Source organism: Zingiber officinale, chromosome 5B, assembly GCF_018446385.1.
Source record: "Zingiber officinale cultivar Zhangliang chromosome 5B, Zo_v1.1, whole genome shotgun sequence".
Lineage (NCBI taxonomy): Eukaryota > Viridiplantae > Streptophyta > Magnoliopsida > Zingiberales > Zingiberaceae > Zingiber > Zingiber officinale.
In genome coordinates, this window is record NC_055995.1 from 105,345,629 (window position 1) to 105,417,717 (window position 72,089).

The following is a 72,089-nucleotide window of genomic DNA, read 5'->3' on the forward strand; positions in this document are numbered from 1 at the left end:
AAATTCGAAAAGATGACTACACAGTTTAAATTACAGGAATGCTAATAAATAAAAAATACCGACAATAATAAGAAAAAGAAAAAAAACACTTGTCGAAAAAGCCTCGCAACGTCACAGGAGCACAGCACAGAAGGGCAATCGCTGGAAGATCTTGTTCTGAGTTGTTCTTTGCTCTTGGGTGCATCCTCCTTATATAGGAGGCTTCAGGCGCCCGGATCCCATCCGGGCGCCTAGAGTGTGACGTAGCCCGTCTAACTAGCGTGCTCCACATGGCGCAGTACGTCGGGGATAGAATTTGCATTCTGGGCGCTTGGATCCCTTCCGGATGCCCGGATCACTCTTCCCTAGAAAGAATAAAATGAACAATGCTAACAAGAGTCGCTTTACTTGGTTCCGAGCTTTTGTCGACTCCTACTCCAAGGTCCGCACTCGTTGAGTGCTTTCGTTGGGCAATTTACTAGCAATTCGAAAAGATGATTACACAGTTTAAATTACAGGAATGCTAATAAATAAAAAATACCGACAATAATAAGAAAAAGAAAAAAAACACTTGTCGAAGAAGCCTCGCAGCGTCACAGGAGCACAGCACAGAAGGGCAATCACTGGAAGATCTAGTTCTGAGTTGTTCTTTGTTCTAGGGTGCATCCTCCTTATATAGGAGGCTTCGGGCGCCCGGATCCCATCCGGGCGTCTAGAGTGTAACGTAGCCGGTCTAACTAGAGTGCTCCACATGGCGTCGTACATCGGGGATAGAATTTGCATTCTGGGCGCTCAGATCCCTTCCGGACGCCCGGATCACTCTTTCCCAGAAAGTCCTTCTCCTGCAAGAAAGAGTTAGTCTGAGGCAAAATGCAAATAATATTACCCTGCAAAACAAGGTGTTAGCACAGTTATAATAAATAAACAGAGTATTAATTAGATTTCATCTCCTCGAGATCGAAATCAAATCACGATCTCAACTTAGATTTCCGAAATGGATCTAAGTTGGATCGACACCTAATGTTCCCTTCCCGGGAACGCGTCCTCACAGCCACTTCTCTCCAGTGTCTTACCTTCATTTACCTGCCAGACGTCCGATCAGCCTTTCGACCCATCTGGACTTCATGCCAGCTATCAGGTCAGCCCGTCGACCTAGCTGGACTTCGTGCCAGACATCCGGTCAGCTCTTCGACCATCTGGACTTCATGCCAGCTATAAGGTCATCCCGTCGACCTAGCTGGACTTCATGCCAGACATCTGGTCAGCCCGTCAACCAGTCTGGGCTTCGTGCCAACTATCAGGTCGACCCGTTGACCTAGTTGGACTTCTCCTGCACATTTCGTCAAAGTGTTAGATCAATATAAAACTAACTTAACCTACTTTATCATTAATCAAAACTTGAGTTAGACCATTAGTGCTAACCGCACCAAGAATCTCCCCCTTTTTGATGTAATGACAACTTGGGTTAAGTTAGTGAAAAAATATGCAAGTAAGAACAAGCAATTATAAGATTTTTTAAGTTAGTCTTGTTTTATTTGTGGTATTTTGTTGTTTTAACTAACTTAAATCACCTAACCCTTCCGTTTTGACATTCATCAAAAATAACACAGAAAAATAAGTGATTAATGAAGTAAAAAACAATGCAATAAAGAATTTAAATTAAAGTCAGATTAACTCAGGGGAGTCTAAGGTAGAAAACATATAACATTTTACTTTAAATTTTAGCTTTTAGCTTTTTTAAAAAAAAAATACTTTAGAAAGATAACTTTGTAAATTTTAGAGTAATTTTTAAAGATAGACTTTGCAAAATTAACCTAATTTTCAAAATAAGCTTTGCAAATTTAAAACATAATTTTCAAAAATAAGTTTTATAACGACTAATTTTCAAATATACCATCTTTATAAAAGTGAGATTATTAAAGCCAAGTTTATAACATCCAAATTTTAACTCAGTGGATAAAATTAATTTTCAAAATTTAAGTTTGTAAAATCCAATTTTCAAAGACTTAGTTTTAAAATCTAATTTTCAAAAATAGATTTATCAAATTAGATTTGTAAAAAAAATCAATTTTTTTAAACAGATTTTAAAATATTTTTAAGGAAATATTTTTCAAAAACTAATTTCAAAATAAATATGAAAAATAATTAATTCTCCCCTGAACCTAACATAATTTTAAAATAAAACTTTTGAAAATATTTACCAAACAAATATTTAAAGTAAGATTTTCAAAAAAAATTGAGGTGGGATTCTAGAAAACCAATTTAAGAAATTTAAATAAACTTTAGGAGACAAAAAAATTTATTCTCTCTCTAAATTTGATATTCTCCTGAATTTATTATTCCCTCTTAATTTATCTCTCCCCCTTAAGTTAACACTAAGGTTTGGGTTAAGCTTCAAAGCCTTAACATATTTTTCTACTAAGTGTTTAAGAAATTCAGTATTTGTAACACTTATGTTTATCGAGTATATTATTAACATAAGTATTTCTATATACTTGGTATAATTGTTTGATAAAAATATGATTATTGAAATTAATCAATAATCAATTATTCTCAGTAATTTGTTGCAACTTTAATAATAGTTAATCATTATCAATAATTTATTGATTAACTTTTATTTTACGTATTAATTGACTTAGTACCAATGGATTAAAAATAATAGTTATAATTTATTTTGTTTTTCACTAACTTAATCTTTAAGTTTTGATTAAGTAACTTAAGTTATTTTTAAATTGGATTAGCTAAGTTTAGAATTAGTATTAATTTATTAAAATTCAATTTGAATCAATCGTTAACAATGATAAATTATGACTTAAATACAGTGAAGTTAAGATTTTGACTAACGTTAAAATTAAGATTGATGGAGTCAAATTAAGGTTAAGTTCTAAGGTTAGGTTTAATTTAGAGTATAGTTAATTTTTGAAATTTTACTTCAACTATTTAATTCAGTTTAGAATTTTAAGTTAATCAAATGTTAATAATTTCATTAGGATTTTTAAAATGATTTTTAAATAAAATTTTTAACCATTTTAAAAATAATTTTAAAAGAATTTTTTAAATAATTTTTAAAAGAATGTTTAAAAAGGATTTTTAACAGGATTTTTTAAAAAGATTTTTATATATAATTTTAAAATGATTTTTAAATATATTTTTAAAATAATTTTTAAAATGATTTTAAAATAAATTTCTAAAAGAATTTTTACAAATATTTTTTTAAAAATGATTTTAAATAAATTTTTAAAAGGATTTTTAAAATTATTTTTAAATAAATTTTTAAAAGAAATTATATAATGATTTTTTAAATAAATTTTTAAAAGAATTTTAAAATGATTTTTTAAAATGATTTGTTAAATAATTTTAAAAATAATTTTTAAAAATATGATTTTAAATAATTTTTAAAAGAATTTTTAACAGGATTTTTTTAAATAATTTTAAAAGGATTTTTTAAATAATTTTTAAAAGAATTTTTATAATGATTTTTAAATGAATTTTTAAATAATTTTTAAAAGGATTTTTAAATAAATTTTTAAAAGTATTTTTCAAATGATTTATAAATAAATTTTTAAAAGAATTTTTGAAGTGATTTATAAATAAATTTTAAAATGATTTTTAAATAAATTTTTAAAAGAATTTTTAAAATGATTTTTAAATAAATTTTTAAAAGAATTTTTAAATAAATTTTTAAAAGAAGTTTTAAATTGGTTTTTAAATAAATTTTTAAAAGAATTTTTAAAATGATTTTTAAATAAATTTTTAAAAGAAATTTTTAAATGATTTTTAGATAAATTTTTAAAAGAATTTTGAAAATGATTTTAAAATAAATTTTTAAAATGATTTTTAAATAAATTTTTAAATGAATTTTTAAAATGATTTATAAATGTTTTTTAAATATTAATTTATTTTGATTTGATTTTAATTTAATTTTAATTTTAATTTTAATTTTTAATTTGAAATTTTAATTTACTCTAATTTTAATTAGATTTAATTTAATTATATTTGTTCGATTCGATTCGATTCGGTTCAATTCGATTCGATTCGATTCGTTTCGTTTTGATTCGGTTCGATTCGTTTCGATTCGATTCGGTTCGATTCGATTCGATATAGTTCAATTCGATTTGGTTTGATTTGATTCGAAGTCCTTAGTCATCTCACCAAATCTAAATTTTCAATCAAATTTTCCTTAGTCCTTAGTCAAACGCGATCTATACAAAAGGGATAAAGTTTTATCCCCTTCTATGTGCATGGAACGCTTCCAAGCGCCCCAACCAAGGCTATAAATATAGCCTTAGTCCAGAAGCCAAGATAACAAGTAATTGTACTACAACACTTGTGCTCTCTTCATTGTTAGTTTAGCTTCTCATTTTATGCTTTCATTGTTGTAAGTTGCTTTTCCACCTAAAGAAAATACTTAGTGTGTTTACTTCCTTGGGTTAACAACCTCCCCGATTGTAACCAAGTAAAAGCTGTGAGCTTCTTCTTTTAGCTTATTTCTTTATTTGAATTTATGCAAGTGTTCTTTTAAAAGTCCGAGAAGGGTATTTGTTTTTATATTGTGCAGGGCTATTCAACCCCCTCCCCCTTCTAGCCGGCCCAATGATCCCAATAAGTGGTATCAGAGCAAGGACACATCAGAAGGACTAATCATCGACTGAAGCAACGAGATCACCGGAGCTAACATCTATCCACCAACATTTGAGGGGGAGTTCGCATTTTGGAAGCGATGAATGGAGGTATTTCTTAAAATAGATTTCAATATTTTACTTATAATGAAATATGGTTATGAAGCATCAAAGAATGCGAACGGAGAAGAAATTGGAAAACATCTCTGGACCACAAAGCAGCGCGACGATTTCATGTCAAACGGTAAGGCTGAATATCATCTCATAAGTGTACTATCGGTGGAGGATCTCGTTAGAATTGGCAAGTACCAAAGTGCAAAAGAACTCTGGGAAAAGTTCTTGAAGTTCCATGAAGAATCGATTGAAGCCGAATCCGACTCTTCAATGGACACCGAGTCGTCGTCAGAAGAATCTGAGACCGAAAAATTTTTCGGGACAGCCCTTATAGCCGAATTTCTTTCGGATGACACAGAAAACTCATCCCAGATGAGCATCGATGAAGGGGGATAGTCTTCGGAAGAAAGCAGCTCAATGGGGGGAGCATCAAAAGGTAACAAGGTAAGTCAGGTACGGTCTCTACCACCTGACCAAATGTTCAAATTTGTAAAATTATTAACTAATTAAAGACTGTTGCATACTAGAAAAAGAAAATAAAGAGTTAAAATTAATTCTAGATAAATCTTGTCTGTTAGATGATTTTAAAAGATTAGAATTAGAAAATGATAAATTAAAATTAGAAAATGATAATTTAAAAATACAAATAGATATTTTAAAAAATCATGCATGCTCAAATAATCAACATATTAGAAAATTTTATGGATTAAATTGGTACCTTAGATATCATAAGGGACAAATTAGAAACATTTCAAAGAAATATATTCCAAAGAAATTTCTAATTAATCCAGTTGGCTGGAACCTATATTGGGTTCCAAGGTCTTGTCTAACTTAAACCTCATTTAGACTTAGAGCTTTCGGTGAGAAAATTAACGTTTAATTTTCTTATGAGGCTTTGTCTAAAAGTGGTTGATGATCCAGTAACCAAGAAGGTCTAGTGTCTCGCCACAGCCTGGAAGCCAAATATTAAAATAAAATATTTAATTGACTAACTGATAAAATATTAAATTGAAATTAGATAATGCTTTAAAAAAGTCTTTCCAAATATTTTTTTGAAAATTACTCAAATTGTTTTTCAAAGTTCTCTAAACTTAGAAATTTTCTTTCTGCTTAAATTTTACTTAGAAATTTTTCAAAGTTTTCAAAATTATTACCCTTAGACTTGGTGTGATACCCCATTTTTTATGTGATCAAAGGGGGAGAAGGAAAATATTAAGTCTAGGGGGAGGTTGATCAAATTTTTGCACTTTCATGCAAAATTTATTACTCTTGATTTATGTTGATTTACCCTAGCTTAACATGAGTTGCTCACATCAAAAGGGGGGAGATTGTTGGAACCCCAGGTTGTTTTGATGTGATTAAATAAGTTAAGATAGGTCTTGTGGTGTTTTGAACCTGTGTCTAAGTGTGTAGGAACTTAGGAGCACAGGAAGTCAAGTGGAAGATGCAGCTAGCGAGAAGGACGGCACGGGAGAGAACCGACTGACTTGGTGCGTTTGAGGGACGAGGGGCTACGAAAGAATACACCGACAGACGAGAAGGGACCGTGTCGTGCTTTCGAGGGACGAGAAGCCGGAGCGGAAGATTGCTCGAGGAGAAAGAGATGCAGCCAACGAAAAGGTTGGCACGGGAGAGAGCCGACAGGTTCGGTGCGTCCGAGGGATGAAGAGATGCGGATGAGTACGCTGGCGGACGAGAAGGAAGCACGCGACGATTCCGAGGAATGAGAAACCGGAGCGAAAGCCTGCTCGAGAAGGTTAGAAGTTGGGTTCGGGTGAGCCCTATTCCAGATGGCCGAGAACACCCAAGCAAGCTAAGCCAGAGCGGAAGACCCGAACCGAGGCAAGCTGAACCGGAGTAGAGGGCCCGGACCAATCCGGGGCGCCCGGAACCCTTCCGAGTGCCCGGACCTGGATTTTATCTAGAACGCAGTCAAACGCGATCTATGCGAAAGGGATAAAGTTTTATCCCATTTTAGGCGCCTGGAATGCTTCCAAGCACCCCGACCAACGCTATAAATACAGTCTTGGTCCAGAAGCTAAAATAACAACAAGCAATTGTAATAAAACACTTGTGTGCTCTTCATTGTTAGTTTAGCTTCTCATTTTGTGCTTTCATTGCTGTAAGAGGCTTCTCCGCCTAAAGGAGATACTTAGTGCATTTACCTCCTTGGATTAACAACTTCCTCGGTTGTAACCAAGTAAAAGCTGTGAGCCTCTTCTTTTAGATTATTTCTTTATTTCAAATTATGCAAGTGTTCTTTTAAAAGTCCGAGAAGGGTATTTGTTTTTATATTGTGCAGGGCTATTCAACCCCACTTCTAGTCGGCCCAACGATCCCAACACCTTCTACCAGAGGCCAATCAAGGAGCGGTCGTGCGAAATCACATGATCGTGTTCCTCTTCTAGAGCTGATTCAGAGGTTGGTCGTGCCCCCTCACCCCTGGGCATTCATGCCATGGTCTTGCCTCTCTGGCCGAGGCTATTCACACCTAGACCATTCCAAAAGGCATGGATGTGGTGGAGAAAACAAGGGGACCGTGTCGCGTGAAAATAAGGCTGAGTTGAATTTGAGCAGACTGCAGACTTATTTTGAAACGACTATAACTTTGTGCTCGGTTGGAGTTACAAGTTGTTCTTTATACCTAAATGTAGCTAACTTTAAGATACACAACTTCAATTCAGGTTAAATAGAGAGAAATCATGGTCTATTCATGCTAAAAGGCACGGTCATATCTCCCAACCGTGACTACATCGGGTCCTCCGCCCAGACTACAGACTAAACTTTGAATCATCATAACTTTCAGCTCGGTTAGAGCCAGAGCTCAATCAAAATATTAGAGTTTAGATAATTTCAAAGGCTACAACTTTGGTTTAAGGTGAAACATAAGAAAACTAAGTTTAAGGGGTGAAAAACTTGATTTACCGAACCCCTGTAATCCTGGCTAATCTGGGCAGTTTGGAGGAGGTCTAAAAGGGTCAAGAATCTCATTCTTTGACTCATCTTTTGCTTAGAGCTCCGCCCCATTCCTTAGAGAAGGGTTCTTTGTTGGTGCAGCAAGGCCGACAAGAGGGGGTGAATTGCCTGCACAATAAAAATACCCTTCTCGTTTCTTTCAACTCAAAAAATGCAATAATAATAAAGAAATAAATTAACAGAAATAAAGAGGAGACAGAGAATTTAACTTGGTTACAACCTAGGGAGTTGTTAATCCAAGGCGATGAAAAAGCTCAGAAAGATCTCCTTCTCTGAAGGCGGAGAAGCCTTTTACACATTGAAAGCTCTAAACTATTTCTAGGAATTGAATACTGAGTTGATTGATTAATTTCCTAGCTCCAGGGGCCTTTATATAACTCCTGGAAATCTTATCCCAAGTGTTGAAGGCGCCTCCAAGAGGGTTGAGGGCGCCTTCAAGCAGTTTGACCAGATAAAGCTCTATCCGATTGCAAACGGTCACGAAGACTGGGTCTGAGGAGCCTCCAATGCCCTTGAAGGCGCCTCAGACTGGTTTGAGGCGCCTTCAAGGTGATGGAGGCGCCTTCAATGTTGAGGGGGCCCTCAATGATGTTGAGGGCGCCTTCAACCTGTATGGTATAAATACTGCCTTCAACCTGTATAGTATAAATAGCTTCCATCTTCTCTTTTTCCTCTTCTTCCGAAGCTCCGATCACTTGGGTGATTTCGGCCAACCGAAATAGGGCTCACCCCAACCCAATTTCTGGCCTTCTCCTCGAGCAGGCTTCCGACCTGACTTCTCGTCCGACCTGACTTCTCGTCCCTCGAACGCCGCACACATTCTTCTCATCCACCGGTGTACTCTTCCGCAGTTCTTTCATCCTTCGGACGCACCGAGCCCGTCGGCTCCCTTCCTGTGCCATCCTTCTCGCTAGCTGCGTCTTCCGCTCGACTTCCTGCACTCCTAAGTTCCTGCACACTTAGACACAGGGATCAAATAACAAGTAGGACCTAACCTAACTTAGTTGATCACATCAAAACACCCAGGGGTCCAACAATCTCCCCCTTTTTGATGTGCATCAACCCAAGTTTAAGTTAGGGAAAAAAAATAGACAAATAGTAATTTATAGAAATTACTAAACTAACAGTTCAAGCATAAGGATTGCAATAGAATTTGCAACACAAGTTAAAAATAATTTTTAAGTAAAAAACATTAAAAATTCCCTTAAACTTGTACCTATCTTTCTTCCCCTTTGATCACAGCAAAAAGAATAGGGTAATAAATATCAAGTAAAAAAAAATTCAAGTAAAAAAAAATGATTTTTAAAATCTAAGTGTAGCATTTTCAAAATGATTTCTAAGAAAAAAAATCTTTTTTAAAAATTTTCTAAGTAAAACTTAGGTAAGACAATTTTTTGAGAAAAAGATAAATATACATTTCTAACTTTAGAAGAAATTTTAACTTAAAAAAAATGTTATTTGAGAATTTTTTTTTAAAGTAACAAACATTTTTTTAAAAGAAAAAAATATTTTTTAAGAATTTTAAAGAAAATGTTTGAAAAACTTTTTAAAGCATTATTTAATTTTAATTTTAATGTTTTTACCAGAAAGTTAATTAAACATTTTATTTCGATATTTTGGCTTCCAAGTCGTGGCGAGGCACTAGGCCTTCTTGGTTATTGGAGCAAGAACCACTTCCTTAGTCAAAGCCTCATATAGAAATTTTAACGTTTAATTTTCTCGCTGTAAGCTTTAACTTAAAAAAAAGTCTGAGAAGGGTATTTATTTTTATATTGTGCAGGGGCTATTCAACCCCCCTTCTAGCCAGCCCAACGATCCCAACAAGTGGTATCAGAGCAAGGACGCCTCAGAAGGACTAACCGCCAACTGAAGCAATGAGATGGCTGGAGCTAACATCTATCCACCAACGTTCGAGGGGGAATTCGCATTTTGGAAGCGACGAATGAAGGTATTTCTTAAAATAGTTTTCAGTATTTTACTAATAATGGAATATGGTTATGAAGCACCAAAGAATGCGAACGAAGAAGAAATTGAAAAATGTCTCTGGACCAAAAAGCAGCGCGATGATTTCATGTCAAACGGTAATGCTGAATATCATCTCATAAGTGTACTACCGGTGGAGGATCTCGATAGAATCGGCAACTACCAAAGTGTAAAAGAACTCAGAGAAAAGTTCTTGAAGCTCCATGAAGAATCTATTGAAGCCGAATCCGACTCCTCGATGGACACCGAGTCATCGTCAGAAGAATCCGAGACCGAAGAAATTGTCGGGATAGCCCTTATAGCCGAATTCCTTCCCGATGACACAGAAAGCTCATCCCAGATGAGCATCGATGAAGGGGGAGAGTCTTCGAAAGAAAGCAGCTCAACAGGGGGAGCATCAGAAGGCGACAAGGTAAGTCAGGTATGTCTCTACCACCTAACCAAATGTTCAAATTTGTAAAATTATTAACTAAAGACTATTGCATATTAGAAAAAAAATAAAGAGTTGAAATTAATTCTAGATAAATCTTGTTGTTAGATGATTTTAAAAGATTAGAATTAGAAAATGATAAATTAAAATGAGAAAATGATAATTTGAAAATACAAGTAGATATTTAAAAAATCATACATGCTCAAATAATCAACATACTAGAAAATTTTATGGAGTAAATTAGTACTTTAGATACCACAAAGGATAAATTAGAAACATTTCAAAGAAATATGTTTTGAAGAAATTTCTAATTAATTCAGTTGGCTGGAACCTATATTGGGTTCCAAAGTCTTGCCTAACTTGAACCTCATTTAGACTTAGAGCTTTCGGCCAGAAAATTAAACGTTTAATTTCCTTATGAGGCTTTGTCTAGAAGTGGTTGATGATCCAGTAACCAAGAAGGCCTAGTGCCTCGCCACAGCCTGGAAACCAAATATTAAAATAAAATATTTAATTGACTAATTGATAAATCATTAAATTGAAATTAGATAATGCTTTAAAAAAGTTTTTTCAATTTTTTTTTTTTTTAAAATTACTCAAAGTTTTTTTTTTCAAAGTTCTCTAAACTTAGAAATTTTCTTTCTGCTTGAATTTTACTTATAAATTTTCCAGTTTTCAAAGTTATTACCCTTAGACTTGTTGTGATACCCCATTTTTTATGTGATCAAAGGGAGAGAAGGAAAATATTAAGTCTAGGGGGAGGTAGATCAAATTTTTGCACTTTCATATAAAATTTATTACTCTTGATTTATGTTAGTTTACCCTAGCTTAACTTGCGTTGCTCACATCAAAAAGGGGGAGATTCTTAGAACCCTAGGTTGTTTTGATGTGATTAAACAAGTTAAGTTAGGTCATGTGGTGTTTTGACCCTGTGTCTAAGTGTGTAGGAACTTAGGAGCACGGGAAGTCGAGCGGAAGACGCAGCTAGCGAGGATGGCACAGGAGAGAGAGCCGACGGGATCGGTGCGTCTAAGGGACGAGGTGTTGCGGAAGAGTACATCGACGGACGAGAAGAGAGAGTGCGGTGTTTCCGAGGGACGAGAAGCCGGAGCGAAAGATTGCTCGAGGAGCAAGAGACGCAGCCGGCAAGAAGGTCGGCACAGGATAGAGCCGACGGGCTCAGTGTATCCGAGGGGCGAAGAGCTGCGGATGAGTACGCTAGCGGACGAGAAGGAAGCACGCGACGATTCCGAGGGATGAGAAACCAGAGCGGAAGCCTGCTCGAGAAGGCCGGAAGTTGGGTCGGGTGAGCCCTATTCCGGATGGGCAAGATCACCCAAGCAAGCGGAGCCGGAGCGGAAGACCCGAACCGAGGCGAGTTGAACCGGAGTAGAGGGTGCGGACCAAAAAAGTCAACATTATTGACTTTCTTGGTCTGAGCGCCCGGACCTGGATTTTATCCAAAATGTAGTCAAACGTGATCTATACAAAAGGGATAAAGTTTTATCCCCTTCTAGGTGCATGGAACGCTTCCAAGCGTCTCAACCAAGGCTATAAATACAGCCTTAGTCCAGAAGCTAAGATAACAACAAGTAATTGTACTACAACACTTGTGCTCTCTTCATTGTTAGTTTAGCTTCTCATTTTATGCTTTCATTGTTGTAAGAGGCATTTCCACCTAAAGGAAATACTTAGTGTGTTTACTTCCTTGGGTTAACAACCTCTCTGATTGTAACCAAGTAAAAATTGTGAGCTTTGAGCTTCTTCTTTTAGCTTATTTCTTTATTTCAATTTATGCAAGTGTTGTTTTAAAAGTTTGAGAAAGGTATTTGTTTTTATATTGTGCAGGGCTATTCAACCCCCCCCCCCCCTTCTAGCCAGCCCAACGATCCCAACACCTTCTACCAAAGGCCAATCAAGGAGCGGTTGTGCGAAATCACATGATCGTGTTCCTCTTCTAGAGGTGATTCAGAGGTTGGTCGTGCTCCCTCACCCCTGGCCATTCATGCTATGGTCTTGCCTCTCTGGACGAGGCTATTCACACCTAGACCATTCCAAAAGGCATGGCTGTGGTGAAGAAAACAAGGGGGCCGTGTTGCGTGAAAACAAGGCTGAGTTGAATTTGAGCAGACTGCAAACTTATTTTGAAACGGCTATAACTTTGTGCTCGGTTGGAGTTACAAGTTATTCTTTATATCTAAATGTAGCTAACTTAGGATATACAACTTTGCTTCAGGTTAAATAGAGATAAATTATGGTCTATTCATGCTAAAAGGCACGGTCATGTCTCCCAACCGCGACTGCATCAGGCTACAGACCAAACTTTAAATCATCATAACTTTCGGCTCAGTTGGAGCCAGAGCTCGATCAAAATATTTGAATGTAGATAATTTCAAAGGATACAACTTTGGTTTAAGGTGAAACATAAGAAAACTAAGTTTAAGGGGTGAAAAACTTGATTTACCGGACCCCTGTAATCTTGGTTAATTTGGGCAGTTTGGAGGAGGTCTAAAAGGGTCAAGAATCTCATCCTTTGACTCATCTTTGGCTTAGAGCTCTGCCCCATTCCTTAGAGAAGGGTTCTTCCCCTTGGGGGAACTCTAGACCTTCCATCTTTGCCGATCTGTCCACCTTTGGAGCAAGGATTGCAAGTAAAAAGACCGACAACATATATATAAGCACTCCTCTCTTCTCTATCTTGTTTTTTATTTATAAATCCTTTGCAATGGAGTAGATCTCCAGATCTAGGATGTAGGAAGTAGTTATGATGTGATGTATAAACTATGTATTTGAACATTTTCTTATTCAATGAAGTGTTGATGTCATGTTCGATATGTGTTTTGTTCACTGTGTAGAGGAGATACTTTAGATTGTATAACATAACTGCGAGGGCCTTGTGACAGAGAGTTTCTCTTACTCTCTAGGGTATCATTCTTGAAACGAAGGACAATTCCCTACAAGGGAAGCTAATTGGAGTTTATAAGGTTTCTCCCAAATTAATGTTAGAAAGTGATTTAGGTAATCTAGCGATTGTATAATCGGGGGGCCCTATGACAAAGGATATTTCTTTAACCAGACTTTCTACGTTACCTCTTCTACTTAATTGTATTAATCTATTATTAGGAAGTAAATCGATTAACTCTAGAGATTGTATAACTGAGGGTCCTAGGGTATCCCTTCAACCAGACTTTGTAGAGTTGATTTTTTACTTAATGGTATTAGAACTTAAGCAAACTCTGTGGTGCAACCTGCACAGAGTTGTACCCGACTTTAGTTAGAATCCTACATGAGTGTAAGAATGGAGTTAGGTAGATGAACAATGTATGAAAATATTAATTAGCATCATAATGAAACCGAAATCCTAGAATCTATCATTCTTCACTCACCTACGCTCATTCTCTCCCTCTCTCTCGTTTCCTTTCTCTTTCTCTTCTTGCGTACATGAACATAAACCAACTTTCAACCATCTAGATAACTTACTTTACAACATCCCTAGTGTTTAATCAATAGTCCCTATGGATTTGATAATCTTTTATATTACTGATGATGTTTCCGCACACTTACGGACTCGTAACAACTATGAAAAGAAAAGACAGTTTTAAAATGAAAAGCGGCGAGCACTATTCACAACCCCCTCCTTTAGCGCATTTCTTCAATCCTACAATTTACTAATGATTTGGGATACATAAAACTTAGAGAATTGTCAAATTGTAGTAAACTATGTGGGAGCAACTGAATGGAAGAAAGAAGCAGTCAATTAATCAACAAGCAATCAATAGTGGATTAATTGATGGATTCAAATCTCGAGCAAAACCCCTATGGTTTTCTAGAGGATTTGTTAGATTTGCTCATGGTTCTTATGTAAGTGTTGTTGCATTCAAAAGCCTTCATAGAGCAAATCAAGCTAGAGATCATTTGTTTAGAGTTTCTTTTATTGTATTTGCTTATATTCATTGTGTTTCTTGTATTTATTATAACAACACGTTATTATAACAGGATTCTTCGTTCTGAAAAATATCTAAAGAGAGGAGAAAGTATCACAATGTATTTGAAAGTAATCCGCCGACATATCATAGGCCACGGAGTAAAGATTACAACTGTTCTGAACCATGTAACGGTTAGTTTGTGTACTTGTATTTTTGTGTTTGTATTTTTTTATTTGCATAACCGTTAAACACTAACATTTGGTAGACGAGCATAATAGAATGAAAAAAAAATGAAAATCAACAATCATCTATTCACCCCTCCCTCTAACCACACTATCAGATCCAACAAATTGATCTCACGTTGAAAAGGAGAATGAAGGTTAGAAAAGGTTAAATTGGTTGCCTATAAATATAGGAAAAAGGAACAACGAGAATACTACTGAAAGTGTGTACTCTCTCATTCTCTGTTTGGTATTCTTGTGCTCTAATTATTCTCATTCTTGTAACTTTTCTTAAGCTTAAATTTCATCATGTATGAGAAAAGTATAAGAGGGTTGTGGCGGTAGGCGATGTAGTGGATGAGGTGGCACAGCAGCCGCGCTCTATTCCAATAGAACCCCTACAGTTCTCCTCCACCTTCCCCACAGCTTCTCCGCCAGCAATTTCACCTTCTCCAACCCCATCAGCTTCAGGTACATTGTCTTCTCTTTCACCAAGTCCTTCCCCGCCATCTTCCCTAAGTCTTCTGACGTCCTCATCACGTCTAACACGTCGTCCTTATTGGATATATGTGATGTGAATGGAGAAGATGTGAGAGAGTAAAGAAACTCCATTGTGAATGAGACTTTAGTCCCACATTAAAAGTTTCAAGGTATTTTAGTTAGTTTATATTGATTCACATGCATTGATCATATAAACAAATGCATGGGGAGAGATTCTCTCTTATGTGTAGATGCATAGGGGAGCAAATTCAGGGCCTGGATTATACTAAATCAAGTTGATGCTTGTGCAAGCACAACTTGTGCCTGTCGAATGTTAGTTTACCTAAGTGGAACAACAAATATTTTACCACAAACCTGCCCGTCGAATGTCACTTTACCTAAATGGAACAACCAAAACAACCAATATTTTACCACAAACCTTGTGGCCCCTTATTTATTTCTCAAGATTCTTCAAAAAATGTAACACCATGAAATAACCATTGAAAAAATCTATATCTTCTAGCATTTTGAAAGCAAAATCATCAATAAGGTCTTCAAAATTGAGTTTTTCTAACCCCTTATTTTTTATACATAAAATTGTCAAGTCATTTACATTCAAATCATTATCATCATTTTCTCTCAATTCTTCATGCTCATTCGTTGCATGATTATTGATGCGGTGATAAGGAGAGGTCCATCCTGCAGGCAATAGTTGTAACAATGGAGGTCAAAGTCAAGGCGGTCAACGTTCAGGTATCATATGATCGGATGAACAATAAGTGGATCGATCGGTCGGGCGATCAGGTCCGCGACCGGGAGGAGAAGGTGCCTAATCTGACCCTACCTTTGACTGGGAGGGATGTGTCGAATAGCCGACGCTTAAGGAGGTGTTGGACGCTAGGAGAATATGGTATCCCGATCGAGCAGCTACGTTGCTCGGCCCGACAACAGGATTCGGTAGTCGCAGTGGAGTTACGGCCAAGCGGATGTAGTACAGACGCAGCAAAACTCTGGCTGAGCGGCTATTCCACTGGGCCTAACAGCAACCCCCCCTATGTTATCCATCGACATCCTTTTGGGAGTTAGTGTCGCTGACACCAGGCACGGTCGACAAGAAGATAATATGACGGAAGCTTCCACTGTTACATCAGAGATATGCTCGGCTCATTAAGGTATGGTGTTAGGGATACTTTACTGACAAGTCTTTTCAGGAGAAACTTCGAGACGCGCGCCTGCCTAGGGAAGCAGGCACGCGCGCTATAGGAGCTCTATATAAAGGGGGTCCAAGCATCGGCAGAGGTACGTGATACACTGTTTGCGCTATAGTCTTCGTTCTTGTTGTTCCGCCTTCTACTTCATTGTTGGTAACTGACTTGAGCGTCGGAGGGCCAACGTCGGGGACCCTTTCCCTGGTTTGGCAGTAACGTCATCTGTTTTGCAGGGCGGAGCGGAGTCTACAAGTGGTCAGCGAAACGTCCACATCCCCAGCTTTCCATTTCACCGACTTTCGGATAGGATCAATTATGATCGAGAAAATTACATTTTCAGTCATGTAACTTGCATCTTTTTTAATTTTAGTCCTGTTATGAGTTAATTTACGTTCTTAGTCTTGTAACTTGTAATATTTTCCAATTTCAGTCCTTTTTCCTCCAAAATCGAAATTTTTCAACAGAAAATGTCTAGTTTGTGGTTGGAATATAAAAAACACATGGATCATAAAAAATCAAAATCCCCAAATTCAATTTACAACTCATCATTTTCCGTTGAAAAATTTCAATTTTAGAAGAAAAAGGACTGAAATTAGAAAATATTACAAGTTAAAGGACTAAAAATGTAAATTGACTCATAACAGGACTAAAATTAAAAAAAGTATAAGTTACAGGACTAAAAACGTAATTTTCTCATTATGATCATCATTTTCTCTCAATTCTTCCCGCTCATTGATTGTATGATTATTTAATTCTTCTTAATTGCTCGATTGCTGCTCATTTGTTACATGATCATTTAATTCTTCTTGACTTCCTTTTTGCAATTCATCAACTGAATTTTCAATTGAAGAGCTAACTTTAAAAAACTTACGAAGAACACCTTTATGAGTTTTAATAATTTGTTCCACTCTTTTTCTTTTGTTTCTTTTCTAACTCCAAGATTGATATTTTTTTAGAAATATGTTTGTATTTTCAAGTGTAAAAATAAAACACACAAAACTAGCAACAAAGCTAATAATGAAATAAAACACAAGCAGTGAAAATAATAGTCAAAGAACAATAAAGGCTGGTTTATGCTTGAAGCAATCGATATAACTTATTCTACGATGATTAAAATTTAGATGATTTATTTAAAATCTTTCAAATCTGTAAGACAAATCATAAAATATTGACTCCAATACAATATTAAAAATCAATATTGAATATTGACAGTAAGAAAAAATATAGATAAATAGGTAACTTACGTTGTAAGTTTATATATTGATGAATGATGGTGTTGATGAAATTAAAATTAATAAACATTTCTAATTTAATTAGAAAAGATTCAAAGGAGAAAAAAAAGAGGAAATTAGCGTTCAAGATTCATACTTTACTCTTTACAGTCTTATAACTTCTGTAAATAAATTAATGAAGAAAGAATTGTACAAGAAATAAAATCTTAAAAAGAGAATAAAAAAGATCGTTTAGCTTCCTTTTTTCTTTCTTAGATTTTTTTCTTAAATTGTAATAGAAAATATTTTTTTTTGGACCTTTATTAAAACAATTCAACAAATATATATATATATATATATGACATTTATTAAAATAATCCAATCAAATATATTTTTTAGGATTTTATTAAAACAATCTAAGTATATATAATATATATTATATATGTATGTCAAATTTGGGGGCGCCTAAAAATCGGAGGCCCTTAGACATCGCCCCCGGTGACATACCTCAGGGTCAGCCCTAGCTGTGACCATCAATGCTTGGTGGAAATCACGGTTAACCATTGTATTTTAGGAAATAGACGACCCAAGTAAACCTCGAAGCACAGTCGGAGGTAGGACAAATATGTTTCAAGGAAACTGTGACCATCGCAGACCTCAGTTGTTTGGTCGCTCTACTTCTCTAGTTGACCTATCACCTGCTTGCTTCATTCGCTCGGCCTCTTCATTCGCTCGGTTGCACGCTCGTCCGGCCGCTCATTAGCTATACACCCATCCGGCCGCTCATTCACTTGGCCTCTTCATTCGCTCGGTTGCATTTCTGTACGACAACTTACTCGCTTGGGCACTTGGTCTGCTCAGTCGTAGCTTGCTCGCTCAGCTCGCTTGGTCCGCTCAGTCGTACGCTCACTTGTCCGGCCGCTCGCTCTGCCCACTCGGCCATACTCTTGCTCGTTTGGTCGCTCGTTAGCTCGCCCTCTCAGCTCGCTCTGCCCTCAGTTATTATGCAGTCTGGATTCGACACTGAAATTTCTACTGACAGACTGAGATTATGTGCTCAAGTCATCTCGATAGATAAATAAATTTAATTCAATGTTAAAATCTTGGATAGATTATCTAACGATCCACCACCTACAACAACAGCCCCACCAGCTGTTCGTACCTCCTCTTCCTCTACCTTCGGGTTGGGGGCGCGCCCTCCTAGACCTAGGGCTGTAAACAAGTCGAGTCGAGCCGAGCTTTGGGGTGTTTAAGCTTATTTGATAAGGTAACCAAGTCGAGCCGAGCCGAACTTAAAATGAACCAAGCTTTTGAAATGAGTGTTCAAGTTTAGCTTAGTTTATTTTTTATGAGCTTAAGCTTGTTTGAAACTTGACTTGAGCTTGGTCTGTTTAGATGTTATCAAACTCTCAATTCAAGCTTGACTTGAGCTTGGTTCGAGCTTGACTTGAGCTTGGTTCGAGCTTAGTTCATTTAGATGTTATCAAGCTCTCAATGCAAGCTTGTTTGATTGTTTGAAACTTTTAGTTGTTTGATTGGTTATTGAGCTTGATAATTTAAATTTATTTATTTTATTTTATTATTTATTTAGCATATTGAAAAGAATTTTATTAATGAATATGGTTCATTAACATTGTTCATGAACATTATTCACGAGCGTTGTTCACGAACGTTCACGAACATTGTTCACGAACGTTAACGAGCTGAACATATATATGTTTAAGCTTTTTTATTTAGATTAACGAGCTGTTCAAGCTTGTTTGTTTAATTAATGTTATGTATATTGAACGAACATAAACAAGTTCTTACCAAATCGAATACCAAACTTGTTCACGAACACTTCGTTCATTTACAACTCTACCTAGACCTATATTAGATCCGCCCCTACTAACAATCAACGTCCAAGATTTTTCTATCTCATCGAATAAAAATTCATTGCAACGTATAATAGCTGGGATTCACATTATGAATAGTTAGAAACTACTTCAGCATCTCACTGTTGTATGATCGAGACTGATGTATTTAATTTGTACTAATTGGGTACGGCAGGGCCGTTGAAAGGGCAACTGTGATAACTATTTAACCTAATTGCTAAAAACAGAAAATAATCACCAAATAATTGGTCATCTGCACTGGCCAAACAACCATCGTAATAGTTGTCCCTGATCTTTAGCATCTGCAATCTTTGACTTAAACAATCACAATGTTCCTTGCACATATGACAAGTAGTAACTTGTCTGGGGCAATGATGCAAGATGTTTTTCTAATTTATGTTAGATATTTAAGGATTAAATTTTGAAGATGACAGTTTCTATATTTACTTCTCTTTCAAGAATATATTTACTTATTTACTCATGATCATAAGTTAAATAATTCAAATTTTTTATGAACCTCAAAACTCTTGAGTCATAATAAATTTAGTTGTACTTATGAAACGTTTAATTATTCGAATATATATTAAAAAATTATTTGATTTATTTCAAAATATATTTTTTGGGCATAATAATTATTTTTATTTTATTTTTTTCTCAGATTCTATAAGAAGATTTTGCAGTCATTATAGAAATTTCATTTTCACTGTACTTAATATCTTCCCTTGAACAAAAAAAAAATTTACCAAAATAGCACAGATTACAATCTAGTCATTCAATATTTCCTTTTTTAAGGATAAATTATTACATTTAAATTCTCTATCCGATATACTAATATCCAATATAAAAATCTTGATCCAAATGCTTCAATTCTGAATTCAAGATATTCTCTCTTTACATTAATTAGAGTTCTTCTCCACTAATATATTATAATTGAAATGGTCTCATTATTCCAAAAAAAAATTATTTATGTATTTTTAAAAGAAAATAAAAGACAATTTTGGTTCTTGATATTTCTCAGAACAATATATTTTTGTTACCACGAGATGTATTGGTTGTTGTGGATATGTATTGGTTGTGGATCGTTTGATTGGAATGAAATTTGGAATAGGTACACTTGATGATATGAATCACTCGAAAAATAAATGTATTCATCGGACTTGTTACATGATCAATTTGGGATGACTCTTGTTCGTTTAGAAAACGTAGTTCGAGGAATTATATCTGGAACCGCTACAAATATTTCTCAAATTATCCTGATGATCAACGAAAAACTTTTATAAGATCGAACAGATAACTCTAAATTAATCGGCATGTTGCCAACTAAAAAACTTTCAAGAAGTAGCAACTTTAACTAGACCTAAGTAAAGCAGGCAATGCCAGAACATATTCATTATCTTTAAGGTCACTAATTTAATTAATGTGGTAAACTGTATTGATTTGGTGAAGTGATGTGAGTAGTAGTACAACATTGACCATAACACCATCTAGGCCATGATACAAAGAAACAAGATGCAAAAGGTCTCTGTCCAAACAATAGAATACGCAACTGAATCAAAACAACAGCAAGGTGACGATCTCAAATCCCTTAATTTATCGATTTGCTTGTGATTAGTTCATCCCTTGTCCAACATTTCGTCCTGTTTGTATTAATTTTATACCGGTTGCAATGAAAACTAGATGGATAGGCATCCATGGCTTGTTTTTTTCTTCGGTTTCTTCTTTCTTTAGTCATTGATATGTGTGACATCATTTTCTATTTTATTAGCAACATCTTAATCTTGTTTTACTCTCTTAATATAGCCATTCTTGTTGTTGTTATTTTTTTATTAATCTTTTGATTCAGTTTTTCGAACCGATTAATATTGGATCATGATGATCAATTTAGTTCTATAACATCTTTTCATCGGTCATCATGATAAATTTAAAAATACAAATAACATGTCATTTCGCAACCGATATCCATGATTATCTTTCCACTTTAAAAAAATTAATCCACAATGTGTCATACCATAAGCAGAAATGACTAGTCCCCTCGGGGCGGTGCGATAGTTAAGGCATAGGGTGTTGCCACATGAGGTCTTGAGGTCGAAATTCGGCGTGACCGAGCATAACCTCTCCCATGTCTTGGCCATTTGCACTAATGGCTAGTAGTCATCCGTGATTTACTTTCTCCGTGTTGGCCTAGGGACGGGTTGGCGGGGGCGCTGGGGGCGAGCGAATCGCCTTTTTGCCACATAAGTAGAAATGACTCTCCACAATGAGATTTGGGATTCGAATCTCGACAAAGTCTAGGTAAATATCTCTCTTATGCGCTAGTTACTATTCCAAAGGCTAGTAGCCGCCTGTGATTTACCTCCTCCGTGTTGACCCTGGGACGGATTGACGGAGGCGCTGGGGGCGAGCGTATTCGCCTTTTGCCACAATAAGTAGAAATGACTATTCAATAGGCTAGTAGCCGTCCGTAATTTGCCTTCTCCGTGTTGCTCTTGGGACGAGTTGACGGAGACGTTGGGGGCGAACGTATTCACCTTTTACCATAATAAGTAGAAATGACTCATAAATACCTAATTAATGGAATGACTATTGTAAATTAAAATAAACTAATTCAACTTACTCAAAAACAAAACATTATACACTTTTATACCTAAAACACTTATATTTATAAATTTAATTAAAAATAACAAAATTTCTATAAAATATTCTCTATATAATATTAGAATCCCAATTATGACATATTACATAATATTTGTCTTCAGCGGCATAAAAATTTAGGATGTTCATTGCTAGACAAGGAGTCATTCACGCTTCTAGATTTACCTGTAGCTGGTCTATAAAATTGGACGATCTACTTCTAAAATTAGTTAGAACGCATACTCATATATAGATTATAAAAAAATTAAAGAGGCATGTTTTTTTTGTTATGAAATTCATAATTAAGAGGTAAGAGGTGCTCTTTTGATTTTTGCTAAAAAGAAAATTATTATATACATTTGAGAAAATAAAAGTCATGCAAATTTTAAGGATAAAATACAATATTCCAACTATGAGGGTCGACAGTCAAAATATGATAAATTATTGGGGGCTTTTACAAAATGAAATTCTCATTTAGAAATTATGTTTTTATTATTATTGCGTCGTCTCCTTTGACGAGATGAACTGGCTCGGACCGCCCATTCTGCTTTACAGACGGTGAAGACATGGCGGAGAAGACGAAGTGACGGCTGCTCTTCCTCTATAAATAAACCTGCAAGCAGCGAAACAACAGTACCGAGCGCAAATTTTGCAGAAGAAGAAGAAGAAGATGCCTCTTCCTCATGCAGTGCTGATAACTTACCCGACGGCAGGGCAACTCAACCCCATGCTCCAGCTCGCGCAGCTTCTGCACTCCCAAGGCTTCTATATCACCTTCGTCAACACCGAGTTCGGCTACCGCCAGCTCCTGCGCGGAAACGCAAGCCTTGATGCATTATTCGGCCGCTTTAACAGGAGCTCGTTCCGGTTCGTCTCCATCCCGGACGGCATCTGTGAGTCGGACCTTCAAGGCCCTGGTTACCTGCTCAACGTCTGGTTCTCCATCGTCAGAAACTGCCCCGCCGCGCTCCACGAGCTGCTTCTGGAGCTCAACTCATCCCCCGACGTGCCCCGACTCACCTGCATCATCACCAACTTCTTGGTGACCTTCCCGCGAGACGTGGCTGATCGGCTCGGCGTCCCGGAGCTCGTCTTCTGGACCACCAGCGCCTGTGGACTCATGGCTTCTCTCCACGTCCGGGAGCTCGTCCGCAGAGGCTACGTCCCACTCAAAGGTAGCAAGCAAGTTCCCCCTTTTTTGTCAGAGCTAGTAACCCGGCAACTGTTCGTCGTATTATGCAGATGAGAGTTGCTTGACAAATGGGTACCTGGACACGGCCATCGATTGGATCCCCGGGATGAAGGATATCCGCCTCAGAGACATCTCCAGCTTCATCAGAACTACGGACCGCGACGACTTCTACCTCAAGGAGGAGATGGAGGAGGCGGATTACGCCCTCAAATCGCAGGGGTTGATCCTCAACACGTTCGAGGGAATGGAAGGCGAGGTTTTGGACGCTCTGAGAGGTTTCTTCCCGCGGATCTACGCGCTGGGTGCGATCGGTTCGCTAATCGATCAGATCTCTGGGAGCGCAGCCACGACGACCCCGATGCGACTAGGGAGTTGGGATGAGGAGGAGGAGGAAGATCGGCGATGCGCGGAGTGGCTGGAGGCGCAGCAGAGGGGTTCGGTGGTGTACGTGAGCTTCGGCAGCATCACGACTCTGACGAGGGATGAATTGGCGGAGTTCGCGTGGGGCCTGGCGGAGAGCGGCCGCCCCTTCTTGTGGGTGGTTCGGCCGGGCCTGGTGGAAGGGGGCATCGAGGCGCTGCCCGGGGGGTTAGTCGAGGAAACTAAAGGGCGGAGCTTGCTGGTGAAGTGGTGCCATCAAGGGAAGGTGCTGTCCCACCCGGCCATCGGCGTGTTCCTGACGCACGGCGGCTGGAACTCGATGATGGAGAGCGTGGCTCGTGGCGTTCCGATGATCTGCTGGCCGGGGTTCGCAGACCAGTACACGAACTGCCGGTACGCTTGCAAACACTGGGGATTCGGCATGGAGATCGAGGAGGAAGTGAGGAGGGGGCAAGTGACGGAGGTTGTCCGGGAAGCACTGGAAGGGGAGAAAGGGGAGGAGATGAGGAAGAAGGCGATGGAATGGAAGGAGAAGGCGCGGCGAGCAGCGGCAGAAGATGGGACATCGTTTACGGACCTTGCCAGATTAGCTAACGACCTGACTCAGCTCACCACAAACACAGGGATTAAGCAAACTAAACATACCCCGTCGTAACATAATGCCATGTTTACTTTGAGATTCGGTGTGTGTGATAGCAATGTTTCCGAGTTTTTTTTTTTTTTTTTTTTTTTTGAAAAATAAAGAAATTCCGTATTTTGTTCCTTCCACCGGAGAAACTATTAAAAAATATATATTAATAGTTCTGTCATAGCTATTTATTACGGCCTATAAAATTATATTGGGCAAGAATTAGCATGTTTGCCGGACATCCGATTGTCAATTAAAATCAAAGGGACACCCTCATTTGACTTGAACTATCCTTGTATTATCTGATTATTTGATAGTGTAAAATTTAGCATGTAGTTTCATTAAAGTAATAATGATTTTATATCATTTTAATTTTATTTCTCTAAGTGATAATCTAATTAAAATAATAGTTCAATGAGTAAAGTAATCGATTAGGATGTTATGATACTCATTATATTTTAAATAAATATTATTGAATCACGATCAATCGTATAAAAGTTAGTAGGTAACTTCTATACACATAAGTTAGCATGTAGCTTCTACATCGTGGGAAGTTAGCAATTAGTTTGCTAACTTTTACATGACTGAGTGATCATTTAATGTAAAAGTATTTTGGATTGTTCATATTAAATGTGGCTCCCATTTAACTTTAATTGAAAATTATCATGATTTTTTAAATAATGGATGCTCTTTTGATTTTTGCCCAATTTTATATGTATTAAAAGAGTTTTTTTATCCATCTTTGATCATACAATTGTGTCTATAGTTAGTAAGAGGGAGTAAAATTTCATAATCTATCGAACTTGAATTAAAAAGTTTGATTTGCATAATTCATAAATTTAAAAATTTTAAATTTGATTAAATCGAATTAGTATCAATTGACTGTTTTTTTTTTTTTGGAACAATTGACTACTAAATCAAAATCAAATAATGACTATGTTATGCCCCAGAGGTATACATGTTCGACAAAATGGATAGTACTTCCTCGTGATAATATTTGATACAATATGATAACAACCCACACAGATGGAATAATAAGGCATAATACAATCCACACGGCTAGAAATAAGAGCAATATAATATAGCTCACACGACTGGAAACAAACACAGCGAAAATAATAATAATAATGCATAGCCTACACAATTGGTACAAACACAAACCACGCAAGATAATAGATTGACTGCATGTCAACATGGCTTAACACAACGACACATTACCGAGTAAAAGTAGCCACAAGGCTAAAATCCAAAAGCAGGACAAATTATTATATACCAGTTCGAAAAATAAAATGCAAATAGAGTAGTAAGAAATATCATAAAAGAAACAAAACAATCTTAGTGTAATGTGGGACTAGCAGTAAGGATCCTCCGAGTGACCTATAATCATCTATCTGCTACCTGAGGAAAATAAGATAAAATAGGGTAGTGAGTTCAAATGACTCAACGGGTAATAGACAGTAATAGTGCATGGTCAAAATAAGAATATGAAAATCAAAGTATAAAGTCTCACAGGTAAGAAATATGTACACAACCATAATCAACATAATGAATGCACATTACAAGAACCGGTCTAACAAGTATGGTATATTAATCAGTAATCACTGGGATCTGCAATAGATCTTTTCGTACTATATGAGCAACATATGATAGCATATACATGTATCATAAATGAATATGTATGAATAATATCAAGATCTCAAACATATAAACATAAGCAACCTACTCAACTGTAAATAATGCAATGAGCAGAGCCAGATAATGATCAACATGGGTAGGTACTGCAAAGCCTAAGCATGTGCTAGTACATATAACAGTAATATATCATCATGTGTGGGAGCAAAGCTCCACCACTAGAAATATCATCATATATGGGTGCAGCGCTCCACCACAAGCAAACCATCATATGTGGGAACAATGCTCCACCATAAGCAATACATCATATGTGAGAAAAATGCTCCACCATAAGCAACACATCATATGTGAGAGCAACGCTCCACCACAAGTAATACAAATGACTAAGACATCTAGCTATCTAGCTAGGGATTGTAGGAGATCACTCTACCACAAATAATCTGTGGGCAGTCTGAAATGTCAAGGTCTCTATCTGTGGAAGATCACTCTACCACAGACATGATGATATATTACTCTACATGATGTAGCTATCTAGTTATGGGCTACGGGAGATTACTCTACTACGGATACCACATGGGCAGCCCAGGGTATAACAACCCAAAGATAACAATACAGGAAACATATCACAATCATTGCCAACCCTGTCAACATCGTAGTAGGGATATAATCGTCAACCACTCGTAGGAGATTTAGTTGACAGGATATACTGATCACTATCAACTCTGTCAACATCGTAGTGGGGACATAATTGTTAAGCACTCATAAGAGACTTAGTTGAGAAGATATATTGGTCACTGTCAACTCTCTCAATTTCATAGTGGGGACATAATCGTCAACCACTTGTTGGAGACTTAGTTGATAGAATATATATAGAATGACACAGTGTAGTATTACTTACATAGTAACCAACTACATCATCAAGAGTATATGAACTCTATGCAATGGTCCGCTATCATACCTAGCATAGGTACATTTAGAATCATAATCTAACACTCACATATATTTATATGCATGAAATGATCCAGCAAGTGTCAACTAAACATCATGCACAGTAATAATAACACCTATAGTACACACCACACTTGTGTGTACACTACAAAGTATAGACAGTCAAATTAGATAACTCTTATAGTGCACACCATACACATGCACACACTACATGCATATGAATGATCAACATCATAACTCCTATAGTGCACACCACACTTGTGTGTACACTACAGAGTATAGGCAATTAAATAAGATAACTCCTATAGCGCACACCATACATGTGTATACACTACATCCATATGAATGATCAACATGATAACTCATATAATATACATCATACACGTGTGTACACTATAAAGTATAGACAGTCAAATAAGATAACTCCTATAGTGCATATCACACACGTGTACACACTACATGCATATGAATGATTAACATAATAACTTTTATAGTACCCATCATACACATGTGTATACTATAACATATGAATAATCAGCATAATAACTCCTACAGTACACACCATACATATGTGAGACTGTATAGATAATAAATAAATCATCTCTAAGATCAAACATGTAAGTATCAAACTCAAGTAAAATATGAGTAGAGTCAAGATAAATTGATCTAATTCATCAACTATATCCACACACTAATGTCAATGAACTACAGAAATCAAGGAAGAAATACCCACCTTATATGTAGTTCATGTCGAAATAAATCCCATGTCAAGATGCCTATCTCAAAATCAGAGTCATGCATCAATTTATGTTGTTTAGCTAATTTCATATGAATAAAATAGCAAAATCAAATTTCTAAAACTAATTAGGATAACCCTAATCGAGCCCGGTCACTAATTAACTCCCAATTAGAAAATCCAAATTGATTAATAACCCCCATTTAACCTAGGGTTAATCAACAATAAACCTAATTATCCCACAATCTCTCACATCCAATAACTTCTGCATTAATTAAACTCAAATCAATTTTGAGTATCAATCAATCACCTCACAACTACGATGGCGGTGGTTAGAGTAGCAGTGTTAGCCAAAGCAGTGGCGATGGTGAGCTAGCCTGCCAATAGCTGAAGCTTCCTCACATATATACCTATACACAATCCAATTCATAGATCATTCAATTATCAACCCACAATTCTAATTACTGTTTAATCAAGGTTTACCCATGTTTTTCTTCTTCTTTGTTTCCCCCCTTTGGCTTCCAATATGCTCTAGCGATTGCTCCCAATGGCCTAATCGTCGACGACTGTGGAATGCATCATCTCTGATGTGCACGGAGGTAGCTAAGGTGCTGAACACTCTAGCAGTGAGTTGGGCTATGGCCGGAGCAAAGATGAGGCGGTGCAAGGCCAACGATGACTGGCTAGGCTCTTGATCGAGAGTAGGGGCCGCAAAGAGAGTTTAATCAGAAAAAAATGGAGGACAATGAAGAGGGCTGCCAGCACACGAGAATTACGACGTCGGCAAGGGATGAGTGTTGATCCCTTGTAGGCCAGCTAGAGGGGGTGAATAGCCCTAAAATAAGAGTTAGAAAACATCTCTTGCTTTTAAACTAGCAAGGATAGACAATTAAAATAAACAACATAAAAGAGTAAGAGATACCAAAGTTTACTTGGTTATAACCTAGGTAGATGTTAATCCAAGATAAGTGAAAGATTAATAAGAATCTTCTTCATTGAAAGCAGAGCAGCCTCTTATATAATCGTTGACAGCTCAGTAAGGAGTATAGAAACTGATTACTAGTTGTTGTTTATAACTCCTAGCTCCATGATGCAATTTATAGAATTCTAGGCAGATGTTATCATTGGTTTTCATGGATTGGAGGTGCCTTTAATGACATCTAGAGTGCCTCCAATAGATAAACCTTTATCCACGCTCACAACAGTCAGCTAATAATAATCGACCCTCTGGAGTTGAGTTCACCGGAATCCAATTTCGACCTTCTCCTCGAGCAAACTTCCTCCCTAGCTTCTCGTCCCTCGAATGCTCCTTGCGGGTCCTTCTAGTCCACCGGTATACTTTTCCATAGCATCTCGTCCCTCAGATGCACTGAGCCCATTAACTCGCTTCTTATGCTATCCTTCTAGTCCACTACGTCTTCCACTCGACTTCTTGTGTTCTTAAGCACATTCACACTTAGACACAAGGCATCAAAATAACACAGAACCTAACGTAACTCAGTTGATCATATCAAAACTTATAACCTGGGATACTTACAATCTCTCCCTTTTTAATATGCATTAACCCGAGTTAAGATTAAGGTTAAACAAACAAGTGATAACTTAAATATGACAATTAAAATTGCAACAAAAAAATGTCATATAATTGCAAGTGATAAATGCAATAAAAACCTCCCCTAAACTTGAATAACTACTACTTTCTTCCTTGGATCACATAAAAAAATAGGGTAATTAGTGAAATAAAACTAAAATTTTTAAGGGTGTGAAATAGAATCTTTAGTAATATACCTTTTTACCAAAATTAATTATCAAATAAAGATTTTTTTTAATAAATTAATCCAATCATTTTGGAAAAATAATTTAAAAATTATTTTAAGATTTTAAAAAATCCTAAAAATTTTTATCAATAACAATAATGATTTATCAAAGTATGATAAAAATTTCCATATACAAAATATTTTTATTTTAGCCGTGATAAATAATTTGAGCATAAAGTTATTTATGAAAATAAAATATTAAAAATAGTTTTCGAGTCCTAAAAATTTAGATATTTTTTCTACTCCTTCAAAATATAACGGTAATTATCCAAAAAATCTAGATTTTTAAAATTAATCTCCAAAATATTTAATTTTAAAAATATAGTTTTTCTATCAAAAATTCATTAAAAAAAATAATTACTAGCCCAAAAATTCTAAAAAATTTGATACTAATAGTTAATTCATTTGTGCATTAAAAATATTTCAACAAAAAATGAACAGTAGATATATGAACTAATTAATTTTTTAAGCAATATTAAAAAAATAAAGCAAATTAAATTTAAAACATACATAAAAATTACCTTTAAATTAAACTAAGCATGATTTTGGTACCCAATATAAGTTTCTTCCTACGGGATTAACAAGATAATTTTTTAGAATATATTTTCATGTTACTTTTCTAATTTGGCTCTTGTAAAATTTAAAATTTTAATTAGGCCCTTCATAATTTCTAAACTTAGACATTTGTGAAAATTTTAATTTAGGCATATTGAGTCATTTTTCTAGTTGATCTTTTAATATTTCATTTTCATCCTTATTGTTGGTGCAACATCCCTCAGGTCAAGGTTGACCTGGTTGACCAAGCTTGAGTCTTGGTTTGGGTTTCGATGTTTGACAATGCAAGGTTGATTGAAGAAGAGTCAAGTAGGTCAAGGATGACCGGATACTTGACTGGGAAGTCCTAGTGAGTGAAGCTAGGCAGGAGGAAAATCCTGGTGAGTGAAGCCAGGTGAAAGACCTAGTGAGTGAAGCTAGGCAGGTGGGAAGTCCTAGTGAGTGAAGCTAGGCGGGAGGAAAGCCCTGGTGAGTGAAGCCAGGCAAGGGAAAATCCAGATGGATCAAGGATGATCGGATATCTGGTGTTGTGAAATTCTGGCAGGTCAAGGGAGTGACCAGATGCTAGGCATGATGGACCAACAGGTCAAGGTTGACCGGATGTTGGTTTGAGAGGCTTGGGACTTGGTTTTGGGCAAAAAACCAAGAGCTGGATCGATCAGTGGATCGATCCAGGCCTTTCCTAGCGAACAGAGAGCCTCTGAATCGATCAGTCGATCGATCCAGAGGTCCCAATCGATCAGTCGATCGATTGAGACGCTGCTACTTCGCACGATAAGCGCTGGATCGATCCGTGGATCGATCCAGGCGTTTTTCCATAGCACAGAGGCGCTCTGGATCGATCCGTGAATCGATCCAAAGCCTTCCCGATCGATTAAGAGTTTTCGAATCGATCGGGATCCGACCGTTGCGTCGTATTTGAGCTGCAGGCGGGCGTCTCCTTCAGTACTGCTTCACCGATTCATTTCAGATCCTCACCAGCTCCTCCACAGCTCTTCTCAAGCTCGAGATCGCCAGTTCTTGAAGATTCTTGGAGGTTCTTCCAAGTCAAGAGGCGGATCAAAGCAAGGAGAAGAAACTAGGGTTAGGGCTTTTGCACTCATTGTAAGCTTGTGAGCTTGTATTTCATTACCTTTCCCTTTCTTCTTGTATTGAGTCTTCTTGTAGGGCTTCTCCGCCCTTGGTAGTTACCATAAAGGAGAGTTTTATTAATGGAGGGTGTGTGTGTAGGTGTGGATCCTTGGACTAGTCACCTCTTGTGAGGTGGATACCAAGTAAACCAACCGTGTTAGCGTTGTGTGATTTGTTTCTGTATTTTCCGCTGCCATCACTTTGAAGAAACAAGCAACGAAGCACGACGAGCGAACGCGAAGCTATTCACCCCCCCTCTAGCTACTTTTCGGTTCTAACAAGTGGTATCAGAGCAAGGTCGCTCTTCACCGGAATCATCGCCGGAAGGGGCAAACAAAACAAGCAAAGCTAGAGGGTGAAGAAGTTAGAGCAAATTCATCAAAGTCAAAAGAATTCAAGATGCTCAACTTCAAGATGTAAATCCAAGATGGACTTGGATTTGACACAAGGGTGGCTCCACCGTACACATCCACAAGCTTCGATTCTTGGAAATCAAGAATCGAAAATTTTCTTATGATGGAGATAGAGCAATGGTTTGCTCTAATGGAATGCTTCAAAGCTCCAACAAACTCCAAGGGCAAAGCTCTCAAGAAAAGCAAATGGAGTAAGGAGCAACTCCAAAGATGTGAGGCAAATGACAAAGTGACCAAGCTTTTGGTCAATTTATTGCCAAGCAACATCTTGGAGCAAATTGGAGAGTTTGAAGATGCCAAGGAGCTTTGGAGCAAATTGGCAAGGATTCATGAGATCCCCTCCACTATACCAAATCAAGGAGAATCCAAAGAGGGCGACTCAATGGATCAAAACCAAGAAGAGGAGGACTCCGAGGTTGAGAGATGCTCAACCTCCGAAGAGGAGGTCCAAGAAGCTTCATTCTCAAAGGAGAGCAATCAAAAGAGCAAGGAAGGAGTATATTCCTTGTTTCATGTACAAGAGGATGAAGATGAAGAAGAAGGTGAAGCCTCCACCTCTAGGATTGAGGGGGAGCAATCTTCATTGACACCGGAACAAGAGCAAGAAGAATTCTCCACATCCGGGTCAAGAGAAGAAGAGGATGAAGGAGCTTCCACCTCCACAAGTCAAGCAAAATCAAATGGAGGAATATCACCTTCGGATCAAGAGGAAGTTTCTACCTCCGGATCCAAAGGAGAAAGTGTCATCACTACACAAAAAGGTATAAACATTTTAATTAATAATAAAAATCATATTATATGCCTTGAATGTAGGGAACATGGGCATTACAAAAGTAAATGCCCTAAATTGGCCAAGAAGAAGGGTCAAGTGGCACAAAAGAGTAAGGAGAAGCCCAAGGAGACCATTCCCGGAACAAAGAAGAGCAAGGAGTACATTGTGTGCTTCTTGTGCAATCAAAAGGGGCATTACCGAAGTCAATGCCCTAAAGGGAAGAAGGTGGTCAAGGCTCATGGAAGAAGCTCAAGTCAAGGGGGAGCCTCCAAGGTAAAAAGAAAGGTAACTTTCATTGAGTCTACCCCTTTAAATTATGGTAAAAAGCATGATAGTTCTAACTTATATTATTTTAATGCTATTTATCATGAAAATAGGAAGCATGATAGCGTTAAGGAAAAACATATAGCTTTTCATGCTAAAACCACTACACCTAGGGCTAGGAATGTAGGTAAAAGTCTAGGCAAGAACTCTAAGGATTTTAGCTACAAGCCTAGAAACAAAAATGCTCATGGATTTAATGGAAAATCAAAAACTAAGGACTTAGTGATGGAAAATCAAGTATTGAGGTCAAGATTTGACAAACTAGAAAAGACCCTAAAAAGGATGGAAAATATCCTTAAAGGGTAAAATGAGCAAAATCTAGGTTTAGGACAACAAGGGTCATCCAAGGGCCATAGAGGTTTGGGATACAAACCTAAAATAAAAAAGGATGTACCTACTTACCATAGGGTTCCATATAGCTATGGAACCAACCCTAAGTCTAGAAGTCAAGTCGAGGATACAAGGGAAGTCATCCCTAGAAGTATCTTTGCAACAACAAATGTGACTAAGACTTCTAAGAAGTCTAAGAAAGTCACTAACAAGGTCACAAGGGAGGCTATCCCTAGATTTGACCTAGAAAAAGTGACCAAGGCTTCTAAGAAGCCAAATAAGGTCACTAGGAAGGTATCTAGGGAAGTTATCCCTAGTGAATACCTAGAGCATCCAAGGAGCACCAATAGGTTTTGGGTTCCTAGGAGCATCTTCTCTACCCCATAGATGGGTTAGAGAGTGTCAACTCTAAGAAGAAGGGTAGTTAACCCAACTTTGAAGAAATTGACACTCAAGGAGCATTTTCAAGGTTATTATTAACCTTTGAAAATGAAGTGGATTTATGTTTACTCTTGAGAAGAGTAAAATGTGTCACAATTTGATAAATTGGATGATATTTTAAGTGACACAAATTGGGAAAATCATAAGAACTACCAAGTTGGGATTTTGGTATGTTCTTAGGAAATTTAAGGTCAATCTAAGCCTTAATTTAAAATGTTACTCTTGTGGAAGAACGAAATATGCCAACATTTGAGGAATAAGCTTAATTTCAATTGACATAAGTTAATCAAGAGAACTAGAAATGCAAATTTAGGCTTTGGCATTTTCTTGGAGCATTTAGAGGGCAATCTAGGTTTAACATTTTAAGTTAAAACAAGTGGAAATAGCTAAGTGGTTAAGGATACTTAGATAAGAAATCTAGGTATATTTTATTTATGCTAAACCTTTCCATGATTATTTGCCCATCATATGCCATGACATCATGTCTATTTTTACATTCATGTCTTATTATGAAAAATCCAAAAATACCATGTCATGACATTCATACATCATGTAGTTATAGGACATTTTCTTTTGAAAAATTATTTCCTTTTGATGTATGCCATAACATAATCATGCATTAAGGTTAATTCCTTGTAATTAAGGACAAATGACATTTAACAACACTTATTAACAAGTGACATCCTAGGTGGATGTCTAATATCTCTAAAATGCCTAGATAGATATGCATGATCCCTAGAATAGGGCAAAACCAAAATCTCACATCTCACAAGGACTATAAGGTGACTTGTATGTGTTTCAGTGCACATTAGATACAAGTGAGATGTTAGGAAGATGAATAAAACTCAAAATACTGATTTAGTGCATTCTTTTGAGTTTTAGAGTCATCAAAACACATAGTTATGTGTTTTCCCATCATTGGGAAAGCTAATGTACAAGACATGTGCATTTAGCCCAAGGAAAATGGTGGGATATTGGTTTTGAAAGAAGTTTTAAAAATGCTTTTGGAAAACCTTGGTAAAGGCTATCTTTTGATAGTAATCACCATTGAATAGTTAGACACAAACTTGAAGAAAACGCTAAAGTTTTAGCAAGTTTTCAAGCTTGTATCAATCTTTGAAAAATATGATGTATTTTCATATAAAACTATTTTTCCATGATAAAGTATGCCCTAAATAATGTCTACACGAAATTTCATGATTTTTGGATTTTTGTAGAATTTTCTAGGGGTTTCTGAAGTTGGCTGAATTTGAAATTCAGCAACTATCAGAGCTCCGATCGATCCATGGATCGATTGGAGATCTGGATCGATCAGTGGATCGATTCAGAAGGCAATTCTCACGAGCAGAAGCTCTCTGGATCGATCAGCCGATCGATCTACACATCTTGAATCGATCAGTGGATCGATTCAGCAAGGTTCAATCGATTGGAACCCAACTCCAATCGATCCAAGTTGCTGATTTTGGCTGAGAAGGTCTGATTTCAGCATCTTTGAACCTATTTTAGTTTAGGTAACCATTCCAAACCCCTGAAAATACATTTGTATGCATAAAACGGGTGTTTTCGTGTGGAAAACAAGGATGGATTGGTTAAGGAAGGCTAAGTTGAAGTTTCGGTTGAGGTTTGTTTCAAATTTTGAATATTTGAACCTCAAAACTTCTAAAATTGGGTTTTCTAAAGTTTTAGGGATTCCAAGTCATTGTTGGTGCAATGACAGAAGTTACCACCATGTCTTTAGGGGGAGAGACTCTTTAAAGACATAAAAATTATTTTTCATGAACCTTGGAAGGTGGTTAACCTTCCGTTAAGAACATGCTCAAGGTTGAGCGTTTGAACTTTAATGGGGAGTGGATATCCTCATTGTTCAAGTGGTTTCAAGTGGATAATGCTCAAGGATGGGCATTTGCCTACATTGGGGGAGAATGTAGGGTTAAGGATAATGAAGGGTATGGGATCTTCATTATCGTGTTGATCACAACGATTGAAGTTATGAACAACGATGAGCAACTCTTCAGGGGGAGAGTTTTTCAACAAGTGAATTTGTTGATGTGTGCCCAAAAAATGGGGCATGGTTTGATGTGTGCCAATAGGGGGAGAATGAAAGGGAGTAAGTTAGGCTTTTATTACCTAGAGGGAGTTTGCCCTCTTAGGGGGAGAATGAAGGGCTTAACTTATGTATTCATAACCTAGTGGCATGAAGAAAGTTTAGGCTATGGGATTAGCCTAACTTACATGTGGTATTGTAAGTGATAGTGTTGGTATTGTCAAACATCAAAAAGGGGGAGATTGTTGGTGCAACATCCCTCAGGTCAAGGTTGACCTGGTTGACCAAGCTTGAGTCTTGGTTTGGGTTTCGATGTTTGACAATGCAAGGTTGATTGAAGAAGAGTCAAGTAGGTCAAGGATGACCGGATACTTGACTGGGAAGTCCTAGTGAGTGAAGCTAGGCAGGAGGAAAATCCTGGTGAGTGAAGCCAGGTGAAAGACCTAGTGAGTGAAGCTAGGCAGGTGGGAAGTCCTAGTGAGTGAAGCTAGGCGGGAGGAAAGCCCTGGTGAGTGAAGCCAGGCAAGGGAAAATCCAGATGGATCAAGGATGATCGGATATCTGGTGTTGGGAAGTTCTGGCAGGTCAAGGGAGTGACCAGATGCTAGGTATGATGGACCAACAGGTCAAGGTTGACCGGATGTTGGTTTGAGAGGCTTGGGACTTGGTTTTGGGAAAAAACCAAGAGCTGGATCGATCAGTGGATCGATCCAGGCCTTTCCTAGCGAACAGAGAGCCTCTGAATCGATCAGTGGATCGATCCAGAGGTCCCAATCGATCAACCGATCGATTGGGACGTTGCTGCTTCTCACGATAAGCGCTGGATCGATCCGTGGATCGATCCAGGCGTTTTTCCATAGCACAGAGGCGCTCTGGATCGATCCGTGAATCGATCCAAAGCCTCCCCGATCGATTGGGAGTTTTCGAATCGATCGGGATCCGACCGTTGCGTCGTATTTGAGCTGCAGGCGGGCGTCTCCTTCAGCAGTTCTTCACCGATTCATTTCAGATCTTCACCAGCTCCTCCACAGCTCTTCTCAAGCTCGAGATCGCCAATTCTTGAAGGTTCTTGGAGGTTCTTCCAAGTCAAGAGGCGGATCAAAGCAAGGAGAAGAAACTAGGGTTAGGGCTTTTGCACTCATTGTAAGCTTGTGAGCTTGTATTTCATTACCTTTCCCTTTCTTCTTGTATTGAGTCTTCTTGTAGGGCTTCTCCGCCCTTGGTAGTTACCATAAAGGAGAGTTTTATTAGTGGAGGGTGTGTGTGTAGGTGTGGATTCTTGGACTAGTCACCTCTTGTGAGGTGGATACCAAGTAAACCAAGCGTGTTAGCGTTGTGTGATTTGTTTCTGTATTTTCCGCTGCGCATCACTTTGAAGAAACAAGCAACGAAGCACGACGAGCGAACGCGAAGCTATTCCCCCCCCCCCCCCCCCCCCTCTAGCTACTTTTCGGTCCTAACACTTATGTTTGTTAAAATTTTCTTATAGACATGCATAGTCTTTCTTTGACATTTCATATTTTGTCATCTTTTTACATAAACTTCGAGATAGCATTTTTATGAACTCATACAATTTTTCAAAAGGTAAGGAATGTACCTCACTTATCATGTTATTCTTGTAGTCTGGTACTTCCCCTTCATCGTCGCTTTCTTCCGACGTATCTCCCCCTTCATCGATACTCATTTTGGTTCATCGATTCTCATTTCGGACGAGATTTCATTGTCTTCAAATAGATATTCGGCTATGAGTGATGTTCCAACAATCTCCTCAATCTTAGACTCTTCTGAAGATGAATTGATATCCATCAAAGAGTCAGATTCTTCTTCTTTTGGTTTCTCATGGAATTCTAGAAGCTTATCCTTGAGAGCTTTGGTGAATTTATACGTGCTGATTATGTCGAGTTCTTCAACCAGTAGTATGCTTATAAGGTGAAACTTGACCTTACCGTTTGCCATAAACTCGTCATGCTGCTTTTTGGTCCAGAGGTGTTCTTTGAGTTCTTCTCTGTCTTGTTCTTTAACGCTTCAAAATCATATTTTATTATTAATAAAATATTAAAATATGTTTTAAAGAATACCTCCATACAACATTTTCAAAACGCGAACTCCCCCTTGAATATTGGTGGGTAGATGCTCAATCTGGTCGTATCTTATTTGCTTCAAGTAGTGGTTAGTTCTTCTAAAGTGCCCTATATCTGACACCAATTGTTAGTCCCTTATAGGTCAGCTAGAGTGGGTGAATAAATCTGAAATAAGAATTAGAAAAAATATCTTATTTTTGAACTAGCAAGGGTAAACAATTAATTAAACAATGAAAATAAAAAATATGAAAGAGTAAGAGACACTAAAGTTTACTTGGTTATAACCTAGATAGTAGTTAATCTAAGACAAGTAAAAGCTCAATAAAAATCTCCTTCATCGAAGGCAGAGAAGCCTCTTACAATCGGTGACAACTCAGTACGGAGTATAGAAATTGATTACTAGTTGTTGTTTATAACTCTTAGCTCCAGGATGTTATTTATAGCATTCTGTGCATATAGGGGTGTAAATGAGTCAAGCTGCTCATAAGCTATTCGAAGCTCGGTTCGATAAAAGTTCGTTTAATGAGACTCGTTAAGATAAACAAACTAAGCTCAAGTTTCACAATATTCGAGTCATTAGCTCGTGAACATGTTCGTTAAGCTCATGAATCAACTTTTAAATAAAAAAATAATAGTTTTGATATTAAATTTATAGATTTTACACTTTACTTATGAAACATATAGACAAATATATTAAATTTCTTTATTAGAATAAAATTATAAATTTTAATAAGAATATTATTTTTTTCTAAATATATAATTTAATTTTTAATGAATATTTAAATTTATAATTTATATTTATTAAGCTCGTTTAGGCTCAATAAAAGCTCGAATAAGCTTGTGAGTCATGAATATATTCGTTAAATAAAGCTCGAGCTCGGCTTGATTATAAATGAGTCAAACTCAAACATTCAAGAGTTCAGCTCGACTCGACTCGATTGCACCCCTATGTGCAGATGTTATCGTTGGTTTCCATGGGTTGGAGGCACCTCTAATGACATCCAAGGCGCCTCCAATGGATAAAGTTTGATCCACACTTGTAATGGTCAGCTAACGATAATTGACAAATCAAGGCACCTCCATTGGAGGTGCAAGGGCGCCTTCCATGGAGGAACGCAGGGGTGCCCTCCTTGGAGGCGCAGGGGCGCCCTCCATGGAGGTGCAAGGGCGCCCTCCATGGAGGCCAGGACGCTCTCCATGGATGGAGGCAACAAGCTTTAAACTTGCTTGGGTGATCTCTAGGCCTCTGGAGTTGAGCTCACTCGAAATCAACTCCGACCTTTTTTTTTCAAGCAGATTTCTTCTCTGACTTCTCATCCCCAGAATACTTCGCGTGCGTCTTTCTCATACATCGGTGTACTCTTCTATAGATTCTCACCCCTCTGATGTACCGAACCCGCCGACTCACTTCTCATGCCATCCTTCTTGTCCGCTACATCGTCCGTTCAACTTCTTATGTTCCTAAACTCATGCACACTTAGACAAAAGGTATCAAAATAACACGAGATCTAATTTAACTCAGTTGATCACATCAAAATCAACGTGGGGGTACTTACACTGAGATGTTGCGCCGAAGGTGTCTAGCCCTTCGTTGTCACCGGCATCGACTCATGGAGAAAGGAGCTCGCGAGTGGGAGAGCATTTATGGCTCTTTCATGGCCGATGGAGTCTCTATCTTAGCCTCACTCGAAGGAAGATGGTCGACGATCGAGAGATGGGGTGACAGTGAGGCAAGATCGCGAGGGGCGCCGAATTGGGAGGGGAAGAGGAGGAATCAAGAGAGTAGAAGTAAACTTAAGTTTTGATTCCATATACCTAGGTTAACATATTTATATCTTAAATCAATCAACTCTCATTTAATTGATATTCTAAACTGATTTTCTTTAAGTTTAATAAATTCATCCCGTTAATCATGTCATACAAACTCAATTTAAATCTCAAAAAAAAATTAAAAAAATTATGTAAGATTATTTCTTAATTAACACTTATTATTTTATTATTATTTAAGTGTCAACTGATAACGGATTGATTCAACATCATTAATAATCTTTCTTTTAGATCTTTAGCTTAAATTATTTTTTAAAAAATCTAAAATATTTTCATCATAAAAATATTTAGATATTTTATAGCTATAATATCAAATTGCAAGTCTAAGAGATCAGAAGGGCGTCTATGAATATCTTTCTCTTTTAGTTGTACTCACCTGTTATGCCTTTTCAATCTCTTTTAGTTTACCTTGTATGGTTCTCTTGTGAGTTTGGCTTACTTAGCAACTTTGTCAAGATAAATTGTCTATAATGTACTTAGAAAAAGCAATGGCATCAAACGCTAAGGCTTTGGAAAATCAATCTTATACATTAGAGGAATAGCGCACGTAAGGCAAACACGACAAGGCTAACACAATGAAAATGGATGATATTGAGGCACAAGTTGGCTTTTAAACAAGATTTACGACAATATATATATACCGGTCCAATATTATATTGGTGCATTAGTAATGGACACATGTATCTTAGAAAAAGGAGATTGAAATCAAATGATCTTAGGCACAGCTGGCAGTGGCTTTGTTTTGACTTGACTATATAGTAAGACATGTAGGCTACCCTTTAGAGTGTCGTGATATTATAGATATAGCAAACACATTAGTGGAATGCTTATCTTTAGGAGAACGACCTATATCAGCTCACTACAAACACGGGATAAGCAAACTAAACATACCCTATCAACATAATAATACTAATAGTAATGCCATGCTTACTTAGAGATTCGGTGTGAGTATTAGCAAATGTTCCCAAGCTTAATGATACCAGATGTAACGAGCGAACCCAGGAGATAACGTGACTGCCAAAATTAAGGTGACATGATGGTCAAAGTCAATGAAAAAAACATCCTTCATTTGGCCTTGTCATTCACCCAACTTGGCTAGGTTGCGAGCCAGGCGAGCAGTAATCAGCCGGCCCTTGTGCTGGTCAAATATATAGAACCCAGTACTTTACTTAAAAGATAGCGCTTCTGGTCATTCCATAGCTGATCGAATTTAAGCGCGGTCATCCTTACAGGCCAACTAGAATAATCGATCCATCGTCTAAGGGACGGTCAAATTCATTACTCTGTAGGTGCCTTTCTACATACTCCTAGCCAGACAAAAGCTTGACCGAGCCTAAGACACTTTGGCTAAGAATATCGATCGGACCTCTCAGAACACATCATTTCTCCAAAGGCTCATTGTATGCCCGGCCGGACAAAATACCGAATGGGTGTAAGGTGCTTAGCTTCATATCATGGATCAAACGGATTTCTACCATGCACAAGTTATTATATTATTTCTCAAACAAATTCTCAGCATGTATAAGGCATCATATTATTTCTCAAGTGGATTCCTGGTATAACCAGAGTGTTATATTATTCTCCGAACGAATGTTTCAAAACTGCATAGAGTATAACCGATCAGCTTAATGCCGAGACAGATATAAAGGTGATCAGCCTTACTGGCCGACCAAAATATACACAACAGAGTATATTATATAGAATATAACTGAGCAGTTCAAGAGACATGGTCGACCTTAAGTACCGACCGAGATATACTCAGCACACAATATCTTAACAACTTATCAGAATAACAACTAATGTATTAGAAAATATTCTTCTGGAAATCTCTGTGGGGGTCATCGTGTTTCCTATCAACTGACCATTTATAATAGCATATCCTCATCAACCTTAGTAATAGTAGAAACTATGAACGACAAAAGAAATATACATGTGGATAAAAAAAAGATTCCTCGAAAATTATAGTGTGTTGTCTAACAAGCTCTAACACACTTTTTCATCTCATGATTACTGAGATTATGTAAGGTGGTATATAAAGGAGAGTCCTCTCCATGGCGAAGATACGTTCTCTAAATCTCTATAACTTTACTCTCGTGTGTACTTTCCTACTGTTCTTCATCCACCTGTCCAGATTTATATTGATTTGAGCGTCGAAGGGTCTTTGCCAAGGACTCCCTTGGTTTCTAGGCGCTGATGTTTTATTGGCTTGTCTTCATGTGTGTAGGAGTAGAATGAAGCTTTTTTATAGAATATTCTGTGTAGTAAAGGTCATATCTATCCGTCAACCATCAACCCATCATACTCAGCGCGTCATCTCTATTGTTTTCATATACAATCACTTAATTTTTTATTTTATTTTGTTGAAAAATAAAAAAATTCAGTACTTTGTTCCTTCCAGTACTGGAGCAACTATTAAAAAAATCATTAATAGTTCTGTCATAGCTATTAATTACGATCCATCAAATTTTATGTCTTACGATTGAGAGTTTTTTCTTTTATCTATAATTATTAGCAGTGAGTAAAATCTCGATCAAAAGTTATTGAATTAAGAAGTTGGATTCAGTTAATTTACAAATTCAGATTTTTTTCAAAAAAAAAAGTTAATTATTTTAATTTATTCGATTGGATTTTAAAATTTCAAATTTGATTAAATTTATTAAATCAATTGTTATGTCAGTCACCTATCATATTTGAATATCACAACGATTGTGCGACTCAATTGATAAATGTGTATGTCCGTGATCCTTAAATTTTTTCAATGGTCTATTTTTAACCTTCTAAGTCAGCCATTCAATTTTTTAATAGGTCATTTGTAATTCCTCCGTCAAATATTTCTAGAAAGATGGATACAAACTATAAAGCATGCCTCCTGTGTATCTTTTAGAGAGATAAAAGATGTCCATCATCCATATGGTGTTCGATCAAATATCTTTGCAGTTCTCAAAAAAATGTGAAACCGTCACATCAACGGTCCTCCTAGAGCCGGTTTCACGAATATGGAGGGAGGTAAATGTAGGTACACAGGTGGAAAGTGCATGGCGGAGACGTTAACCCCAGGCAGTGACACCCCGGGGATCGACCCCTGGACCTTTAAGCCACAGAATCATACACTCTCCATCTGTGCTACGCCCTGAAAATATTTTTGCAGTTCCCAAGATGCTACTTCTCAAGGAGATCTTCGTAAGAGAGGTCGTTGTTAGCGTGTCAAAATTGCATTCTGCCCCGCGCCTCCACTGGATCCGGTTAGACTACCATCATAAGGAGTAGATGAGGTCAATTCACCACCAGAGAAGTTGTCATCACCATTAGGCGCCAAAGAGGAGATAGTGACGGTAGGAACAGTAGCCTTCTACGGTAGTTTTTGTCAATTTTTCTAGATAAATTTGATGAAGGAGCATAAATGATCCTTTAACAAAGTTGAATATCTGATTTATTAGAGAGCCAAAATAGATGATTAAAAAAGTTTAAGGTCTACTGGAATACTTTATCCTGGATAAATGGAACGGATTTTACATCATTGATTTTTTCTTTAAGGTCTTTTCATAAATTATTCTAAATGGTTTTTTTTAATAAATCATCATACAAATATCTAAAGATTTTATAGCCATAATTTACATGATCAGATCAAATTGCAAGTATAAGAGAGAAGGTGTCTATGAATATCTCTGTCACTCGTGGCACATCCTAAAAACACCTTTTGATCCGGGCCTATATTACATGAGAAGGATATTAAATTATCATGTAGATATTTAGAATTTGATCCCAACGATGATACATTTGTAAAAATATTTCTACTAAATGGAATGTGCAACTATGAGATATTGAATTTCTAGGTCATCGGCCGTGACACTTTTTAATTTATTTTGATGACCGAATCGATTGCTTCATATTCGATATTACTTGATTTATTAATAGCCTAGTTCTTTAGGGAGCTAGGTTTACTCTTAGAAAAATAAATGGCATAAACCGCCCAGCTTTGAAAAAAATAAATATGTAGGTCCAATAACGCCGAAAAAACATAATTTGGTGCATAATTATTAATGGACAAATCTATCTTAAAAAAAAATGAGATTGAAATCAAATGACCATCTAGATGGCAATATCTTTGTATTTGACTTGACTATAGATTATCTGCTTAGTTCTTGCCTCCGGGTAATGGTACAATTTTATAATTTGTTTTATATTTATCAGATTGAGTTTTAACTTTGATAAATTAACAAATATTTTTTTTAATGCACAGTTAACCTAAGAATATTAGATTAATGAGTCTTACGAGTGCTTCCTGATCATTTATCTTGTGATCAGTGAACAATTTCAGATCGATCACCTTTAAATTCTAATATCAACTAAAAATAAAAACTAAAATATGTAGACTATTTTTAGAGTGTCGTGATATTACCCAAGAGATATAGCAAACACTAAAGTGGAATGCTTATCTTTAGGAGTGTTGGGATTTTCGAGCCGCAAAAATTATTTTTGCGTTGCGGAAACCTCGAAATTCCATGCCACCAGATTCGTGCGAATATTAAAATTTTTACATGTACAAGTTTTCTAATCCTAGATCTACTTTAGATCTACATGTTTAGGGTTTATACCTTTGAAGCAAAGTCCTTCGTAAATCCCGCTCGTCCAAGTGTTGTCGGATTTCGAGTGTGTTCAAGTGTACACACCTTTAGTAGCATCCACATGAACAAGAAGTGATTCTCAAACCACTTTAGATGGAGAAGAGAACACCACAAGTGTGCTAGCACTCCTAGGGCTCTCGGATGGGATTGGAAGAAGAAGATAGAGAAAAGAAAAGATAGAATGAATCTCAAACACTCTTCTTATTCTTCTATGTGACTATCACTCTATCTTTCTTCTTGGAACTAAAACTCACTAACCTTCTTGCCTTGCTTCGAGCTCTCGGCCAAGAGAGGAGAAGGAGCAAGATGAGAGCTAAGGAGGAAGAAGCATTCAATCACCAAAATCAATGCCACAAATGAAACTCATATTCCTTTATATGGCCGGCCACACATGGAATGCCAAGGGTCGTTGACTCTTGGCATTCCATGCCTCTTGATCTCCTTTGATAATGTGGAGATGATGTGACAAGGCTAGTCATGCCATGTAGGAAGAGTCAACCTTCATGATGTGGCATTTGGTCAAGTCAAACTTGATGTTTCAACTTCCTATTTTGGTCAAGTCAAACTTGACCACTTCTCTTCTTAGGTGAGTTAAATCCAATCTTTGATTCAAGTCAATTTCAATTCAATGAATCTCAATTCATTAACATAAATTGACTCAATGAATCAACTTTAAATTAGACTCATTCAACAATTGATTCCAATTGAGTTTAACTCAATAAGTCTAATTTGGATTACTCTTAATTCAATTTTGGTCAATCATATGAACCTAATCCAATTGGTTCATCATATAAACCTAATCTTCATCCACTTGTTCTTTGTGTGTGACCCAATAGGTTCTTGTAACGTTGGCAATGTTTCTAAATTTTATTTAGAAACATAAACAATGAGCGGCATCTAGCAATACATCATTGTTACCCTAGTTACAAGAATGTTGAGATCCAACATCACCTTGTGACTACTAATTGTGACTCTTCACAATATATGACGATGCCCTTCTATCCTTGACATCTAGATTGATCAATTTGAGGCATAGACGGTGTCATCCTCTGATCAATCTAAATCTTGAACTCCAAATAGACTCACTATAATCAAATGAGCTCAATATCTCATATTGACTCATTTGGGTATGATCATGCACTTAGTGATCTCACTCTATCAAGAATAACGATGTCACTCCCGTTATATAGGAGGGATAGATCACATCTACATCACTCACATCCCTCCGCATAATTTGTTACACACTCAGTAATCGCCTTTATAGTCCATCCAGTTACGGGTGACGTTTGACGAAGCTAAAGTATGCAACTCCTTATGTAGGGAACCATGGTGACTTCAAGTTCAAGGACTAATAGTCATACTAATAGCCACATGAGAAAGTATATGACACTCATATAACGATCCATGATACTTTCTCATGGCGGGTCATTCAGTATACATTCTCCAATGCATACCCATGTGTCAACTTGATATCTCTATATCCATGACTTGTGAGATCAAGTCATCGAGTTGACCTACATGCTAGTCTCGTCGCATTAACATTATCCCAAAATGTTAATACTTGACTAGGAATAATTAAGAGTAGTGTTCTCTATATCATCTCACTATCGATTCAACCAATCGATTGATATAGATAAGAACCTTCTACTCAAGGACGCTACTATACTTAGTTATTTGGCACCAATACAAGTAAGTATAATAACCAAACAAATGCCTTTATATACATAGGAATATGATACAATGAGTCCATACAATAATCATCATATGATTGGTTCTAGGGCTCTAACTAACAAGGAGAACAAACCTAATTTGCGTCACTACAAGATAAACATATAAATCATGTTGTTGGACATCATCGATATTGATCCAAGAGGCTTGGTTCAATCAATCAACTTATTGATATAAGTTGACGATTTGAATTGATGGAGCTCGATATGATAATATGGATCTAATCTCCTTTATATCCTTGACATTTTTTTTTATCTTTGTTACCGATTTAATATTATCTGTTACTAACTTAATATTGTCAGTTGTTGAATTATTCATTCAGATATTAACACCCCTTTGGATAAGTTTATTTTTTCAGATAAAAATTTTAATGTAAGCTCGGTAATTAAATAATAAAATTTATTTGAGAAATAATCTTATAGATTTTTTTGAGAATTTTTAAATTTTTTTCATAATTTAAACTGAGTCTGTATTACAAGTTTAAATAGATAAATCAATTAGACTCAAGGAAAATCTATTTGGAATAACCATTTAAATGAGAATTGATTAAGAAATTAACTTAGGGTTTAATTAACTAAACCTAAGTATTAATATAAAAACCCTAAGTATATAACCTATGCTACAGTGCTTAAGCCATCAAACGTCGTTCCTCTCTTCTGGAAAATCTCGATCTCCTCCCCTCTCTATTGTCGTCGCTCTCTTCACCCGATGCTGCACTACCCACCGCCCTACGTCGCCATCATCGGAAGGGAGGAGTCGACGAAGGGAACTAGGGCAACCTCTCCCTCATGCGAATCTGCCCGACGCTACCACCTGACTGCTGTCGTCTCCTCGCACTAGGGCATTGTCGTCGCTCTCTTCACCCGATGCTGCACTACCCACCACCCTACGTCGCCATCGTCGGAAGGGAGGAGTCGACGAAGGGAACTAGGGCAACCTCTCCCTCATGCGAATCTGCCCGACGCTACCACCTGACTGCTGTCGTCTCCTCGCACTAGGGCATTGTTGTCCATTCACGGTGTCGAGGCTTGCCTGGTAGCATTGTCGGTCTACCCTGCTCCGAGCCGTGCCCTAGCCTTGATCAACGTTGCCTTTCCCTCTCCCTTTCCCTCTCGTGCTGCCATTGATCACCCCTCTTCGTCCACGAGCAAGAGGCTACCGGTCATTCCTCTCCATTGTCACCCGATCGCCTGGCTACAGGAAGTTTGTCTTCGTCAGAGAGGAACCTGTTGATACATAATTAGGGTAAGGATGCTTAGTATTAAATTGGTTGCGATCTATATTCGTAGCTATTTGATTTCTATTTTTGTATTGGGAGGTTGTGATTTGTAGTTTGGCTGATCACTGTAACTCCGACCACTGTTTTCCAACAGCAACTTCACCTAGCTTCGACCACTATTTTCGACAACAAGCTTCTCCGACTGTGAGTCAACAGCGATGCATTCAAATTGGGTTAGATTGGTTCATTCATTTCCCTATCATGGTTAGTAGTTGATACAATGGATTAAATGATGGGTTAATTGATTACAGAAGTTAATTAATTTGTATTAGATTGATTAATGGATGGATTTGGTGAGTATGTGGATAATCCATTATTAATTGGATTTGTTGGATTGTTAGGTCATGTCTTGATTTGGATGAAAGCACGATCATTATCAGGATTATTAAAATGATTATCAGATTTAGGTGAGTTTTAGAGATGATTCATGTTTAAACCTAATCTAATTAAGTTATGGAATGGTTAGGATTAATTGAAGGATTAAACATAATCAAATGAAGATGATGGATTAATTAAGGTTAAACTAACTTAACTCTAGTTTAAGTGGTGAATTGTATTAGTAAGATCTAAACATTAATTGGAGATTAATTATCAAAGATCATGTTCGATTATAGTTATTCTAATTAGTTTGAAGATTTTATTTAGCTATTTAATTCAGATAAAATTAGCTAAATAAAATATATTGATACAGGATTTTGATTCAAGACAAGTGTCTCGACGTGAGATTGTTTAGCATGATCGACAAATAAAAGCGAGTACTTCTTCCTTGGCCTCTATAATTCATTGAACTTAGTGCATGATTTTTAATTGATTAATTAGAATATTTTACATTAAATCTACTCGTATTTATCCATGCTTAATACTTACATGTTTGACCTTAGAGATAATCTAGTTATTTCTTATACAGTTTTGACTTTGGATATGTTGGTGCGGTTAGCACTAACAGTCTAACTCAGGTTTTGATGAATGACAAAGTAGGTTAAGTTAGGTTTGTTGTGATCTAATACTTTGACTGAGTGTGCAGGAGAAATCTAGCTAGGTTGACGGGCCAACCAGATAACTGGTGTGAAGTCCAGTTAGGTCGACGGGGCAACCGGATAGTTGACACGATGCCCAGCTAGGTCGACGGGCTGACCAGATAGCTGGCACGAAGCCCAGCTAGGTCGACGGGCTAACCGAATAGCTGGCACGAAGCCCAGACAAGTCAACGGGCTGACCCGATGTCTAGCAAGTAAGTTAAGGTAAGTCACTAGAGGGGAGTGACTTGGTGAGGACGCACTCCCAGTTAGGGAACTTAGACGCCGATCCAACTTAGAACCATTTTAGGAATCTAAGTTGAGATCGTGACTAGATTCTGGTCTCGGTGAGACGGAATCTAATTACTACTCTGTTTGAATATAGTTGTGCTAACATTTTGTTTTATAGGGAAGCATAAATTATATTTTACCTCGGACTAACATTTTCTTGCATGAAAAAGATGTGCTGGAAAATGATAGTTCGGGCGCTTGGAAGGCAAATCTTATCTCCACTAGTTAGGAGCGCGCCAATTGGTTGGCTGATGTCACGCTCCAAGCGTCCGGAAGGGATCCGGACGCCCGGAGCTTCCTATATAAGGAGGCCACCACCTGGAGCAAAAAATAACAACTTCTGTTACGACTGCTCTGTTGCGCACTGCTCCTGCGACACCGCGAAGTTTCTTTGACAACCTACGATTTAATCTTCTATTTCTGTTGTCGGTATTCTTTTAATAATTGTTGTACTCATTTTTGTAATCATTTTTGCAAGTTATTAGTGATCTCCCAACGAAAGCACTCGACGAGTGCGGGCCTTGGAGTAGGAGTCGACGAAGGTTCCGAACCAAGTAAAATTGGTTGTGTTAGCATTGCCTTTATTTTTCTTATTTTCGTTGCATACTCGAATCAATTTTTGAATTCTTAACGATCGCTATTCACCCCCCCCCCCCCTCTAGTGAACTCTACGATCCAACAAGTGGTATCAGAGCAGGTACTGCTCTGATTTGGTGCAACCACCAATCAGGCAAAGGGGGTGAAAGTTTTTTTTCCTTTTCTCATTTTTCGGTTTTAAGTTTTTCGAAATAATCCAAATTGGTATCATTATCTCTTTGGAAATTTTTTTCGTAACAATTCAAACTGAACTGGTGCAACACCAATTCAGTCTTAAATTTTTTACTTTTTCTCCCACACTGCTAAATCCAAGTCCAAGTCTTGGGATCCTCTTCTTTGTTTTCTTATGTGTGCAAGAAATATGGCCCAAATCGAAGGATTCAACACCATCCATCCTCCCCTGTTCAATGGTGACGACTTCCCGTATTGGAAGCAGCGAATGGAGGTCTATCTAAATACTGACTTCGACTAGTGGTTCAGCGTCACCAGAGGAAACAAGACTCCTATCGATAACTCTGGAAATCCGTTGGACCCTGAATAATGGAATTCGGAGATGAAGAAAAAAGCCCAGACGGACTTTAAAGCCCTCAACACACTACAGTGTGGGCTGACAAAGGAGGAACTAAACCGCATCGGCCCATACAAAAATGTAAAAGAACTGTGGGACAAGCTCATCGAACTGCACGAGGGAACAAGTGACGCTAAGGTAACCAAACGATATCTCTTCCTAAATAAATTATTTAACATTAAGATGCAGGAAGGAGAATCCACGAGTCAACTCCACGCGAGGATCAAAGACATCCTCAACGGGCTTCATACCATCGACCACCAAATGGAGAACTGTGATTTAATAAGGTACGCCCTAAACGTGTTTCCTCGAAATGCATTGTGGGCATCCATCGTGGATGCCTACAAGATTTCAAAGAATCTTTCAAATTTAAAGTTAGACAAATTATTTTGTAAACTTGAGCTACACGAACAAACTAACGCCAGAGCCAAGAAAGGCTTTGCTCTTTTTGCAGGTTCCTCCAAAGAAAAATCAAGAACCGAGCTTGAATCTGAAGGTGAGTCTGACCAAGACTCAGAAGACGAAGAACACCTGGTGAACTTGGTAAGGAAAATGTTCACCAGGAGAAAGAAGAACTTCAACAGAAAAGACCTACAGAAGATCAACTCCACTACCGAACCAAAGAATGTGACCTGCTTCAAATGCAACAAGAAGGGTCACTACAAGAACGAGTGTCCGAAGCTGAAGAACGACAAAACCAAGGCAACCAAAAAGAAGGCACTCAAAGCAACGTGGGATGAATCGTTTTCAGATGAATCGGATGTCGAAGATCAGAAGCACCAAAGCCACCTTGCACTGATGGCCCACGAATCTAAATCGGAGGACGAATCGGAAGACGAGTCCGAACCCAAATCAAGCCATGAGTCCGTACTCGTTTCCGAAGGTTCCGAAGAGGTATATTTTAATTTAAGCAAGATGTTTTTTAAAGTAATTGCATGCTTAAATAGAAAATTAATTGAACACGAAAATCAAAATAAAATGCTCCTTGAGGAAAACCAACACCTCAAGGAACAAATTGAAAAATCTAATCCAAATCAAGTTGTAAAACTTAAGGAGAAAAATTCAACGCTAAAAATCGAAATTAAAAAACTTAAAAGTTTGTTAGAAAATTTCACAACTAGATCTAAAAATTTGGATCAAATATTAAATAATAAAAAAGGAGTATACAACAAATTTGGGCTTGGATACAAGTCCAACTCAACCAATAAATCATTTATGTCACTTGTAACTCAAAATAAAAAACAAACTAAAGCTTGGGTTCCAAAAGCGTGTCTAACCACGCAAGTAGAAATTAATCAATACTATATACCTAAAAATAAAGTATATTATGTAAAATCAAATAACCCAATTCAGAATCTTAACTATAAAACTAAATCAACTAAACTAAAATAAAAAATAGAAATAATTACAGAACCAAATCAAACCCAAAATATTATAAAAGTAATCGACATAAACCCAGAACTAAAATTTAATCCAGATCAATAATTCAGGGAGAGACTCCAAACTAGTTGGCACCTCCAAAAAATAGCCTACCCGGGAGGTAATTAGCATTATTTTAAGAAGGGACAAAGTTTAACTTGACCTACGGTACTGGTGAAGTTTTGGATGATAGTAGGTTAGGGAAGTTCAGTCTATGCATGTCTAGGAAGATATGACTTCGACATGGTACATTTGGCTAAATGGAACTAACTGAAGCTACCTCTTACGAATTCTAACTAGTTAGACCAAGATTTTGTACTAAGTTCAGTGGATAAGACTATTTGTAAATCCTCGAAGGCATGGTTATTCTAATGATATCCAAGTGACTCACCATATCTCAGAAGTTTATCTAAAGAATGTCTGTTTTTTGAGCCCAAAGCCAAACTAGAATCTAACACAAAGTTAAATCAAACCCTGAAATTAAACTTAAATCATCTCGTAAAATTATAAGATTCCCCGAATAAAAACATAGATCGGGTGAGATGACTAAGAACATAATTTGAAATTAAAATTAAATTAAACTAAATTAAATTAAATAATAAAAAAAATAAAAAAAATAAAATTAAATTAAAATCAAAATTAAAATTAAAATTAAAATTAAAATAAAATAAAATTAAATTAAATTAAAATAAAAATAAAAATAAAATGAATAAAATTAAATTAAAATAAAATAAATTAAATTAAAATAAAATAAAATAAAATAAAATAAAATAAAATAAATTAAATTAAATTAAATTAAAATAAAATAAAATTTAATTTAATTAATTTAAAATTAAAATTAAATTATTTTAAAATTAAATTTAAATTAATTTAAAATTAAAATTAAATTAATTTAAAATTAAAATTAAAATTAAAATTAAAATTAAAATTAAAATTAAAATTAAATTAATTAAAATTAAAATTAAATTAATTAAAATTAAAGTAATTAATATTAAAAATAAAAATAAATTTAAATAAAAATAAAAAATTAAATTAAATTAAATTAAAATTAAATTAAATTAAATTAAATTTAAATTTAAATTAAAATTAAACTAAATTTAAATTAAAATTAAACTAAAATTAAAATTAAAATTTAATTAAATCTACTTTAAATTAAAATTAAATTAACTTTAAATAAATTAAATTAAATTAACTTTAAATTAAAATTGAAATTAAATTAAATTAATCTAAATCAATTTAAATTTAGCTTAAAATTAAATTAAAATTTTAATTTCAAATTATTTTAACTTAAAAATTATTTTAACTTAAAAATTATTTTAACTTAAAAATTATTTTAACTTAAAAATTATTTTAACTTAAAAATTATTTTAACTTAAAAATTATTTTAAAAATTACTTTAACTTAAAAATTATTGTAAAAATATTTTTAGCTTAGGTCTAAAGTGGACAATATCATAACATTGTGGAGATATCTAGATTCTTTTCGATACTATAATTGGTATGAAAGTGAAGTTGCTATTCACCGGACTAATCACCGGAAGAAGAACGAGCCAGAGCTATGATCTAAGATTGAACCATGTGGGTGGAACATTAACAAAGTAGGGGAGGCCCTGAGCAGGTCAAGGTAACCCGATGCTCGAGGGAGACCCTGTGGTCCTTTGTTTGAGGGGAGATTATTGGGGTTACAAGGTTGTAAATATAGTCCCACATTGAAAACACATGGAAAAGATCATGGTGGCAGAAAGCATCACATGGAAAAGATCATGGATTTATAAGAAAAAGATATCACCATTGACATGAGGCCTTTTGGGTAGAGCCCAAGAGCAAAACCATGAGGGCTTAAGCCCAATGTTACAATTCCGCAAGTGCACAGATTCATCGTCAATAATAAAGATTATCGATCCCACGAGGACTGGTTATAAGCACTAGCGATAGCTCACTTAGGATTAGCTAAACTACCGATGGTTGTAAGTTATCTAAAGAAAAGAGATTGGGAAGCGAAAACGAGAACTAGCAAAGAAGAAGTAATTGACTTGGTTTATGAAGAGTTTTAGGAGTTTAATTTCATTGTGGTGGTATTGATGTATCACAATCTATCCTTTACTCATTGTCCAGCAACATGCATTCGCCGGAAGCTAAAGCAACTATCCCTAAGTACCAAATAGAGAAGATCCCTATGAAATCCTGTTACGGTTAACCCCTGCCACTAGGGCACCTCGGTAGATCACAAGAACGCAACTCTAATTGGCGTCATTAAGGGTAGAAATAAGAAGCTTAGTTTGGTCTCTCACTTCCTTGTGGAGAAGTTGTCTCTCCTTTCAAGGAAGTACCATAGATGTCCGTGAACGGATTACCCCTATCACTAGGGCCCCTCGGGTGTACGATCTAGGATACTCTCTCTACGAGATTAGCAATTCCTACACAATCAAGTGATACGCAACAAGCATGCATAATAGTTGAAACAAAGCAAGTGAAATCATCCAATGAATAGAGGCATAAATATGAGTCTTACATCAAAACCAATCCACAACTACTTCCTAATCCTAGAACAAGGACTCTACTCCATAGACGCCGGAGAAAATCCCGAAGACATAATGTAATTAAGCATACAAATTCTCAAACACGAAGAGAGGAAAAGAAAAGATGCTTATCCAACGACGACGAGTGATCTTCGGATCCAACCCTTTGCTTTTAGAGTTGATGTGGTGATGAGGGATTGTTGGACAGAGGTCCTGGACGGTGTGGAACAACACCAAGGTGATTCTCCTACTGACGGCTCGCTTCTCGGCTCTCCCCCCTTTGAGGAGAAGGGTTAAAACCCTTTTATAGGCTAGGGCACGACTGCGACGGCACGATCATGCCAATATGACATGGCTATGCCCTTTCTTGTCTCTGACTGCGCTGCATGGTCGTGCCAATTGGCACGGCCGTGTGAACTTCGGGTTCGGCTCCTGGGACACGGCTGTGTAGGGTTGCATGACCGTTCCTTGCTTGGCTTCAGTTGTGAGGGGCACGGTCGTGCAAGTTTGCATGGCCATGCTCTGATCTGCCTCTGGTTGGTCGCACGGTCATGCCAATAGTTGCATGGTCGTGCACTGCTCCTCTTCTGTTTGGCCACATGGTTGTGTGAGGTTGCACGATCGTGTTCTCTGGCTCGTTCCGATGTGTCGACAACCGCTGTTTTTGCTCCGAAAATTGTCCCTGCCAACACAAAACCAAACAAAAAGCAGATATCCGAACAAAAGAGTATATATGATGAGTATATGATAAAAGAGGAGATCATGCAAAGAATATATATACATATAAAGCAAGTGATGTGTGTTTAAACATGTATAAACGATCATAATAATTACACACATACACCCCCAGATTTGAACCTTTTCTTGTCCTCAAGCAAAATGCTGCAAACTATGTTCATGAGCGCCTGACAGTGTTTCATAATCCCTAGTACATTCGCCTAACTCTATCAACTAGTTTCATTGATAAGCACGATTATGGAGTAACCTAAGTACGACCTAATCATAAGTTCTTTGTGCTCGGTGTAATAAGTAACTCATACTCTTCAAGTTTCAATTCTCTGTCCTAGTTAAGTCGTCATACAATTGAGTTTCTAATGTTCCCGGTGATAGGCACTTACCTGCTACACACTTGGTTCATTTTCCTTAAATTACACAAGGTCTCAAAGGATACTACTCGGATTGAATGCTATTTGGGTGATCAATCCAAATAATCTCTAATCCATCAAGCTCACAACCCAGATTGAATGCTATTTGGGTGATCAATCCACCAAACACTATCAACCCCGAAGATGCTTTAGCCGCTCTCAATAAATTTTGTAAAAAATGAAATTCAGAATCAAAATCCACTTTATTTAACATCGCCCAAAGATAATAGAGCTCTACCTTTCTAACCACCCCATCACTCTCTCATCGACCAAAGATCGTTTTGCTCATCACTCGGTGGAGGTATCTAAAGGTCGGATTTTGCATGCGGGATGCCTTAGCTCTAGAAGGTTTGTAAGGGTCCTTTGATCTGGTTATTGACATCCAAAACTCATTCCATCTAATCTCATCATCAAATCCATGGGCACCACCAATAGGTAAACCAAAACAATTATTAAAATCACTAAAAGTCCACCGAACTTCATTATTCATCATCTTAAAAGTTATGACCCCTACGTAGTCTTCCTCAGAAGAAAATTTAACATCAATTGAGCTAAAAAATTCAAGGACTAGGCGGGGGTAAGTCGGTGAATAAGCGTACATAATATCGTTCTAGTCTAAAGAACTAATCATCCAATCTACGTCATCCCTAATTCCTAGCATATCCAAAGTAGTGGGATCCATATATCTAGTGCATATAATTTTCCTAACAACAAGGATATCATATCTAGCTTTGTGTTCATGATTTCTAAAAATAATATTAAACTCGTTTTCATTACCTTCATCGTGTGCCACCCTTTTTCCTTTGCCTTTTGAAGAAGAAGCCTTCCCTTTTCCTTTGTCACCTCCTGGCGCATCTCCTTCACCAGATCCACCGCTTCCTCGACGAAGTCTCTTCAAGATCTGCGGCATGATGTGCAAGGCTTTGAGGAATTTCTTGTGGAGATGGATCTTGAGGATCAGAGAGGAGGGGAAGGAAGGAAAATAGGGGAGTTGTTTCTCTCTTTCCGGATTTGTGGCTTAAAGAAGTGTTAGATCTAGATGTAGATCTAAGTAAAGATGAGCTCTAGAGGTGGGGATTAGGGTTTGGTGAGGTGTAGTGGCGAGGAGAAAACTTTTGGGAGAGAAGGAGATGGAAATAGGGCTTTTTAGAGAAGTGGGCGGCGCACACGGGTAGGGGCATAGCCGTGTCTTATCGACACGGCCGGGTTAGGTATGATTTCTGTATGGTCGTACCAATTGGCACGACCCCCTCTTTTCTCCCTTCGGCTTAAGTCGCACGACCGTGCCGGTTGCCACGGCCCGTACCTTCTTCTTCTCTGCATTAATCGCATGGTCGTGCCAATTGGCACGGCCGGTGTCTCTTTCTCCTCGGGTTGTCTTGCATGGTCATGCCAATTGGCACGACCGGTGTGTTTCTCTTCTCTGCATAGGCCACACAGTCGTGCAAGGTAGCACGGCTTGTGGCCTTTATTCCTCTGTCGGCTTCACACGGTCATGTGGGATCACACGACCGACTCCTTTAAGCGTGCGGTGACTCGCCCTTCGCCATTTTAGTTCCTCTAACGCCTCCATGCCCATGAAACACTCACGGCTAGCTCGTGGAGGCTCTGCACATCCAGAAAATAAATACCCAAAAATAAAGAAATAGTAAAAGTACTCGACTTGAATTTACTAGAAAAATAAAATAATAAATGGAATGATGAACTAAAATGAAAAACCCTTGGGTTGCCTCCCAAGAAGCGATTGTTTTAGGTCTTTAGCTCGACTTCATTTCAGTTAGTGTGGACTAAGCCCATGGAAGCACGACTCTCCTCCTAGGGTTAATGCTCCAGTCTGCACCTTTAGTTTCGCTCGTGCAGGACAAATGTACTTCTTATTGCTGGCTGGAGGGGACCTCTCTTGGAAATTGCACTCCTGGACTTTGTGCATGTTCATCTTGCTAGAATTTCCCTGAGAAGAGGGGTCGTAGATAGAAGAATCAGATACATCAAATTCAATCCTTTCTTTGTCGATCTCCAAGGATAACTTGTGACTTTTCACATCAATGAGGGCTCCAGCTGTGGCAAGGAATGGTCTTCTAAGGATAATCGATATCTTGGGATCCTCCTCCATATCCAGCATAATGAAATCTATGGGGATGATGCATCTGCCTACTTCTACTAGCACGTCTTCCGCTATTCTCATTGGGTATCTACATGAATGGTCAGCTAATTGCAATGTCATAGTAGTCAATTTAATGTTCCGGAGTCCCAGCTTCTTACATAAAGAGTACGGAAGTAGGCTAACGCTAGCTCCCAAGTCGTAGAAAGCTTTTTGTATGAATTCAGAACCAATTTTGCAAGGTATGGAAAAACTCCCTGGATCTTGAAGTTTCGATGGAATATTTGTCATAAGTAGAGCGCTGCAATTTTCTGTTAATGATACAGTCTCAAAGTCACCCTTCTGCCTCCTGTTAGATAAAATACCCTTTAAAAATTTTGCGAACTTCGGCATTTGGTGCAGCGCATCTATCAGTGGTACTTCTATGTAAATTTCCTTAATCTTCTTCAGGAATCGGTTGAACTCATCCTTTTGGGATGTTATCAGTTTCTGAGGGAAAGGAATTGTCTGACTTTGTGCGGGAATTTGAAGAGTTCCTTCAACTTTCTTGGTGATCTCCTCTCTATCCCTGTTCTGGATCTGATTGGGCACTAGGGGAGAGGGCTCTTACTCTGAGTCAAGTCCTTTCTGAGTAGTGATTTGGGTGTCTCCCAAAGTTCGTCCGCTCCTCGACTCAATGTTGTTGCAGTGTTCCACTGGGTTTATATCAAGTTTTTCTGGAAATGTTCCCTGTGCTCTTGAAAAAGACTGGGCTATCTGGCTGTCTTGCATCTTCTGATGTTTTTCTGAATTTTCCAATCTTTGAGTCAATTGCTTGATCTCATTCTTCATCTCTTTTTGCTCTGAGAGAGCTTCTTCAAGCATCTTTTAGATTCTGGGCAACTGTGAAGGTTGTTGTTGATAAGTTTGTTATCCAGATGAGTAGCTCTGTTGCCCAGGTTGATAGCTTTGTTTTGCTGGCCCTTAGTCTTGATTATACCGGTATGAGAAATTTGGGTGGTTCCTCCATCCATGGTTGTATGTGTTAGAGTACGGATTGTTTTGCTTTTGGTTGTAACTGACTATTGCATCGCATTGCTCAAGTTGGTTTATATATACTTGTATTGACCCTAAGGGGCAAGTATCTTGAGCATGATCCGTACTTCCGCAAGTCTCACAAACATAAACTATTGCATTGGCCGTGTTGTTTCCCATGGCCTCAAACTTCTTGGTCAGAGCGTCCAGCTTTGCAGACATGAGTGTGACTGCATCTACGTCGAATTTTCCTGACGCCTTTATTGGAAAATTCTTGTGCGGCTTGAAATGCTTTTTGTAGGTTCCTTCTTCTCAGGAAAGTCCTACCGATCTCTGGATCGAACGGTAGAAGTTGTCCTGAAAGATTAGCTCTTCGCATGTAAAAACATAATATGGAGTATAATAAAGAAGAGAGATGAAATAATAATATATTTTTTTTAGGCGTTTTAATAAAATTATAGAAAATAAAGAAAAATAAAAATAAAATTATTTATCTAAAATGCAGAATATAAAAAAGGAAAGAAACAAAAACAAAGTCTAGTCTAATCTAATATGATTTTCGCTAATGTTATAGACATAGTCCCCGGCAACGGCGCCAAAAACTTGTTACGATTCCGCAAGTGCACAGATTCGTCGTCAGTAATAAAGATTATCGATCCCACGAGAACTGGTTATAAGCACTAGCGATAACTCACTTAGGATTAGCTAAAGTACGGATAGTTGTAAGTTATCTAAAGAAAAGAGATTGGAAAGCGGAAATGAGAACTAGCAAAGAAGAAGTAATTGACTTGGTTTATAAAGAGTTCTAGGAGTTCGGTTTCATTGTGGTGGTATTGATATATCACATTCTATCATTTACTCATTGTCCATCAACATGCATTCTCCGGAAGCTAAAGCAACTATCCCAAAATACCAAATAGAGAAGACCCCTATGAAATCCTGTTACGGTTAACCCCTGTCACTAGGGCACCTTGGTAGATCATAAGAACGCAACTCTAATTGGCATCATTAAGGGTAGAAATAAGAAACTTAGTTTGGTCTCTCACTTCCTTGTGGAGAAGTTGTAGGACCGTTGAAGCCGGCTAGAAGGGGGGATTAGATAGCCTATAATCACAAAAACAAAAACACCCTTCTCGAACTCCTAAACTAATACTTGCATAAAAAATAAGTAGAAAGTAAATAGAACATTAAAAGAAGAGGCACACATATTTACTTGGTTATAACCGATGTGGTTGTTAATCCAAAAAGTTGAAGCACTAAATACTCCTTCAGGCGGAGAAGCCTCTTACAACGTTGAAGCGCAGAAAACATAAGCTTAACTCTAAATTACAGCACACAAGCGTTGGAAGTGAATTTCTGAGTACGTTGAAAAGCTTCTGGACCAAAGCTATATTTATAGTCTTGGTCAGGGCACCTGGAAAGGTCCGGGCGCCCAAAGGGGCTAAAACTTTATCCCCAACGTTCAGATCGAGTCAAATCTCGATCTGGTCAAAACTTGACTTCCGAGCGCCCCGGAGGAACAAATCAACCCCCGTTGACTTTTTCAGCCCCGGGTCTTCTGCTCCGGCTCCGTTCGCCTCAGACCGAGTCTTCCGCTCGCTTGGCTGATTTTTGCCATCCGGAATATGGCTCACCCGAACTCAACTTCCGGTCTTCTCGAGTGGGCTTCCGCTCCGGCTTCTCGTCCCTCGGAATCACTGCGTATTTCCTTCTCGTCCACCGGCGTACTCATCCACAGTCTTCGTCCCTCGGACGCACCGCGTGCCGTCCTTCTCGCTAGCTGCGTCTCTTGCTCCTCGAGCAGTCTTCTGCTCCAGCTTTCGTCCCTCGGAACCACCACACGCTTCCTTCTCGTCCGCTGGTGTAATATTCCGCAGCGCCTCCTTCCTCGGACGCACCGCGTGTCGTCCTTCTCACTAGCTGCATCTTCCACTCGACTACCTGTGCTCCTAAGCTCCTGCACACTTAGACACAAGGTTAGAAATACACAGGACCTAACTTAACTTGTTGATTACATCAAAATAACCTTGGGGTTCCAACAATCTCCCCTTTTTTAATGTGATCAACCCAAGTTAAGCTAGGGTTAAAATAGACATAAAAATAAATAATTTATATTGCAATAACGTGCAACAAGATAGAAAAATTAAATTTTTAAAAAAAAATAATTTCTACCTCCCCCTAGACTTATACTTTTTCTTTTCCCCCTTTAATCACATAAAAATTGGGGTTGCAAGAAAAATCTAAGGGTTGACACTTAGAAAAATTATAAAAATCTATTTCAATGATTTTTTGGAAAATATTTCTATGTCAAGGAAAATTTCTAAGTCAAAAATAACTTTTGAAAAAATTCTTAAGTTTTCGTCATCAAGAATTAAGAACTTTCTAATCCGAAAACTTTATGCAAGAAAATTTGAGAACATTTAGAAAAAAAATTTCTATGCATTTATTTATTTTTAATTCTAATGCTATTATCAGAAAGTTTTAAATTTCTATTTTAATTTATTATAACTTCTCAAATCACACTTTTTCATATTTAAAGCGACCAATATTAAACATGCAAAAAATTGTATCATGTTAATTTTCTATTATTAGTTTGTCGAGATTCTTTAATCGACAAGCTATTTCTTTTAACTTAATATTTGTTGTTATATTTTGATTTCTAATTCACAAAAATATTTTGATAATATAAATTCTAACTTGATAAAAAATTTTGACAATATAATTTGTAAAACATCTTTCGGCAATGTTTCTACTTTGCAAAATTCTTTCGAAAAAATATTTTGTAATTCGCAAAAATATTTTGTTATAAATTCTAATTTGCAAAAATCTGTTGATAGTAGATTTTCTAATTCAAAAAATTCTTTCGATGATATTCTGATTGAATCACTCATTTGATCAGAAGTTGAAGTCCATACCTGACTTACCTTCTTGGCTGTTGATTCTCCCCTTGTTGAATTGCTTTCTTCTGAAGATTCTCCACCTTCATTGATGCTCATTGAAGAAGAGCTTTCTGTGTCCTTGGGATGAAATTCGACTGTTGGGGCTGTCGCGACACTTACCTCGGTTTTGGACTCTTCTGACGATGGATCGGTGTTGGATTCAACTTTGACTTATTCTTCGTAGAGCTTTAAGAACTTTTCCCAAAGTTCTTTTGCGCTTTTATATTCGCCAACTCTATCGAGATCTTCATTTGGTATTACGCTTAGAATGTGAAATTCTACCTAGGCGTTTGCCATATACTCGTTACGTTGCTTCTCGTTCCAGAGGCGTTTATCGAGTTCTTCTCCATTCGTTGTCTTTGGTGCTTCAAAACCAGATTTCAATATTAAACAAATACCAAAATTAATGTTTAGATATATCTCCATTTGTTTCTTCCATAAAGAAAACTCCCCCTCGAATGCTGGTGGATAGATGCTATCTCCAGCCATCGTTTTGTTGCTTCAGACGGCGGTTAGTCCTTCTGAGGTGTCTCGGCTCTGATACCACTTGTAGAACCATTACGGCCGACTAGAAGGGGGGATTAGATAGCCTGTAATCACAAAAACAAAAATACCCTTCTCGAACTCTTAAACTAATACTTGCATAAAGAATAAGTAGAAAGTAAATAGAACATTAAAAGAAGAGGCACACGTATTTACTTGGTTACAACCGATGTGGTTGTTAATCCAAGGAAGTTGAAGCACTAAATACTCGTTCAGGCGGAGAAGCCTCTTACAACGTTGAAGCGCAGAAAACAGAAGCTTAACTCTAAATTACAGCACACAAGCGTTGGAAGTGAATTTCTGAGTACGTTGAAAAGCTTCTGGACCAAGGCTATATTTATAGCCTTGGTCGGGGCGTCTGGAAAGGTCCGGGCGCCCTAGGGGGGGATAAAACTTTATCCCCAACGTTCAGATCGAGTCAAATCTCGATCTGGTCAAAACTTGACTTCCGAGCGCCCTGGACAGCTCCGGGCGTCCCGGAGGGGTCCGGGCACCCCGGAGGAACAAGTCAACCCCTGTTGACTTGTTCAGCCCCGGGTCTTCTGCTCCGGCTCTGTTCGCCTCAGATCGAGTCTTCCACTCGCTTGGGAGATTTCTGCCATCCGGAATAGGGCTCACCCGAACCCAACTTCCGGTCTTCTCGAGTGGGCTTCCACTCTGGCTTCTCGTCCCTCGGAGTCACTGCGTGTTTCCTTCTCGTCCACCGGCGTACTCATCCGCAGTCTTCGTCCCTCAGACGCACCGCGTGCTGTCCTTCTCTCTAGCTGCGTCTCTTACTCCTCGAGCAGTCTTTCGCTCCGGCTTTCGTCCCTCGGAACCACCACACACTTCCTTCTTGTCCACCGGTGTACTCTTCCGCAGCGCCTCGTCCCTCGGACTCACCGCGTGTCGTCCTTCTCGCTAGCTGAGTCTTCCACTCGACTACCTGTGCTCCTAAGCTCCTGCACACTTAAACACAAGGTTAGAAACACACAGGACCTAACTTAACTTGTTGATCACACTAAAATAACTTTGGGGTTCCAACAGAAGTTTTCTCTGCTTTCAAGGAAGTACCCTAGATGTTCGTGAACGGATTACCCCTGTCACTAGGGCCCCTCGGGTGTACGATCTAGGATATTCTCTCTACGAGATTAGCAATTCCTACACAATCAAGTAATACGCAACAAGCATGCATAATAGTTGAAACAAAGAAAGTGAAATCATCCAATGAATAGAGGCATAAATATGAGTCTTACATCAAAATCAATCCACAACTACTCCCTAATATTAGAGCAAGGACTCTACTCCATAGACGCCGGAGAAAAACCCGAAGACATAATGTAATTAAGCATACAAATTCTCAAACACGAAGAGAGGAAGAGAAAGGATGCTTATCCAACGATGACGAGTGATCTTCGGATCCAATCCTTTGCTTCTGGAGTTGATGTGGTGATGAGGGTTCGCTGGACAGAGGTCTTGGATGGCGTGGAACGATACCAAGGTGATTCTCCTGTTGACGGCTCACTTCTCAACTCTCCCCCCTTTGAGGAGAAGGGTTAAAACCCTTTTATAGGCTAGGGCACGGCTGTGGCGGCATGGTCGTGCCAAGATGGCACGACTGTCCCCTTTCTTGTCTCTGGTCACGCTGCACGGTCGTGCTAATTGGCACGACCATGTGAACTTCGGGCTTGGCTCTTGGGACACGATCATGCAGGGTTGCATGACCGTTCCTTGCTTGGCTTCGGTTGTGAGGGTCACGGTCGTGCAAGTTTACACGTCCATGCTCTGATCTGCCTCTGGTTAGCCACACGGTCGTGCCAATAGTTGCACGGTCGTGCACTACTCCTCTTCTGTTTGGCCACACATCCGTGCGAGGTTGCATGTCCGTGTTCTCTAGCTCGTTTCGATGCGTCGATAATTGCTGTTTTTGCTCCGAAAGTTGTCCCTGTTAACACAAAATCAAACAAAGAGCAGATATCCAAACAAAAGAGTATATATGATGAGTACATGATAAAAGAGGTGATCATGCAAAGAATATATATGTATAAAGAAAGTGAATGTACGTTAAAACATGCATAAACGATCATAATATTTATGCACATCACCCAAAATGAACAATATCATACCATTATGGAGATATCTAAATTCTTTTCGATCCTACACTATAAAGTCGATCACTGGGTATGCAATAATTTATGTGGAGGGATGTGAGTAATGTAGATGAGATCTATCTCTTCCATATGACGGAAGTGATATATCTGTGTGCCCCTTGATTAGTAGAACACAAGAAATCATGATTATGCTCAAATGAATTAATATGTGATATTGAGCTTATTTGTTTTAGTGTGTTTACTTAGAGATCAAGAAACACAAAGATTGATAAGAGGATGATACGATCTATGCCTCATTGATCAATCTAGATATCAAGGATAGAAGGACCAAGTCATACAAGATAATAGCCACGGACATGTTAGGTCGGATCTCCACTTTCTCGTCACTTAGGTAGAAATGATACATTGCTAGATGTCACTCATTGATTATGTATCACAAATGTTGATTTAGATGCATTGCCAATGTTACGAGAACCTATTGGATCACATACAAAGAATAAGTTGAATTGGAGATGGGTTCATATTTAATTTGACTAAAATATGTTGACACATGGGACTATTGAGTTAGACTCAACCTTGATTGGCACTAGTGCTAGTGGGAGATTGTTAGTCTTAACCCTAAGAGTCAATCATGCAATGAATTAAATTCATGTATCATGCAATAAATTAGATTCATGGAGTCAATTTTGATTGATGAAGTCCAATGAGTTAGACTCATTGGATGAACTCGAATTCACCAAGGAAGAGGAAAGATCAATTTTGAATTGATCATGTAAAAGAAGATGAAAAGGCTCTTCATGAAAGATGACTAAAAGTCATTTATGAAGGAAGAGCAAAAGGCAAAAGGGACTTTTCGTATTCCATTAGGGGTACAAAAGGTGAATTTCGGCCAATGAAGAAGTGGTGTTCATTTGGTCTTCTTCTCATCTTCCTCTCTTCTTCTTTCCTCCACCGAACCACCTTGCTTGGTTGCTAGCACAACCTTAGGCGATTTTCTTCTCCACTTCATGAGTTTGTGAGACAAATGAAGGCTTGTTCGTGTAGATACCATAGAGACGCGACCACTTGATCACGTTGTGATCTGCATCCAAAGAAAAGTTATTGTCAAGATTACGAAGGGCACGCAACAAAGATATAAATCTCATCAAACTTAGTATATGATTGTTTTTCTCCTTCGCATGGATCTTCTGGAAAGGATCTAGATAATTTTTCGCTGCACTTTCTACGTGTTTAGCGCGTTATATCCTTACAATAGGTTTAATAAATGATACCTTGGATTTGCTCTTGAGAGCTCCCCCTTAACTTGTGTTTCTTCCTTTGATCTTGGTTGATTTCCTCCCCTTAGAACATTGACTTCGATAGTGTCCTTTTTAATTGCACAAGAAACATATGATGTGTTCCTTGCCTTTGCGTACCACGGGGTCAACCTTTTTGGGCTCCTCCTTGCCCTTCGGTGTCGGTTGACTCTTCTTCTTGGTCAACTTAGGGTAGTTACTCTTGTAATGCCCTTTTCTCCCTACACTCAAAGCAAATAATGTGATCTTTATTCTTACAAATTGAAATCTCTATACATTTGCTTATAGGGGTGGCACTTTCTCCATTTGATATGGATGAAGAGACTTCTTCTTGATCCGACATTGATGCTCCACGCTCCCCCTCAATCCTTTGTTGGGATCTTAGATGGCTAGAGGGGGGGGGGGGGTGAATAGCCTCTTGAAAACTTAAACACAATCTTTCTTAAAGAAAAACTTGTTAGCACAACGGAAGTAGAAAACTAAAACGAAGGAAGAAAAACACACACAGCAGACACAAGGATATACGAGATTCGGGGATAACTTGCCCCTACTCCTCGGTGTGTCCGTAAGGAGGACGACTCCTTGATCTTTCGGTAGATCACACCCCGGACAAAATCCGGCTAAAGATGTCTCCTTCTCGGTGGAGCAACCTCTCAACAGAGTCTCAGTTGATTATAGAATTAAGCACAAGACTTACAGTAGCTGAGAAGAATAATCAGATGAGCTTACAGCCACGCGGGGAAAAACAGAGCAGAGAGCGCACAACGACCTTCTTAGCAAGGAGCTCACAGCTTCACCAACTTGCTTTCTCAAAGGATTGATCGAAAAGAAACAGAGAATTCAGTTTCATTTCCGAACCTCTCTTCTTCCTTCTTATGTCTCTCTGCTTTACTGGCTCGAATCACCGCCGCCTACAGAATCGCTGCTGCCAACAAGGCGTAGCCAATCACCTCTCCTCCTCATCTGGTTCTCTGAACCCATGCCAATGGAAATCACTGGCGTCTCTGGATACGAACCAATAAGTAGAGGTCAAACCGAGCGCAGCCCAATCGCAATCAGATTCGCCAGTGAACGTTGATGCCTCAAATGCATCTGTTGCAGCAAATCACAGTGAAAAGAGCACTTGTCTTCTTCTCTTAATGAAGCTTAATTTGAATTCAACCATGAGAGTGTGACCTGCAACCTGCAAGCTAAAAAGACTCACAGCAGATGGTTAAAAATAGATGGGTGAAAACAAATACGACAATCAGAAAAAGTGCATGCAAAACAAACAATACCGTGGGTCGGTCTGCAGACCGATCCACGCTTTCTGAATCATCGCTGATCAGTCTGCAGACCGATCAGATGTCGCTGCGCACAGCTTCTGATCGGTCTGCGGACCGATCAGGCACTAATCTGATCGGTCCCGAGACCGATCAGATGTCGCTCTTCCCAAGCGCTTACAGCCTCCTGATCGGTCTCCAGACCGATCAGTAATGTCACAGTAAACTACTGATCGATTCCTGATCGGTCGCCAGACCGATCAGGTGTCCAAGATTTCACTGGATCGGTCTGCAGACCGATCCAGCTTCTTGACTCAGTCCAGGTCGAGCCCTCTCTGACCTAGTCCGGAGAAACGAGCTCCCTAGCCCTCTCCGACTTCATCTGGTCCTAGAGAACGAGCTACCGAGCCCTCTCTGACTTCGCATGTCAAGCTTCCTTCTTGGACTTTTCAACACCAGATGTCCGATCACCCTTGATCCATCTGGATTTTCCCTTGCCTGGCTTCACTCACCAGGACTTGCACCTAGCTTCACTCACTAGGGTTTTCACCTGGCTTCACTCACCAGGATTTCCAATCTGCCTGGCTTCACTCACCAGGACTTTCCAACTGTCTAACATCCCAGTTAGGACTTTCTCAATCAGGTCAACCAAGTCAACCTAGATTAGTAATTAATCTGAGTTAAATATCTGATACAAACTTAAATCAGTGTCAACATCAAAACAACAGCCAGGTCAGACTGTATCAACAATCTCCCCCTTTTTGTTGTTTGACAACACGATTTAAGTTTTGATAAGAAATGTTCTTATTTTCATAATTTTAGGGGAATCAAGATCCTCCCCCTAAGATGAATACACCACGATGTAAGGAAATAACGGGAATCAAGATCCTCCCCATTATCTTCTCCCCTAAAATCAAACCTTCATACATCTCTAAACTTAGATATCCTCTCCCCCTTTGTCAAACACCGAAAAGGTGCGAATGGGGTGATAAGACTCAAAAGACTCCCCCTTAACCCATACTGTCTTTTCCTTAATGCACCTAGAATTCCCTCTAAGTGTACTATGAGACAGTGATAAATGAATAAGAGACATACAAGACAAGACATATGAGTAACATATTAAAAACCAATAAGGAGCGAAACATAGAGAAAGAAAATAAATAGCATACATAGATGAAATGAACAAGCATCCAGGTCAGACATAAAATATCCAACAAGCATCATCCAAAAATAGACAGTCAAACAGAATGTATCAATCAATGTCCTCAACATGAGGAGCATCATCATCATCAGCGGGAGGCACGTAATCCTGCGGCGGCATGCTGGAGCTCGAAGGTGGATGGCCCGAGAAACGCTGCGGAGGTGGGTAGTTGGCCATCCAGCCCAGAAGTAGCTGCTGCGTCACCAGCTGCTGACTGCGCAAGTCATCGTAGCGCTGGTCGATCCGGACGCGCAGCCCGTGAAGCTCAGCAACCAGCAGCTCATCGTGTCGATCAAAGCGACTCTCCAGCTCGGCGATCTGCCAGCGCAGATCAGGATCGGCCTATCCATCGTCAGCAGCAGGAGGAGCAGCAACAGGAGCAACCTGTCGTGGAGGTCCTCGTGGTAACTCACCTAGTGCCCTCCCATCCTTCCACCGGACGTCCCCATTTTGTCCTATGATTCCAGACTTGGAAAATGCCCGCTTCCCAAGCCTGCAATCATGTCTGACCATCTTGATTATTCTACCCTTAGAGACATCAACCTGAAGGGTCTCGAGCCAGTCTGTAATTATATGCCCATAAGGCATATAAACAGTGTAGCCGCTCGGCTCACTATAGGAGACGATCGAAGAGTAGATGCTAAATACGATGTCAAAGTTGAGACGCCAACGCAATCCATAAAGCATCAGGCAATGATATGGTCGGATCTCAGACAATGGTTTAGAAGTGATAGGCAGAAGGCAGTTTGTGACAATTTTAAACAGAATGTAGTCTTGAGGAGATAATCTCAAGGCTGCAAAAGTAGGAAAGTCAACATCTAGCTCATCAAGGCCACCCGGTCTAGGTTGCCTGAAGAAATACTCATAGACGGAGTCAGGTGTGACATCAAAAGGTGAGGGTAGGGGGTTTGGTAGATCAGGAAATATCGAGAAGACATTACCGGAACACCTCCGACAATCGAGATACTCAAAGAAGGATACGAAATTGAAATCAAGAGTCCGCTTAGCAACTCTTGTTTTATAACCTGCTCCATTAGGAATCTTATGAAGGTTGTTATAAAACTCAGAGACCAAGTCATAGTTGATATCCCGTTCTAAGTAGACAAGTGAGTCAAGATTGTAGTAGGAAATAGTTTCAGACACAGTTGGGCAAAACTCGTCCATGAATTTACGATCTACAGATCTACACGGGAGTAATTTGAAGGTTCTTAGTCTAAAGGCTTCCTCAAAATTTTGGTTCGGGAATCTACCGGAGACAGCTGGTTGAGGACGGGAGGTTTCTTTGGACTTGGATTTATCTTTGGACTTGGAAGTACCCTCACCTACTGGTTTCTTCCTAAGGGGTTAGGAACATGACATAGATGAAGCAAAGGAACACAACCCGAGCACCACCCCAAATCACTGAAGCAGTGAGAAACAAAATAAATGAAGTACTAACGAGAAATAGAGCTGATTAAGTTACCTTGGAGCCATTTCGCTGTTGGCTAGAGCTTCGGCTAGGGTTCCGGCGTGAAAAGAGAAGAGAAAGGAAGAGAAGGAGTAGGGAAGAGACGGCTAGGGTTCCGCGTGAAAGAGAAAAAGAAAGGATCGGGAAGATTTAAGGGTTAAAGATGGGTGTACAGTGAAGAAATGATCGGACGGTTGTCCGATCAGGAGGTATCAGAAGCCTCCTGATCGGTCCATGGACCGATCCAGGAACATCCTGATCGGTCGATAGACCGATCAGAGAATGATCAGTGGCTGTCCTTGCATACTGGATCGATCTGATCGGTCTCCGGACCGATCAGGGACCTCTCTGATCGGTCTGTAGACCGATCAGAAAGTGATCAGTAGCGGGTTCTAGCGTGCCAGGCTGATCTGATCGGTCCGTAGACCGATCAGTGTCTGATACTTAAACTCTCCAGTAATTTCAGTAACTGAAATACTGAGCCATGAAGTCTGAAGAATCTGGAACTCAAGAATTCAGAACTTTCCTAAGACATACCCTAGAACTTAGGAATCACCAAACACTAATATATTCGAAATATGATTTCTTATGGCCTGAACTTGTTCATAATCCAAAAGTTTCAGACTCTTAGAAAACAAACAACTTAAGGCATGAAAGCTGAAATTTTCGATCCTTGTTATGTTCAGTTTCAAGTTTGTCAAAATATATCCAAGTTGCTATTATTTCCTTTAACAACCTATCGTTTTATCAATCAAAGTCATGAACTGAACCAAACAACAATACCAATCAACACATCAACCATCAACCATAATTAGATAATTTCTAGGCAAAAGTCCAACCAAGATTCCTTGGTTGGAATATATGAGTAAGATCTAGGAGCCAAATACACATGAATTATGTAATGGTCTTCCCCATACTCAATTTATGTCTCTTCAACCTAATTATTCAAGGGATGCATGATACATTTTGAATAATTTGGTTGTTCCTAGCATCTCACCCCATTTCTAGCAAACAAAAATATTTTGTTAAACCTTATAGTTTGTGTGAGATGTTCCCAAGTTGCCCAAATTATTGTCCCAATTACTCTTGTCATTTTACTAGTCCTTATTGATCATGGTGAAGTTCTAATGACCTAAGGAGCCAAACACATTCCCAACTCCCTCCTTAAATGACTAAATTCATTCTCCGGAAGGGGTTTGGTGAAAATATCAGCGAGGTTTGACTTTGACTCAACATATGTGAGTGCAATGTCTCCCCTAGCTACGTGATCTCTTATGAAGTGATGACGCACTTCAATGTGTTTGGTCCTCGAATGATGGACTGGATTTTTAGTTAGGTTGATCGTACTAATGTTGTCACATAGCACTTGTACACCCTTATAAGAAAGTCCATAATCCTCTAGGGTGTGTGTCATCCACAACAACTGTGATACACTCTCTCCCATGGCAATATATTCGGCCTCGGTCGTGGAGAGAGCAACACAATATTGCTTCCAACTTGACCAACTAACTAAAGATGAACCTAAAAATTGGCAGACCCCACTAGTACTTTTCCGATCCAATTTGCACCCAGCATAATCGGAGTCGGTATAACCTATCAAGTCAAAAGACTCAGTACGTGGGTACTAAAGACCTACTCTAATTGTGCCTTTAAGGTATCTCAGAATTCTCTTAACTGCAATTAAGTGAGATTCCTTGGCACAGACTTGATACCTAGCGCACATGCCCACAGCAAAGAGTATGTCCGGTCGACTAGCTGTGAGATATAGAAGACTACCAATCATGCTTCTATATTGCGTTAGATCAATTGGTTTTCCACTCTCATCATTGTCAAGGCGAGTGTTTGTCGCCATTGGAGTGGACACTTCCTTAGAGTCACTCATGTTGAATTTTCTAAGCATCTCTTGAGTGTATTTTGTCTGATGGACATAAATTCCATCTCGAGTTTGTTTGATTTCAAGTCCAAGGAAGAATGTCAACTCTCCTACTAGACTCATCTCAAACTCACTTTCCATGTGAGAAATGAATTCATTCAAATAGCCCTTGTTATTTGAGCCACAAATTATGTCATCGACATACACTTGGGCTACAAAAATATTTTCACCATCTCTACGCAGAAATAGTGTTGGGTCTATTTGGCCTCTTACAAAACCCTTTTCTAATAGGTAAGTTGACAACCTCTCGTACCATGCTCGAGGTGCTTGTTTAAGCCCATAAAGAGCTTTCTTGAGCTTGTACACGTGGTTTAGAACTTCGGTATTCACAAACCCCGGTGGTTGTTCAACATAGACCTCTTCTTTAATGAAACCATTTAAGAAGGCCGATTTAACATCCATTTGATAGAGCTTGAAACCTCTATGTGTAGCAAAAGCTAGCATTAAACGAATGGACTCTAATCGTGCCACGGGAGTATAAGTCTCATCATAATCGAGGCCTTCGACTTGACTATAGCCCTTGGCTACGAGTCTCGCCTTGTTCCTTACGACTTCTCCCTTTTGGTTTAACTTATTTTTGAAGACCCATTTAGTTCCAATAATGGTGGTCTTCTTAGGTCTAAGAACTAAGTCCCATACTTGGCTCCTTTCAAATTGACCTAACTCATCTTGCATAGCTAAGATCCAATCAGGATCGTGTAATGCCTCATCAACTATTTTTGGTTCAATTTCTGAAATCAATGCGACTTCATTAGACTCATTTCTAAAGAATGACCTAGTCCTAACTCCTTGTTGGATGTCTCCCACAATTTGGTCTTGGGGATGACTAGTGGCTATCCTAGATTATCTTGGTGTTGATGGTGCCTCATGAATGGTCTCACTAGGCACAGGCAAGGACTCAATATCAGGCAAAGGATCAGATTGAGTTCTTTGTTGCCTTTGCTCATCAACATCAGAGTCAACTTCGACTCGTTCTTCATTTTGATCATTCAAACTTAGATTTCTAAGTTCAAATTGAATTTCTCCTACATCCCTTGGTTGATCATTTAAGTTAGGGATTTCTTCAAAAGCTACATCAGAGGACTCTTCAATCAATTTAGTCCTATTGTTGTAGACTCGATAGGTTTTTCTGGTGAGCGAGTACCCGACCAGTATCCCTTCATCAGCCTTGGCCGAAAATTTTCCAAGATGATCCTTGGTGTTTAAAATAAACACCTTACAACCAAACACCCTAAGATGTTTAATTGTAGGGGGTCTACCAAACCAAAGTTCATGGGGAGTCTTTCCTAAAAACCTATGTATCAGGATTCTGTTTTGCACATAGCAAGCTGTATTCACAGCTTCAGCCCACAAGTAGCTCGGTAGTGAGTACTCATTGAGCATGCTTCGTGCAGCCTCTTGTAAGACTCGGTTCTTTCTCTCCACAACCCCATTTTGTTGTGGGGTCCTTGGAGTAGAGAACTCATGCCTATATCCCTTTTCTTGACAAAACTCTAAAAACCTATGATTTTGAAATTCCCCACCATGATCACTTCTAATGGTTTTAATTGTTGTCGATTTTTCATTTTCAGTTCTTCTACAAAAAGAAATAAAAATATCTATAGTTTGGTCCTTATGTTTCAAGAAGAAAGTCCATGTGTATCTAGTAAAATCATCAACGATTACCAAGCAATATCTACTTCCATTCAATGATATTACACTACTGCAATCAAATAGGTCCATGTGCAATAAATCTAAAGCAGATGTACTTACACTTTTACCTTTATGAACAACTTTTGTTTGCTTACCCTTTGACATGCATCACATAGTTTGGTCTTGTGGTACTTGATGCTTGGGTAAGTCTCGCACTAATCCTTGGTTGGCCAACTTCCGGATGTTCTTCATGTTTACATGTGCCAACCTTCTATGTCATAGCCAAGACTCTTCTTCTTTCGACATGAAACACTTAATCAAAGCATTAGTAGCACTTTTAAACGATACTTGATAAATATTATCAACCCTTGTGCCTACTAGTACCGTGTCAAGTGTGTCAATGTGTTTAACCAAACATTGACTTGAATGAAATTCAATTGTGTAACCCGTATCACACAATTGACTGACACTTAGGAGATTAAAAGTCATCCCCTTGACTAGAAGGGCATTCTTGATATGGAGACATTCGGATATATGAATGT